General features: G+C 44.5%; 1 protein-coding gene across 2 annotated transcripts; it reads right to left on the reverse strand.

Annotated features, from left to right (window-relative positions):
- Positions 1-25917: 25917 nt before the first annotated feature.
- Positions 25918-49899, reverse strand: LOC144755827 (protein HEXIM1-like). Of its 2 annotated transcripts, XM_078645124.1 has the most exons (3): positions 49796-49893; positions 27524-28442; positions 25918-26792 (listed from the first exon to the last, which is right to left on the reverse strand). In XM_078645124.1, exons 1-2 carry the CDS (start codon positions 49803-49805, stop codon positions 27541-27543), a joined length of 912 nt encoding a protein of 303 aa, XP_078501250.1. In that variant the 5' UTR covers positions 49806-49893; the 3' UTR covers positions 25918-26792; positions 27524-27540. The 2 variants fall into 2 exon arrangements, with proteins under 2 accessions (XP_078501250.1, XP_078501249.1); XM_078645123.1 differs by having other exon boundaries at positions 25918-28442; positions 49796-49899.
- Between the last annotated feature and the right edge of the window lie 22190 nt (positions 49900-72089).

Consider the following 72089-nt stretch of genomic DNA (forward strand, 5'->3'; position numbering starts at 1 on the left):
CGGTTTCAGAGCCAACCACAGCACCGAGACCACACTCATCACAGCCACTGACGACATCCGAGCCCTGCTCGACAACGGGGAAACAGCGGCACTCATCCTCCTGGACCTCTCCGCAGCGTTCGACACTGTCTGCCACCGCACGCTAGTACAGCGCCTCACCGACATCGGAATCCAGGAGAAGGCACTGGAGTGGATCATCTCCTTCCTCGCCGGAAGAACACAGAGAGTCCGCCTGCCCCCGTTCAGATCCGAGGCCACCGAAGTCATCTGCGGCGTACCACAAGGATCATCGCTCAGCCCCACCCTCTTCAACGTCTACATGAGCCCCCTCGCGGCCATCGCATGCCAACACAACCTCAACATCATCTCCTACGCCGACGACACTCAGCTGATCCTCTCCCTCACCAACGACCCCGCCACCGCCAGAACCAACCTACACGAGGGGATGAAAGACGTAGCCGAGTGGATGACGAACAGCCGCCTGAAACTGAACTCAGATAAGACGGAAGTCCTCATCCTGGGATCATCACCCTCCGCCTGGGACGACTCCTGGTGGCCCCCTGCCCTGGGCAGCGCACCCAAACCAACGGACCACGCTCGCAACCTGGGCTTCATCCTAGACTCCTCCCTCTCGATGACCAGACAAGTCAACGCCGTCTCCTCGTCATGCTTCAACATCCTACGCATGCTACGCGAGATCTTCCTGTGGCTCCCCACAGAAACCAGGAAGACGGTCACCCAGGCACTAGTCACCAGCCGTCTGGACTACGGAAACACCCTTTACGCCGGAACCACAACCAAACTTCAGAAAAGGCTCCAGCGCATTCAGAACGCCTCAGCACGACTCATCCTGGACATCCCCCGACACAGCCACATCTCCGGACACCTGAGAGACCTGCACTGGCTCCCCGTCAACAAGAGAATCACGTTCCGACTCCTCACCCACGCACACAAAGCTCTGCACAACCAAGGCCCCAGATACCTCAACGACCGCCTGACCTTCTACACTCCGACCCGCCAGCTACGCTCTACCAGCCACGCCCTCGCCGCCGTTCCCCGCATCCGAAGAGCCACCATGGGAGGAAGATCCTTCTCCTACCTGGCTGCCAAGACGTGGAACTCCCTCCCCGTCCACCTCCGCCTGACCCAAGACCACCTCTCCTTCAGGAAGCAACTCAAGACTTGGCTGTTCGAGCAGTAGCGGACCCCCCCTCCCCCAAGCGCCTTGAGACCCTCCGGGTGAGTAGTGCGCTATACAAATGCTATGATTGATTGATTGAATGGTTCAGTCAGTCAAAGTTCTTTATTGCGATAACTTAATATCATACAAAGACAATGGCATAAAAAACAACAAATAACATGAATAAAAAAAAAAGCAGATTAAAAACAATTAAAAAACAGTTAAAACTTTAAAAAAGAGCATTTCAGATAAAAAGCAATGTACCATGTGCAAATCATTAAGACTTTGTAATTGCGTGGTATTAAAGTACATTAATAGTAAAGTACATGATAAAGTGCAATATCCCAAGGAATAATCCCCGAATAATTGTTCTACTAAGATACACACTTTGATCTAAAATTCGTTAACCTGAAGTTGCCATCAGCCCGACTAGTTAATAAGCAAGTCTGCACTCTTGAGTCTGGTATTCCTGCTTCTTATTGCTCTTACCAGGAAATTTGCCACGAAAAACATGATCCTGGGAGTTTGCAACATTTGTAGGTAAATAAGAGCAGGTCGGACCAGAATGAATCCCGCTTCCTTAAGTATAGGAACGAGAAACTGCCTCCGGGCATCGTTATAATGGCTACAAAACATTATAAAGTGCATTGTGCTCTGATCTGAAAAAAGATCACATGAACATGGCGGGGCCTTTTCCGGGGTACTCCACTCAGAGTAAAAACCCAAGTTAAAATGAATTAGGTTAAGTCTAAAACGGGTTAAAATGAACCTATGATAAGGGTTAGTCACCACATTAAGGTAGTTGTCAGGACCACTAGGTATAGCCAGCAGGAGGCTGGCCCTAACACAGGGTTTCTGTAGCTCGACTTCCTCCCTCTCCAAGGAAAGAAGGTCTTTCATAGCAGCCTTGATGAATACAACGTCATTGGATGTTATAGAGTCAATGGTTGTATAAAGTTCAGGCCTCCCCAACCTACAAAAACTGTCCTTAATGTACTTTAACCATCCAATCTTGTGTACATTATCCAGGGTCAAACAGTCCCTTATTATGGAATGGTTTAGGGAAATTTCAGGATTAAGCCACAGCTTGAGCCATGCGATTAATGGGGCTATTCTAACCATATCGCTAATGAAGCCTTCTCCTATCTCCTGGTGGACAGTATAGGATGGGGTTGACTGCGGGACGCCCAAAACTAATCTGAAAAATCTGTTTTCCGCGGTCTGTATGGGGTCAACTCTTTTATGCCCCCAAAGGGAGCTCCCATATGAAGCTACAGAGATACATTTGGCTTTGTATATTTTACTAATAGCTTCAAAAGGCCTGCCCCCTAATCTTTTTGAAAAGCCATGAAGGGCCGCGGAAGTTCTAGCCAGTGTAGCTACTCTACTTTTTACGTGAGGGCCCCAACTACCTTTTTCGTCAAAAGTGATCCCTAGATAGGGGAAAGTAGTAACCCGAACAAGTTTTTCCCTTCCGCAGAGAAAGGTTTTATGGGCGGATTTCCTTGAGGCCAGACCCATAAGCATAATCTGGGATTTTTTTGCGTTAATTTTCAGGTCTAAGGAACCCATGAAGGATTCGAAAGCATCCAGCAGCCGTTGTAGCCCCACTCCTGTTCGCGCCAGAAGCACCGCGTCATCCGCGTACAGGAGAACTGGAATACCCTGTTCCCCCGCACGTGGAATATCGCAGGTGACCCCTCTTAGGGCGGGCTCTAAGGCATTCACATACAGCGTGAACAGTAGAGGTGCCAAGATGCATCCCTGACGGACACCTCTTTCCGAAGCAAACACTTCAGTACATCTTCCATCAGTAGAGACTCTAACTTTAGCAGACAGGCCAGAATGCAGGTCGGACAGTAAGCTGACTATAGATCTGTCCAGACCCATCTCAACCAGTTTACCCCAAAGCTTAGATCTATTGACCATATCGAATGCAGAGGAGAGGTCCATGAACCCTAGGTACATGGACCCATCCTTAGCTCTGGTGTATTTCTCAATCAGTAGATGAAGATTGAGACACTGGTCCAGGGTGCTTCTCTTGGGTCTAAACCCGTATTGCACATTGCTCAAGATGTTGTTCTCGGTGGCCCATGTATTCAGTTTTGCTAATAGAACTCTCCCCAAGATTTTGACTGAGGAGTCTATCAGTGAAATGGGCCTATAGCATACAGGGTCCTGCCTATTGCCTTTTTTAAAAACCGGAATAATAGTTGAAGTTTTCCAGGACTTCGGGATGTTGTCACGGTTTAAGGCGTTAAAAACCCTGCAAAGCAATCTTGACCAGAAGTTGGGAAAACATTTAAAGGCATCGGCCGGAACACCATCCGGTCCCGGTGCCTTTTTTGTCAGAGTTCGACTAATGGCGTCTAAAATGTCCTCAACTTCAAAGTGCAAGTGGTTACCCAGTATGATAGTAGACTCTTCATAAGCACTATTCTTAGCTAGAGACTGGCCTGAGTATATCTCTCTGAAGTGTTGAATCCAGTCCTGATCTGGAATATTTGCTTCCAGAGGGGAGTTATCCTCGCCTGTGAGAAGGGGTTGATTAACAATTCTCCAGAACTCCCCACTATTTTTTAATATGGCTGAATCTGTAAGTTGCGCCCAAGCTTCATCTTTAAGCTCTTTCTTTCTGGCTGCAATAGCTTTTTTATATAAGGCCCTACTAGTCCTAATAAGGTCACGATCCTTTGGATCGGATTTGAGGGCGTTAAGCAGCACAGAATGTGCTAGGGAACAACTGTGATCAAACCATCTTTTAGGAGGTTTTGTCTTGGTCTTACTGATCACAGAGAGCCTACCACTTATCTTACAGCATATATTGGTAAATGCGAGAATGACGTCCCCATCATTAGCATCATTCGATAAGCAGACCCCAACCTCTTCCTCAGCGTCTAACAAAAGTTCCTGAATGAATGGTTCTGGGGTTAAGCTGTCCCATTTGAGTCTGCGTCTTTGGTCCTTAACTTTAATTGGTCCATCCATAAAGGTTGAACCATGGATGCGTCCTAATAATCCACCCTCTCCTATATCCAGAGAAACTGGGTTGTGGTCACTAAAAACAGATATCACAGTTCTATACATAAAAACATTAGATAAAAAACATGCAGAGATAAAAATATAATCAATGATAGAGCCATTGTCTGAGCCCTTAAAAGTAGGGGCCCTATCCTCCTCCCCACAACTAGATTAATGGTTCACTGGGGGAGACTCTTGCTGCCGACCCTGACGCACTTCTGGTGGCTGCAACACCCACGTAGGGAGTCCATGGTGGTGAGGGGGATATGTTGAGGCTGGCCTGCGTTTTTCGACCCCTCCCTCTTTTTTTTTCTATCTGATCTGCCGCACTTGTTGTGTTGTATAGTCTCTACATGCTGATTTTTGCTATATGAGAAAACACATGCTGCTTGCCCTGCTATTTTACTGTCTACATGCCTGTGATGCTGTTTTTGTTACTATTTTCTTGGTTCGATGAAAAAAGGAAAGTTCACCTAGACACGCTATGTCTCCTTGTCTAGCATGCACAGCGACCATTTTGGACGCCCATTACTGCATTGCCGCCGGACCCCCAGGATGTCGGCTGATGGGCTGTGTCTTATTAGAGTTTGTTCTTCTTGATATACGCCGCCCGCCCCCGGGTTGTAGGCACGCAGCTGTGGTACATGTGTATTATCTAAATAAAGTCTTTTGAACTTAAAAAAAAAAAAAAAGAATCTCAGTTCGACTTTGTCTGGTCGTGAACAACTTAACTCCTTCCCTTCTATGCCTCTTACTCTGCCCATAACCCATCCAATCTTCATCCGTCCCGAATCGCCCAATTTGGAGTTGGAGAACACTTCACTGCCCCAAAGCACCCTCTATTATATTATTATTATTATAGTAACATTTATTAAGCGCACAGCTACCCCCAACCGGCGCTATGGACCGCGGCAGCAAGGACCTCAACCTTAGTAGCCAGAGAATAGCCATGTCTATTTGCCTCTGAACAGGGATTCGGATTTGAGCAAGCGGAGATTGAGTGGAAGGGAGTGTGAGAAGTTGGCCTGATATATAGTGCTCACTATTCTAGTGATCACTTTGTATCATACCAAACAACCCTTATTGATGATTGGTTGTAAGTCAACCTTTCAGACCAGCTATCCTAGTAGCATGGACACGAGCAGTCTTCAGGCTAAACTCTAGAGGGCGTGTTAAGCCAGCTGTTTTACCATCACATATACCCCTTGAACACCAAGTGAAAGGACACCACACAAGTTGTTATAAAAACAAAGGATATTTATTTATAACAAGTCTACCCTGAACTCTTTATGAGTCAGGGAGCTAAGCACAATACAAAACTCTTACGAAAATACTTTAAGTTGCACAATTTACACAAATGCCCGAGGGGCACGAAAAACCATATAATACAAAAGTAGAATGCGAAATACTAGCAGGTAAGTAACAGGATCCAGAGGCTTCAGGATCGCTAGGACTACACTACTGAACCCCAAGGTTAGGAGCAGGAGGCCTAGGGAGATCGGGTGCAGAGTGTGCACTCTCACGCGGGATGCGGGAAGAAGTCTATGGATGCTAGATCTCGTAAAGTTAGTGTTATCGGACGAATGCGACTAGTTAGGCTGAAAACGAAAAAGGATCTGGACACTTAGATAGTGAACCTACGTTGGAGCACCGAAATGCTCGAGTTACCTAGCCCAGGGGCTGCGGCTGCATAGGGTTCAAAAGACGTCGGGAATCCTCGTTACAGTCTATGGAGCCTGAAAGAAGAAGTTGCTGGCAGGCGACCAGTGATGAAGTTCGATGGGATCCAAGCCTGGATCGGAGTTGAAGATTACCTGAAAGCAGAGGGGACTCAGTTCTTGATCACTAGCCAGTGATCAAATGGGCACCAGGATGGCACCGGATGAGGGCACCTCGACCAGGTGAGTGGGCGACGCTTGGCTCTGCAGTCTCTCGGACCAGGAGGCGTTGTCGGCGACCAGGATGGAGGGGCGAGCTGTCCCACGAGGGTGTCTGCTGTCGGCGCTGCTGAAACCAGGATTGGAGCAACAAGCCTTGGCAAAGGCAAGCCCACGCGGTGGACTCAAGATGGCGTCTGGAGTGGACCAGGAGGGTCCAGGGTGCTCCTCTGTTGGAGGGGAGCAAGGGCCAGTCTGGAGCAACCAGACCAGCGGTGAAATCGTCGTGGTACGTCGTCAAGAGGGTCACTAGCCAACGGGCAAGTGACCGGACAACGTGGCAAGCAGCAAGGAAGCAGAAGGGCCCCATGCAGATCTCGTGGATGCTGGGAGGCTGGCTTCGGTGCTGGAGCTGCTTAGGGTTAGGGCTTCTCAAACCCCAGTGCACTTACTCGAGGGTCTCTCGGGGGTCGTGCTGTAGAAGCGTCGTGCAGGTCTTGAAGATGGCCGGTCCCACGGGTCTCGTCGCACCCACGAATCTCAGCTGTGCTGGATGATGTAGGTAGAGGTCAGAGATGGAGGGAAAACCGGGTCTCGTCGAGCTGGGCAGTCTTGATACGGAGGATGGACTTCAGCAAACCGCAAGAGCTTCGATGGTGCCTGCTGGTGCAGGGCAGCTACTCCTTAGCCACAAGGGAGAGTCTTCAGAAGAGTCAAGAGTTCCTTTCGTGGAAAGTAGTTTCAAGATTATCTCATTTGGGAAGGGGCCTGCTCCTATCTTTATACTAAGAAAAGGGGCTGGCACGCGACTAAGTCCTGCCCTATGGGTGGGACTAGGAGGGGGGTGGTTACACCCCTCTCCTTTGTCCGGTCTCTCCCCAGCTCAGGGGCTGGTGTGCCCCAGGAACTGGTTTGAGCCTGCATATGCACAGTGAGCACTGGGGTGCCACTTGCAGTCACCTTCCTTTCAGCCCTGCCTACCTGGAATACACAAAATCCTGTCTGGGATGGTGCTGGCACCGCCCCTGACAGGAAACCCTTTGTCCATGCCTCCGTTGCTGGAAGGACTCCCAGCAGCAGGAGGGCAGACTTGTGTCTCGGTGGCAGCATCCAATTTGTGGAGCTGAGGCTATGTCTGACTTTAACCGGGGTTCACAGTTACATACATGTCGTGTCCCCCTAGAAGGGTGGAATGCTAACCCCGTCGCCAGAATTGGCGAGGGGTTAGTATTCCAATTCGTAAGACACCTTACTCGACATGTTTTGATAAAGCTATACCAAAGTTAGCATTTAACCGCGAGGATTATAATGCACTTAAGAGTATATGGTATAGCGTTATCATGGAACAGCTATTTGGACTTGGTTCCGCAAGCTGCAACCGGGCTCAGCTCATGTCAGAGCACCATCTCACATAATTCCAAGCACTCTGCCTTCAGGATTGATAAGGCCTGCCATAGGAGTGACTGATAGAAATATATGTGTCCATTTTGGGGTTAGATATAGGAATACTATATCTAAAGCAAAGGGTGTTTACACCACCTTGCCCCAGCTGTCGTGCAGCCAGTTGTGTCTGTTTGGGTGGCCAGCCAGGGGTGGCATAATACATGCTTCAGCCCCTGGTAGGCCCTGGGTACACCTATGCCCTGGATACCCAAGGTATGCTGTACAGGGACTGATAAGGTGGCCCAGTACCAATTGGTAAGATGCACCTAAGGTACATGGTTGTAATTTAGAGAGAGAACAGCTGGGCTGTGGGTCTGATTAGCAGGCCCACAGCCAGGGAAAGTCTTAAATCAGTGAAGCAAAAAGCAAAAATCTGGGGTGGTCATGGGATTGCAGACCCCACTCTCCTACAGGGAGTTCCACAATTTTGACGTGATCACTGTGAAGGCTCTACCTCCTTTTCTAACCCGATGAAATCGAGGGGGGAGTAGGAGATGGAGGTGGTTTGATCTCAGATCACGAGCAGAGTGGACTAACCTCAGTCTACCTCTGAATGGCAGGGGTCCAGGGTATCTCAGAGCCCTGAAGGCAAGAACCGGGGCCTTGAACCGAATGCGAGAGGCTATCGGGAGCCAGTGCAAGTTCTTTAAGTGAGGGGAGATCGAGCGGCGATAAGGGATTTTGCAGATCAACCTAGCTGCAGCATTCTGAACGGTCTGCAACCGTTGAAGAAGATATGCCAGGGAACCCGTATATAGACTATTGGAGTAGTCTAGGTGAGTGGTAATAAGGGCATGCACTACGGTCTTCAGTGCATCAGCAGGGAGGTAAGGTGAAATCTTTATCATATGTAACTTGCCAAAACAGGCGGAAGTTACTTTGCGGATCTGGGTTTTGTACGATAGCTCATTGTCGATCTGAAAGCAGAGGTTTCGGGCCACTTTCACTGGAGAGGGAGGAGGGTTCAGCTCAGACGGCCACCATATGGATGGTGATAGAGGTATTATTTGATTAAAAAAACCACACACTCCGTCTTATCCGTGTTTAATTTTAAGGTGTTTTGGGTCATCCATGATACGATGTTGGATAAACAAGCTTTAAAATTCTGGAGTCCATTGTCAGAGTGGTCTCTAAACGAGAAAATTAGCTGTGTATCATCAGCGTATGAGACCACTCTGACTCCAAAAGCCTCAATGACCTCAGCCAAAGGTGCAAGGTACACGTTGAAAAAAAGGGGACTAAGAGCCAATCCCTGGGGGACTCCACAGTCAAGAGGCTTTCTATCTTTAGAAAAGTAGGGGCGGCACCATACTTGTTGTGTTCTTTCTGATTGAAAGGATTTTATCCAGGCCAAAGGTGTATTGCGAACCCCTACCTTATGGAGCCTGTCCAGTAAAATAGGGTGGGAGACGGTGTCGAAAGCTGCGGACAGATCGAGGAGCACCAACATGGCAACCTCGCCTCTGTCCACGCTTTCCCTAAAAGTCTCTGTGAACTCTAGTAGTGCCGTCTCTGTGCTATAGCCGGACCTAAAGCCAGACTGAGTCGTGGAGAAGGTTGCACGTCTCCAGGTGGTCGGCTAGCTGTTCCTGTATGATTTTTTCCAAAATGTTTGCAGGTTTGGGGAGGAGGGATATAGGCCGGTAGTTATTGTGGACTAAGGGATCCGCCTCTGTTTTTTTTTTAAATGGGGATCAGTACAGCCTGTTTCCATGCTAGCGGAAAGTGACCTGACAAAAGGGAGGCATTCCATAGTGTGATAAGAGGTTGGATAATGACTGGAGCCAGAGATGTGAACACCTGGGCAGGAACCGGGTCAAAGGGTGATCCCGATTTACACTGCTGCATTTTTACCAATGCTGTATCAAGAGAGATCGTTTTAAACTCACGGAGCATATTTTCACTGGGAGGTGGGTTACGCTGAGCTATGATCACTTCACTGGGTGAAACCGTAGGGTTGAAAGAGGAAAAGATATCTGCAATTTTATTATGAAAGAAATCAGACAGCCCATTGCACAGCTCTTGGCTAGGTTTAACAGGGCGAGAGAGAGTGAAATCTTTCACAATTTGAAATAGAGTTTTTGCTGAATTATCAGCAGTGTTCATTTTATGAGCGAAGTGCTCTTTCATAGCAGACTGTTTTAATTTGTGAAATTTTTTCAAGGCAGATCTATAAGTGATTTTAGCAACAGGGTCATAGGTAACTCGCCAGGAGCGCTCCAGTCTTTTACATTTGGATTTTTCTTCACGCAACAGAGGGGAGAACCAGGGGGCAGAAGGTTTTGTTCGGGCCGATGAGACGGAGTGTAACGGGGCGAAAGTGTCAATGGCAGTGGAAAGATTCTTACTGAAGTTCTCAACATCAGTATTCAAACTGTCTGAAAGTTGCCAGTTCCAATTGGTCGTCATTGGTTCGAGCACCTCACAGGTAACTTTATCCCATATTCTCCCCCAATTCTCCATCCTACTGCAAGAGGTCGGAGGTGAGGTAGTGGTCAAATTAATCGGGACCATATAATGGTCAGACCAAGTCAGGGGGAGAGGCGGCAGAGTAGTGAGGGCTGGAAGATTCGAGAAGACAAGGTCCAAGGTATGACCTGTTTTGTGTGTGGGGCCGAGTACTCTCGGATCTAAATTTATGCCCGCCAGCATTTCAACTACGGACCTAGCTTTTACGCATGACCTATCATCTACATGCAGATTTAAATCACCCGAAATGGTGAAATCGGGGAGTTTCATGGATAGGTCTGCGAGGGTATCAAGTAACTAAGATGCGAGGGCTGAGAGTTAGGAGGATTATAGACCAATACCCCCACAAGGATAAGCTGTGATGCATCAGTGATACTGAAGTATATTGTTTCAATCGGGCCAGTATTGACAATTCTTCGAGGATATTTTCCAGTGGGAACGTAGAATTATAGCAATCCCTCCATCTATTTTAGAGCCAGGCCTATCGACCCCGACAAACTGATAGCCCGGGGGAGTTGCTAAAGAAATGTCAGGGTTGGAAGCATCTTTTATCCAAGTTTCGGTTAGAAACATCATGTCCCAGGAGTGCAAGGAAAAGGATAGCCAGATGTCACTCGCATGTCACGGGAGAGATCGACAGTTAAGGTGGGGCAAGCTCTAAACCCTTTGGATACTCTGATTCAAACTTTTTTTTACCAGAGTTTTATATAGCGCGAACTTGATCCGAATCGGGTATCAGAGCGCTTTACATAGCACCAGTTGCATTACACAAAGACACATTCATTTTTGTTAGGCACGGGGACATTAAGTGATTTGCCCAGAATCACAGGATGTTCAGCGTCTTTGCCGAAACTCTAACCCAGTTCCCCAGATTCGAGGTTGACCGCCCTAGCTATTAGGCCAACTACTCTCACAAATTATCGGAGGAAGATATCGAATCACTCTTCCCCAGGAGAGAATGGATAATCAAAGTCACATCCAATCTATCACTGCAAACCCCCAAAGAGAAGTGAAACCCAACCACAGAATGATAAATAAACATAATTTCAAGAGAGTTTCACTTACCCAGATCTCTAAGAACATCCCCCAATCCTTTCTTAAATACATTCTTCTCAATTGTAGATTGGTTGTTAGACACAGAGGGCGCCTCACAGATCTCAACCTAGTTAATAAATGAGTAGTCTGCTCCTAGCCCACATTCTAGTACCTCCTAGTTACGATATCATCAGACTAGATAGACCTATCAGACTAGGGGGTAGCATCGCTTGCATTCACCCTAACAGCCTGTAAGTTAAACAATTACAGTCCCCCGGCTATTTCATCATGTTCTGGTTAAAAAAATAACACACATATCATTCGCCAGGTTATAATCTCTCCAAATCATGGGTCAACATGACACTCAAATCTTCCTCGTGGATTTCAATCTCCACTGGAGCGGTCTGAATGACCCTATAGTTAACAGCCTTAAATATTTTTTTACATATCTTAACTTGATACAAATTTGTGATAGTCCCACACAAAAAGGGGAGATCCTAGATCTTATTGCAAAAGATAGCTCTAACCAATTGGAATCTATCTTCCCCTGTGATTGGTCTGACCATCACCACGTTACCTTCCTCATCACTATTCCTTTGAGAACATTTACCACACAAGTACACCGAACATTTGGAAAAGAAATATCAGAAATATAAATCTCACCAAACTGACATCACTCTAGCACCCTCTGAAAATATGGTAGATGTACAAGAGCTCATAGATCGCTATACTAGCTCCATGAAGAATATTCTTTATTCAACTGCACCCTCACAACTAAAAAGACTATCCACAAAGGACTCGCAACCATGGTACAATGATAGCCTCAATACTGAAAGATGCAACCTTAGATTTGCTGAGCAAAAGTGGAGATCCTCTCCACCTCTGGAAAACCTCAAACAGCTAAGATCTCTCAGTAATACCGATCACAAAAGCATCATAAATGCTAAAGCGCATGCATTCAGAAACCGACTGGACCAAGACAAAAACCGCCCAAACAAAATATTCTATCTGGTCAAGCAGCAATCCAAGGGCCTACCCAATCGGATCCTTTCTACTACTCAATAGTGAAGAATTTGCCTCCTTCTTCCTTAAAAAGATAAATAACTTGAAAGCGGACCTTCAGATAGAAGGTCATCAGTCACTAAACAACAGCATCTCCCTAACGGTTATAAGCGAACCCACTGCTTTGGTCACACTTGGGGTCCCACAAGGCTCCTCTCTTTCAGCCTCTAACTTCAACCTACTCCTGGAACCACTAACAGGAATGCTATGGGCATCAAACATTCACTACCATCTTTATGCAGGTGACATCCAACTGTACTTGAAAATCTCATCACCTGAATACATCCGATTCCTCAATCCTTTTCTTCAAAATACCCAAAATTGGCTGTCATGTTACCGCCTCAAACTTAACACTCAAAAAACGGAATAACTCCTATTCGCCCCACCCAATCAGCTACAAACTAACGATGAGATGAAGTAATTAACAGCATCGACCCACCCAATCAGATGCACACTACTAATGATTGGATGAAGCAATTAACAGCATTAAAGTGTACACCACAAATCATTGAATCAGCAAGATCGCTCGGAATATTCCTTGGCAAAAACCTTAATATGCATGAGCATATTTGTGCGGCCACTAAAGAAGTAAACCTACAAATGAGCATACTACGGAAACTAAAAACTTTTCTACCTAAAAACGACTTTAAGTCTGCTGTACAAGCACTCGCTATCCCGAGACTAGAACATCAAAGCGCCACTGTCTTAAGCCTGCCCAGAGCCACAACAGCCCTCACTTAACTCTGCAGCAAAACTCATTTCGGGGTCAAAAAGATACAATCACATCTCCCCTGACTTGAAGACACTCAACTGGCTCCTTTATGAAACAAGAATTCAACAAAAAATTGCATGCATGACAGACAAAGCTCTGAATTTCAACACCCCAAGTTATCTTGCCAATAAGCTTGAGCTGTCTGGAGGCTCTAGATCCTCTAGAAGCTCCAACACCTTTCTGCTAAACCCACAACGTTTCATCAGGAAGAAAACCTACAACCAAGCTTACTCTGGCATGGCCCCTGGAACTCTCCCTCCTGAAATTAGACCGACCTCCTTCAAGTAAAAAGTCAAACTCCTATTTATGAACACAGTAGGATTCTACTTCTTGCGCTCATTGTTCTCCTATCCTGTATATACTTTACTATGCTTAAAGATTTGTAGGTCGTTGCCCCATTTACTTGTAAAGCACTCCGATACCCGCAGAGGTCACGTTCGCACTATATAAAACTTTTCTAAATAAATGAAAAAATAATGAGCATGACATGTTATATCTGTATTAGCTTGAAAAACAGGTATTCTATACTTGAATCTCTGTCACATGGGGGTTGCAACTATGAATTTAGGAGGTTTTAGAACTTTGTATATAGGTTTTCTTGACACAAATGTAATGAATTGGTGAATTTACTCTTCTATGTCCATTCTCATATATATATTTTTTTTAAATGGCCCGTACATAGGCTAGAGGAACTAGGAATGGGATGTTCTGCAGGGCGTATAAAAATCGGGGGAGGGCCAAAATCTTTTAAAGTGCTGCCCTTCCTAGAAGTGTCAATGGCAGGGAATGCTAGTGTTTTTAGGTGTTCCTGCAGGTTTAAGTTCATAAAAACCTCCGAGTCAGATGTGATGAAATGAAATGAAATGAAAACAGCATTTATAAAGCGCGTGGTTACCCATAGGCATCCCAGTGCTGCGAGCATTATCAGGCGGCAGCGACATTATTCAGAGAAGAGCCCTGGTGTTATTCAGGGAACAGCCAAGTTTTAAGCATCCTGCAGAATGCCATATAGTTGGGTTCCTTTCTTAACTGAAGCGGGAGAGAGTTCCAAAGCTAGGCGGCATTGTAGGAGAAGAGGCGGCTGCCGCTTCTAGCTTTCTTAATTCTTGGGACGAGAGCCAGACAAAGGTCATTTGAGCATAGTTGCCTGTTTACATGGTAGGGCTAGACCAAAGAGGAAATAATAGCTGGTCCTTATCCTCCAATTAGCCTGTGGGCAACATACAGGGCTTTAAATTGGACTCTTTCACGCACTGGAAGCCAATGAAGAGCTCCTAAAGCCGGCTTTGCCGATTGGCGGCTCCGAGTGCCCATGAGTGTCCTGGCAGCACAATTTTGCATTGTTTGAAGCTTAGCAAGGACCAAGCACGGGGCACCTAGATACAGGGAGTTTCCGTAGTCCAAGCGAGATAGAACAAGTGCTTGTACTACAAGCTTTCTTGCTTGAGCAGGTAGCAAGGGAGTATTTTGTGCAACATTCTTAGTATGCCAAAGCAAGATGCAACAACCTATCTAGCTTGAGATTTAAAGCAAAGCTAAGTCTAGCCAGAAACCAAGGCTCTTTTTCTCTGGTTTGGGGGTCGGGAATGGGCCCATACATACTGGCCACAAAAAAGCTACCTCAGAAGGGGAGGAATTACCAAGGATCATAAGCTCGGTTTGCTCTCCATTGAGTTTTAAATGGGAGTGTTGCATCCATCTAGTTGCTTCTTTGAGGCAAGGGCCAAGATGAATGGGGACTCAGTCCTTATGGTTCAAGGCGACCACCAATTGGGTGTCGTCCGCATAAATGACAATATGCACCCCAAAAGTGAGTACGATATCCACAAGAAGGGCCATGTAAATATTAAAGAGAGTTGGACTCAGTGACGAGCCCTGGGGCACCCCACAGTGGAGGGGCCGAGGGCTTGACATGGCCTCACATTCAACTACTTTTAAATATCGGTCCTCCAGGAAGGATCGCAGCCAGTGTAGAGCATCTCCAGATAAACCCATGTTTTGGAGGCATTGGACTAAGATACGGTGGTTCACCGTATCAAAGGCTGTGCTAAGATCTAAAAGTAGCACGGCCAGAGAACCTCCTGCATCCAGAATCCTTCTGGAATCTTCCACGACTGCCAATAGGTCAGTTTCAGTCCCTTGGCCTGGTCAAAAACCGGTTTGGACGAATGCAGAAGGTTAACTGCTTCCAAGTATCTGGAGAGTATCTGGTTGACATACTTTTCTGCGACTTTACTAACCCCGGGAAGTAATGAAATGGGTCGGTAGATACTAAGGCAGTCAGGGTCTAAACTAGTTTTTTCAATAATGCTTTTACCAATGCCTTTTTCCAGGAGGGGGTTACTACCCCAGAGGAAAGCGAGGTGTTGCTCAAGTCCATTATTGTAGGGCCGACTACAGGCGCTAGTTTCAAAACATTGAAGGAGGCAGGGTCTCTGGGAGATCCACTCATGATCGATACAAAGATAGCTTGAAAAACTCCTTTGTCCAATAGGGGGAGGGGGTGAACATGTTTAATGTGTGTTCTTTGTTACTAATGTTAGATTCCTCCATTGAGGGGTGTGAGAGAAGGATCGGAGAGAGAACAACAAATAGTTTTGAATTTGTTAGGAAAATAATCAGCAAGTTTGTTGCGAGTCAGTGGCCTCATGGGTGTCTGAAGGGTCGGGGGTTTTCAGGAGTTTTTTTAACGATGGAAAAAGTCTCCTGAGGAGAGTTTACACCACCAGCTATTTTTTAACCAAAGTGTTGAGCTCGGGCCTTTATAATTTCAGCTTTGCATAATTTAATATTATCCCTGTACTGCTTTTTCCTGAAGGGAGAAAAATCTTTCCTCCAGCTCATTTACATGCTTGCTTCAGCTCGCGAAGATTAGGCATGTACCAGGCTGATCTATTAGGCCCGGTCTTTATCTGAATATCCTTTTTAGGCAGGACCTGGTTTAAAGACCTCACAATCCAACTGTTAAGTTGATCATTAGCTAATATAGGGTCACTGTCAGTGGAAGTTTTGGTGTTTCCCAATGCCGTGACCCATTCCTCATATATACCATTCCTCATATATAAGTTTAGGCCAGGTGCGGGCGTATTTCCTAGTTGATCGAGCCGATAAAATAGCAAGCTTGGAGGACCAATGGAGCGAGATCAGATAATGGTCTGACCAAGGGATGGGAATGGGTTTCAGACATCGTAATTGAATCCCTGAGTATTTGAAGCGGTCTTCTACTATTTTCACTGCACAGCCTTTGGGCAATCTTGGAGGCGGACCGTGTAGGACATACAGTATGGATTTACTCCAATTAATGGTATATTCTGAGCATTTACATAGGCCTCGCAAATATGCAGGATGCTATGTAAGGAATGATAAGGGGAAGACAGATATAACAGGATATCACCAACACAGAGGGATGTGCGATCCTCGCAGCTCTCCGTCCAGCGGAGCTCGCGAGTAACCGGATCTGGTCATATCCATGCTGCGAGAGGCTCTAAAACCAGTTAAAAAAGCAGCGGCGACGAACGGGCATCACGGTCTTGTACACCGCCTGAGCGAGAATTCCTTAGAAATATGCCCATTCACCACTACATGGGAAATGGGTTTCGTGTAGAGTAATCTCAACCATGAGCAGAATATAGGTTCAAAACCAAACCGCGTGAGGACAGCAAATAGGAATGACCATTCTACCGTATCGGAGGCCATACGGGCGTCCAGGGACAATATCACGGCTTCTTCCTGTATCACGTGTTTGGGTCCTAGTACACTCTGAAGTCGCCTTAAGTTTAGGGCTGTGTTCTTGCGAGGCATAAACCCTGACTGGTCGGGGTGAATCAAAGTAGTGAGGTGGGGTGTGAGTCTATTTGCTAAAACTTTGGCCAAGATCTTGGCTTCTGCGTTGATTAGGGAGACTGGTCTGTAGGAAGCACAGTCCCGGGCGGCTTCCCAGGTTTATGTATGGCCACAATCGTTTCTGTTCTCTGATCTTTAGAGAGTTCACCTCTTTTTAAACTGGCATTGTACATATTCAATAGGTTAGGGATGAGCGTAGTTGTGCTCTCTTTAAATAATTCGATGGGAATGCCATTCGGCCCCAGGGCTTGCCCCGACTGTATGTTTCCTATTGCCAACGTTAATTCCTCAGTAGGGAGTTCTTACTCAAGTAGTTTGGCATCATCTTCTGCTAGCGTAGGGAGGCGGATATCTTTGAGAAACAGCTCAGCCTCTTTCTGCTCTATAGAGACTGCTGGAGTATAGACCTCAGAGTAGTGGCACGCTAATGTGTCTACTATAACCTGGGGATCCGTTACCACCACACCTGGCACGATCTGGAGCTCTGCCACCCAGCGGCTCGCACGCTCCCTTTTGTCTAGCCATGCCAATAGTCAGCTTGCTTTACAAGATTATTTCCCATCATGAATTGTACAGTCTCCCTACCTCAGGCCCTTTGTTCTTTCATTAATGTGCAGAGCTGTTTTAGGCATTCTATCTTGGCTTGCAAGCGAATCAAACAGCTTTCCACACTTGTTCCCAATGTTGTACGCACCTCCATTTGATGCCAACCATAGGGAGTAAGCAGTCTTGTAGGTAAGTGTCTTAAGTTTATATACAGTCACTTCAAGAAAGCGTAATGTGCTTAGATCGCACACACACATTCCTCTCCGCTCAAGATCAATCGCCTTCTCCTCTAGTCTTATTCTCTCCACGTCCCTAACATGCTCTTTAGACTTTAAATAGGACCTGGCACTACCCTTAAGTACAGTCTTATAAGCTTCCCACGGTGTGCATTGTTGAGTTCATAGTAAAATTACATTTTTGTTTCCTCCCTAATAAAGTCGGAAAAGTCCCCATATAAGAACCAGGCCACATTCAGATGCCAAATTCTCCAGAGTCCGGTGTTGTATATGGCCCAACTTGCGAGTGATCAGAAATGCCAAAAGGAGGATGTGCATCTCTTGTACCTAATGTACATCTGAGAGGGAAAGAAAAAAATAATTTATATGAAACAATAATTGGTGAGAAGAGGATTTGAATGGGTTCAAAATTAAACATCCAAACGTCACATAAAATAGAATTAACATCTCCACCTATAAGTGTGGTATTGTCCGGGACATCATCAAGGACCACGTTCATATAATCTAGTGTGCTTTTCCCATTTGGATAGGGGGATGGGAAGTTTTATATATTAATATATATATATATATATATATATATATATATACACACACACACATACACACACACACATAAAGTAGGTAGGTGACAGCGGTGTCCCTCAGGCATTCAAAATGGGTGTATAAATCTGCCTACCGAATCAATCAAAACTAAGCATATTTATGGGAAATTGTCTGTGTAGAAGCATGCCAAACTCTCTGGAGCATTTCACGAAACCTGTGTAAAAAAAAAAAAAAAAAAAAAAAAAAGAAGAAAAAAAAAAAAAAAACACCACACATCATGGGGCCGATTACGATTGCGGATTTCCCGCATCCACCGGGCCGGCGGAAGCCACTGTCGGCCGGGAGGATGCGGGAAATCCGCCGGGGAGCCTTGCAAGACTCACCGCCATATTAGGATGGCTGGTGGGTCTTACTATCAGTCCGCCGCTTTTCCGCCGCGGGCGGATTCCGCCCACGGCGGAAAAGCATTAACATGGCTGGCGGTGTCTATCAGACACCGCCAGCCATATTAGGATGACAGCGGAAAGATGCCTTTACACGGCGGCATTTCCGCCGTGTAAAGGCATACGGATTTGTGTTTGGGGGCCCGTTGCGGGCCCCCAGGGGTGAAGGGGGGGTGGGGGGTGCACATGGGGGGTACCTATGGTACCCCCCTGCATTTGCCTGCACAAAGTGGCAGGCACCGTGAGGTGCCTGCCGCTTTGTGCATGCAAATGCACAACTTGCTTGTTTATCATTGCGGCTGGTGCTGCTTCAAGCAGCACCCGCCGCAATGATAAAAATACAGGATGTGACCGCCAGGGTGGCGGTCACATCCTAATTTGCACGGAGGGACCGCCGCTGCCCCTGCGGACGGTCCCTCCTTCTCTATGGTGGCGGACGGACTCAGGTCCGTCCGCCATCATAATCGGCCCCTTAGTTTCCAATAGGCTAGTGTTCTACAGCAATAGCAAATCAGGGATCCACCACTTTGCATATTGTAGAACAGCCCCATGCTTAATTCAGGCCATTAAGCTAACGTGCAAGTTGATGGGTAGAACAAAGGTTTTGTGAGTCTTTCTAGGTGCAGAAAAACGGAAATATGGAGCCTGGTAAAATAGGTTTTAGCATACAGACATTTCGAGAAGGAAGTAATCAATCTTTTAAGGGATATTTTGCAGTAAGGTGAGTGGTTGGTCAAGTTAAGTCTTAAAGGTGAGTATTTCACAATACCAATTGCAGAAGAAATGTACCCTATCTTGCAGTTCAAATGGTAGGGTCAGTTTTACCAGTTCACAGGTTTTCCATTTGCCGGTTATCAGCACCTTGGAGTTTTACAAAGTCTCCGAGACAGGTGATGGCTTTATTCAGAGAGACGTGCGAGTTCGATTGTTTATTTGGACGACATTAGAATGTTATGCTATGTTATAGTGGCTTTTAGAACACAAACAATTACCCATAGGTGTCAAGGCGCTAAAGTATCAGAATGGAGAGGAGTTGGGAGCAATTGTTTTAGTTAGGTGTATACTGAAATATTTGGGTTTTTCAATAAATGTGGAGAGGTTGATTATGAAGCCAAAGAGGACTGTGGAGTTCTTGAAATTTGAGATACACAGTTCATGCAATTTTGAAATTGCCAGGGAGAAGGGAAAGTTGATAAACAGAAAAAGTAATCAGTTGACAAGAGAAGAGGCATATTTGGGTGTTGACAAGAGCGATTGGTTTAAGGTCATCAATTTTTGTGAATTATCCAGGTCCAGTGCATTACAGGGTTCTTCAGAGGAACAAGGAATGTTGCTTCCAGAAAAGCCAGCGGTATAGAGAGACAAAGTGGTGCTGTCAAAAGAAGAGCTTTGATGGGGATTAGAATATGTTGTCATGGAATGGGCATGCTCTGTTTGGAACTACCCGAAATTCCGTGTTGGAGACTGATGCAAGAGGCCATGTATTAGGAACATATATAGGAGTTTAGGGGCCAAGAGGCAAGCGAAAAACAGGCAAGAGCACAGGACATAAATTGCTTGGAAATGAAAGCAGGTCTCTGCATTAAAGAGTTTTGGAGACAGAGTGAGTGTAGTTTAGCACTGCAAACATGTTTGCAGTACCTTATATAGGTCACCTAGATGGAGGTAATTTTCGCAATTAGCACAGGGAATTTGACAATGCTTGGAGTAAACAACAGCTCTAAAGAGCAGAGGCTATGAGGGACAAGAAACCAAGGCTGCAGATTGGAATTTTAAAAATATAGGAGCTGAACTCAACATTTCTTCCGCGAATTCCAAAGATTTGTGGCCCAATGACAGTAGATCCCTTTCCATAGACGTTGACAACATCTTAAGCGTTATTACAAATGGCAGCCACATCTGGCTGCTTTGGGTGTGGGGGTCTCGTTTGGACTGAACAGGGGCATGGGCTATTGTTTTTCTCCATTCCAGATGATGAAGATGGTGAGGCATCAAGGGCATTGCATAGCGTTAGTCACTCTGATCTGGAAGTTGCAGCCATAGTTATATGTGGAAAGAGGGGGTACCCCGGAATGAGTTTCCTAAATCAGGGCGAAAAAACAACCACCTTGTTGGTATAAATTTTGTATCAAATTTGTCATTTGTTATATAATTGACTGCAGTCTATATATTGTATTTTGTATGCACTTTATTGTCTATTTATGAGTAATAATGTTATATAAAATATAAATATAAAAAAATATACATATCAGATCATTTTAAATAAAATATATTTTGGAATAATAATAAGCTTTCTGGTCACATATTGTTATTGTATAGTATAGGTCCACCTTTTTATTTGTTTCCTAAATGTTTAGTCGCAGCCATAGTTACCAGAATTGACGGAGCTGGTGGAGGAAGAGCCATGTGTAATCAAAGAAGTTAAAGGACTTTCAATACATGAGGATAAAGAAAAGCATTCTTTGGTCAATCAATCAATATTTATAAAGCAAGGCTAATCACCCCGTAGGGTATTCAGGCGCTTGCAGGTCCCGGAGGCTTATTCGAACAGCCAGGTCTTGAGGACCATTCAGAATTCCACAAGTGGGGTGATGGTCCAGAGATGGGTGGGGAGGCTGTTCCAGTCTTCGCTGCGATGTGGGAGAAGCAACGGCCTAAGGAGGATATCTACATATTATAGAAGTTTGAGAGCCTTGCAAATATATTGTGGGAGTCATCTGCTCCAGGTACCAAGAAGAGACATAAGGGAGCATTGAACAGTATCGGTAAATCAGTGTTTGGAAAGAGACAGGCAACCCCCTCAAGACCTCTACAGTGGAGTTAGTGATTTTTTTAAATTCAGAATTATCTGGTTAGTGTTGTTACAGATGCATAATGTACTAACTATTTGGAGAAGATGTAATGTTTATATACATCTGCATACAAACTGGTCATGAAGGGACAAGCTTATGGCTTTCAAGATATACAAAAATAGAAAGAAAGTAAATCAATTTATGAAACTTAAAAAAGACAAACCGGTATATTTCAGAGGTCTTGCTACCTTCTTAAAAAGTCATGCATCGTATACAGTGAACTGGCATCAGCTTTTAAAAATATGGATCAGAGGGCAATTTTAAACACTGCTGAGGGGAGTTTTGAAAGACTGGTATACAATATTACAGCGTATTTGGCATGGCTAAGATTCTGACTCCATTCTGACACACACCTACTCTCCACCTCCAACAGACATATCTCAGCAATAGTTTTCAATCTCTGGGATGTGCATCACGGCTGCTTACTTCAGAAATGCATTTTCAAATACACTCCTGAATTTCAAATATAATTAATACATGCGTCGATGATGTGGATCCTCAGTTACAATGATTTGCCTAAATGTATTGTTTTGGGGAGAAATGTAGCCAAAGTGCTTTCAGAAGTACTACTCTGCTTTTATTTCGAGTATTAATAAGAAGGTTGAAATTTCAGGATCATAACCCTACCACCAACCCCCTTAAGCCTGTGAATTAGAAAGTGTTGTGCACAATTTTGGTCACATAAGATGTATAAAGATTAATTCAGACATACGAAACAACTTAATTATAAAGCAAGACACACCAAGTTATCACCCGCTCAAAGCATACCATCTACATCAGCATTGTCAAGGTGAAGCTAGAATTAATAAATAAAATGTGCTTAGTTACATGAATCGGTCGTAAATAAACAAATTGAACTGTATATAACGTAACAAAGCATTGAAATGACTAGGTCTCAAATTCACTCCCATTTGTTGTAATTTGTACATTTTATAACGAACACTGCTTCTCTGCCTGTGCAGCTCCAGGTAAAAATGTGTCCTCTAGAATTTAGTAAAATATTGTTACATGTAAGTAGTTTTACGGCCGTATTTTTGTTGCATCTTTAAAATGTATTCTTCGAGCTGGTGATGTTCGGGTGGAAGGAGCAGCGCTGGACTATTTTTTTTAATTGCCACTTCCTCTGGATAGCAGAGGTTATGGATCTAACTTTCGATGTGCCTTTTGTTTTCTCAGTGATGCATAATGCGGTATTATTCATTAGTATTAGAGCAAAAGTAATTTTCCAAGTGATGCATTTTGTGTTTTACCATAGGATTGTAGTGAGGGCTGGGCCTTGTTGCGCACATTGCTGTGTTAGCATAGGCTTATTTGAAGTTTAAACGCCATTTTACCTTTTGCTGCTTTTGCACACGACACTGCACATAGCTGTTGTTGTACGTTAGGCTGCGTGAATTACTTCACATGAGAAAGGCTTGTGTTTGGCATCCCTAGACTTACATCGCGACCCTAGTCTGCACAGTGAGTGCTAAAGTCTCCAAGGTTATCATAACAAGGTTCGGGCTGATCGGCTCACATTTTAGACATAACATACAAGCAGGTGCAAGCCAACGGAGATTCTGGCGCCTTTAATATTGCACTGTAGGCTTAATTTCAGACACTTGGAAGAATTCCGTTTTTCAGAGAGACAGAGAGCTTTTGCAGATCCTGATGTGATTTACTCCTGCTGATCTTGGAGGTATGGGGTCCCCACACAAGCCTAAGAGGCCTTCTATATTTTATAAAACATAGTTCCTAGCTAGGGAGTGTGTTACACTAGGCACTATAAGACCTGTTTTCACCATCATTGTAATAGGATTTCTCCTTTTGTGTTTTATGGAATCGTAACAATCAGCCGCGGGCCGTGGAGGGAGTTACGGTGGTGCAGGGAGGCGGGGAGGGGGAGGGGTAGGGTGGAGAGGGCTAAAAACCGGCATATGGATAATTACAGGTAAGTAAACAATTTAAATAATAAAACGAATTTCGTAGCGCGCACTGCATTGCAAAATGCGATGCAGTGCGCGCTACGAAATTCATTTTATTAATTAAATTGTTTACTTACCTGTAATTATCCATATGCCAGTTTTTAGCCCTCTCCACCCTGCCCCTCCCCCTCCCCGCCCCACCGTAACTCCCTCCACGACCCGTGGCTGGTAACAATGCTGATCATATTATTTCTAATCATAGGTCTGCTTATGTTAGCAAAGATACTGCATCTTAGAGCACGTCCTAAAATAAATATTTTAACCTTTCCCGTGTCTCTTTTTACTCCTGTTGTGGACTGGTATGAGAATAACAAACGAAAGAGTGTTATTGCTTCCCATCATTCCTGAGTATAACCTAAGTCGCATGTTCTGGGTTGTCTAATCATTGCTTCCTTTGCTATAGGACGAAGAGCTAATGTGACACTGATGCTAGTCAGTTAGGGTTTCTAGGTACTGAGGTGAGTTTTTTGGTCCACCACAATTCACGGAGGTCCTGGGTCTCTGTGCACAGTTCTGTGTCTGAGCAGAATCCCTGCAACAGGATATTGTGAATTAATATTGGTTTTACACCATGTGGACAATGCAATTCCTCCATTTGCAAAAACTATACAACATGCAGTTTGATATGTTTGCGAGGGAGCTTCCCCCTTACTTTGAAAGGCAGTCTCCACGTTGGCACGCTTTCTGAGCAATACTATGATATTTCTGGGGACTGTTCTTTGTTTTCATCTGAGGCAGATGGGTCAGAGCTCTTGTGAATGCTTTATTTTGTCTTGTGACCATATATGGTTCTAGCTATTTAACTGGAACAGAAACGGGACCCTACGTTAATGCTCATTATTTTGTGTTTTGAGAATTTACTGACATTTTTTCTCTTAACTGATTAACAGCCTTTGTGAGAACCAATTAGCACCAACAGCACTGAGCAACCCAAGCAGTGCAGAGAGGTGATGGGCACAGGCACTTTTTTTTTTCAAATAAATACAAATTTGGCACTGCAGAAAATCCCACAGCCAGATCTTCCCTAGAACAACTAGGAAGTAGGATCAGCATAGCATAAATTGGTTCAAATGTTTCGGGTACCCCTAAGATTAGTGCAACAACCTGTAATATTCCCAACAAACCAGTGTCCCTTCCTGTCACCAGGTAACTCCCACTTTGGTGAGATTGAACAGGGGAGACTCGTTTAAGACCCCAAAAAATTGATCAAGTTTGGCATGAGAGTGTTTTTAATTTAAAATGTTAACATGAAAAGCTGTATGGAACCAAAAGTGCTTCCCTTCTGGTACCACAAATGTCTAGGTAGATAAAACACTAACTAACCTGTCCGTCCCCAGCTAGAGTTTGGAGATCAGCATGTACAACATCTGAGAAATTGCTGAGCTCAAGAGCTGTGAAAACCACTTGGTATTGCGCCGGCAAATATACCACATGTTACTCATGTAAAAAATTTAATTTTTTTGTTGTAGTCTGCCTTTTTGTTATGGAGACTCTCCTCCATCAACCTCCCAAAAAAGAAGACAAACTATCGTAGCTCCGGTGTGTTTATTACAAGACTTCATCTTCAAGCATGACGGGTCAAGGCACTGAAAGTTATTGTGTGAGCCACTAGATTTTCTTCCTGTACCAGATAGCAGGATGCACTTATCACATCCCCATATATCAGATTTCTAAGAATTCAAGATACCCATCTTCATAGTAGCAAAATTGGTTCAAGCAGTATTAATAGGGTACCTAAAATAAAAAGCTGCCCACTCCCTGCCACACACACTACATCAAAAAAACATTTGCAATACAATAGGTCTCGCATTTGTGAGAGTTTAAGCTATTAGCATTGTAAATGACAAAGCCTTTTATTTGTTTTAAAAAACCAACACAACTAAAAGGCATTGTCATTTACAATGCCAATAGCTCAAACTCTCTCAAAGGCGAGATCTTTTGCATTGCCACAGTGAAAACGAGCTAGTAATACAAAGAAGTGGCCACCATTACCAGCACCCTGTGAGTGTGAGGGTGGGCAGCCACAGAAAGCATGCATGGCGCGCTGCCAATACATACAACGGCCTCCATTGCTGGTGTCCGGCGAGGCCTATCAATATTAAGTAAATACATCTCCAAACTTCTCCTAACTTCTAATGAAAGTTCCTGAATTAGGACACATGTAAAAGGGCCAGTCCTTATAGGAGGAAACAACAGAAGAGACTAATAAGCCTATCAACAAATCAAAAGCCAACATGTGCAAAGGACAATGACGCAAGTCAATGAAAATTATGGGCAGAGGTTCAAGTCCATACCTGAATACAGCATACCTCGCAGAGCAGCGCATGCGCTGCCCAGGCTCGACCTAAAAATGATGACTGTCAGTTCCAAATATGGACTACCCAATACCAGTGATGGCCTAGCAGTTTGGATTGCACTGCTATTACTGGTGGAACAGGAATGGTCTCGCAAAAGGCTGATCCCCCTCTAGTATTGGCAATGAGGAGGAGCTTACAGCATCTGATAAGTAAATGCTAAAGCAATTCCAATCAACTTTATATATTTAGTAAAGAATCAATAAACCACTTCAAAGTAATGATTAAAAATCAACTAAACAATGCATAATAAAAAAGCGAGAAGAAAAAAAACACACACTGCTAAAACATAGCTTTAATTAAAAAAACATAACATTAGATACTACATATGTACATATTTCACATCTACCAACATTAGGGTCAATGCGTTGCTAGAGAAAGTAAAATATGGCGCCTCAAAGACCGTGTACAAACGGATTAAAAACAGCCAATAAATGGGAGACTCTATACTGAGCATCAAGTATGCATTTGGGCAAACGAGGTCATCCATAACGTTTGGGACTGTAAATCCATATTCAGAGAAACAAAAACCACCAGCTCATCCACACCATAGGACTGTGCCCCAAGAAAAGTAATAAAGAAAAGAAACTGCATTGGCAGACTGGTCCTTGATGCGGTTTGCATCTCTAGGCTTTGGCCTGAAGATTGATCAGGCCTATTTGTAGTACAAAACGGTTTATGCTTTTCATTCCAGTCGGTAAATACATCAATATGCAGTGCACTAAAAGGGTTTCAGAACTGGGTAGACAGATATCCCTCAGTGACAAACATAAATAAGTTAAGTAACCGTCTCACCTTACATTTAAAAAAAAAAAAGACATGGAAGGATTTGACGACGCTCCAGATTCTATACAAGTACTGGTGAACAAATAGGCAAATACACTCTTAGCTAAATGCTTCTACCTCGATAGACAGGTGCCTTTTTTTTTTTGCATCGTCACCTCTGGTAGTAGGCAACAGAAATTCCAGAAGTTTGGTCAAAGTTCTACAGGAATGTGAGAGGGATAGCGGGACCACGGGATGCTGAATCCAGAAGATGACAACTTCCATGACACAGAACGGTTTTCTTCAGCCTCAGGTTACACTGTACCTATTCCCCAATGTCAATACACAGGGGTCCAGGGTTCACAGCTTCTCCACCCCAAACGTGACCTGTTTAAACAAAAGGCAACACTTGCATCAAATCCTGGAACTTGCAGTTCTCTTTTCTGGAGTCCTGAATCCCACAGAAACACCCAAACATGGCAGTGTTAATGTGTTGTGGAGTGGCCACTCGCACCTTCAAATCCTAGAACACCATGGCCTTCAAATAACTGCACAGCTACAGTGCATGGCATGTTAAAAATCCCACATTTTAATAAAGAGAAATGCACTTCTACTTTTTTTATTTAGCTGCTTCGCTTCAGAAAACATTGACAGGGTTAAGAAATAATTGTACTATATAATAGGCTGGAGGAAAAATATAGTCTTCTTTGATGCACTGTTTACCAAAGGATTGGTGTCCTTGTCTCCACATGCCCCCACCGAAGGTTGTTTAATCAGTGATAAAAAAAATACAAATAACTTAAAATTTGAGAACAGAAGTTTTCTGCTTTGACTTGTACCTCACCTCGTCCATAATAGTACAATGGCAAGATTAAAAATCAATGCGTTAAATATAAAATTAATTCAGAATTACTAGAGCCATGAAGTGCATGTTTCAGGGCTCTACATACTCTTGATTAATTACATGCATTTACTTTCATGAGCAGCCTCTCTCCAAATGGCTACTGTGCCCAAAACTGTAGCACAGTTACACAAAAAGAAATATTAGTATTAGATTTGAATCAAAATTGTGACATGATTGTCAAAAGGTTAGGCATGTATGGATTGGCTAGTGTTACCTTGTTACAGAATGTAGCTAAGAGTTCAGATTTTGTGAGTTTTCCTTATTCAGCTCAGGATGTTCCTTCTCTTTGGTCAACCTCAGGTTCTCTTCCTTGAGACGCTCTATTTCGCGCTCCAACTCTTGCACTCGGCGCTGCTCTGCAGAAACCCTCCGGCTTTGCTCCTCACTCAACTTTAACAAGCGGTTCTCCTCCTCCTTTACAGACAAGCACCTCTCCAGTTCTAGGTACTCCTTGATCAGTTCCTGCTTGCTCATGTCCTCTAGGCTCTCGGTGTGGTACCTCTCATAGGTCTCAGAAAAATCCTTCTGCAAGAACTCTCCTCCCCCATCCAGGTCATCACTGGACATTCCCTCCCCTTCTTCATCATTGAAGTCATCCTCGCTGGTGTCCTCTCTCCTGACAGCCGCTTTTCTTGGTGTGCCTTCCCCGGTCTTTAAATCTGGTTCTTTCAAATCATGGTCCTCCATCAGAAACTGGGTGGTATTATAGGGAGCAATGGGTTGACCCTTTGCAAACATTTCTGCTCGGATCCTTGCTGCTCTTTCGGACTCCTTTTCCTCAAGTAGTTTCTTCTCTTCCCAGGTCAGCTCCACATAAGGTCGCCAGCGCCTCATTTTCCGATGAGCTCTTCTTCTGCGTTTGCGTTTTGACCTTCCTTCATGACAGTTGTCACCTTCGCTCAAGCTTTCATTTGTCTTAGGGTCCATAGATGTAGGAAGCCAAGGTCCCCCATTTTGGCAGGCCAGCTCAGCAATATTAGGTAGCTTTGGTTGGAATCCTTTCCCGGGTCTGTAATGGTTTGCAGGTCCCTGGTCACAGGAAAGGCTTTCATTGGGTCCATGGTCTTGCGGGTGTGCCATGGCAGAAGAACAATCGCTGATGGTATAAGTCAAAGGATGAAAAAGACACCGGGCTAGTGGTACATAGGAGTAAAAAGAGAGAAAGAAAAGTCAAACAATACTAATTAAAAGATAGGTTCGCTCTCTAGAGTATCAACACCAACAGAACGAGACATCATAACTTGTCATCAGCTAAGATACATATAATACAGCGTCTATTTGTGTAGGGAATGTTCAACTGTTGGGGCACTTTGGTGGTGAAACAGATGTTTGTCATCCAACTTAGTGGTACTCACATACTGCAGAAAATATATAGATATAGACAAATCCTGGAAATTGTGGCAGGATTAGGAGATTGACCAGTTGCTAGGGGAAATGCACCCAATGGGCATCCAATCTGAGGCGGTCTTTGATACAGGTACTTGAGAGATTTTCCATGACTCAGCAATTATTACTACTAAAAAATGATAAAAGGCAACAACGATTTTTAGACTAAAGTTTGGGTTGTATTTGGCTTTCTCTAATCTTATGTTTATCTACTAAGGAATTCATTATTATGTTAACTCTTACTCGTATCATTTATAGCATACCACAAATTCCAAATCATCATAAAACAGCAACGTGTGTGCTCATGGGAAGGGCTGTTCCAGGTGTGCCTTCTCTGTATCTTATTTCTGATCTGTTCCTCCAGTTCTAAGGAAGCCTACTGAACCTAAAAATAACTTGTCTGCTCATTTTCAGCACACGTTTTAGTTACCTTTGGGCACTTGGATAATCAACCGAGGGAGATTTCCCACAATATCAGGTTTTCCGAAATTATTCTACTAGGGGTGAAGTACCTCAACAAATTGGCCACACAACAATCCAAATCAGAAAGTGCTCCAAGTTCTCCTCAGAGCCAGGAAATGTGTCCGCTTTTCCAACTGAGATTGGTTATGCTCATAGCAGCTGCCAAGGAGAATACCTGCATCATTAGTAATAATTTACTAACGCCAGTACGGATTACCATCATTAGGGGGCAAACTCACATTCATAGTCGGGGCAGACCTGGTCTAAAAAACAGACGTGTTATAATTCTGAACTGAAGTAGAAGCTGCTGATGCAGCGGTGTGTTACATTAAATATGCTCCAATAAATTCTCCAATAAGCTGTGCTTAGTTTGTTCAAAAATTAAATTTAAAAAACTAAGTGCTAGGGCCCTGGTTAGGAAGCCGCTGCAGATTACACCACCCATTTCCCCTGCCAGCGCTGGCAATGACACTACCAACACAACTACTAACCACCACACTCTTCTAACAAGTGCGACATTTCCATCCCCCCAAAGCAACAAAGAATGGGTTGGGCGGCTGGTATTAGTAATTTTTAATGTTTACTGAATTAATAAACTACAATTGTTGTGCTCATCTCTAAATTAGACAAACAGCGCCACCATGTGTCGGACTGTCATAAGTGCAAGTGTTGACAATGAAGTGCCGGTGCCAAGCACGGAAAACTACCAGTTCAAATTGAGCACTAGCAATAAGAGAGTTAAAGGAAATGGAATAGTTTTAACATACATTGAGCACATTATTTTGTTACACAGAGAACTTTGAAATGCAATACAGATGGTACGTTTGAAACCTGCCAGGACAAATTCATCAGTTATATAAAAATCACAGAAATTGTTCTGAAGTGGGTGCATGGAGATTCCACATATATGTCTGACATGAGCTAGTGGTTGGGAATAACTAGATTGGGTAAAAGTAGCTCCTGGGGACACTCCTATCCACTTCGGGAATTTTCAAGATGGTAGAAAAGTCGTTGGTCACACTAAAGATGGGCTCCGAGGGCTGGGGTGAGTTTGGTGAGTGTATGATAGTAATCATAGTGTCCTCACACTATGAACACCTAGAACCCATTTCAGGCATCCACTGTATCCATAGTTAAGCCAGAGACAGAATTTTGATAGGACAAAAGCATGATTGTTCAGCAACCACACTGTGTATACACAAGAACTGTTGAGGCATCCTGTTCTCTTCTTTTCAAGAGAAACAAGTAGCTCAGTAGACTTGTCAAGTAGGATCTGGCACTATGCTATCAAAAAGGACGCCCACACGATGCTGCATATTCTGCCAATTGGGAATATGCCAATTCAACCATGATCAAGTTGAAAAATCCAGGGTGATCATGCAGAAAAGGCAGACTTCCTGCATTCAGGTATAAGACAGTGCGTCATGAACTGGCTGTCCTTATTTCGGATAACGGTAGCCATTTTGTCACAGCTGTAAAGTTCAAGACTGCACATGTCAAAATGCAAAACGGGGATTGTGTTTCATTCAGATACATGGATGTTGCATCTCGACTTGCAATGTACTGAACCGGGATGGGAGTTGTCAAGGGTTGATAATCACCTAAACCTTAACTTTTATCTCCAACCTCCAGAGGTCGACCAGAATTAGGCAGCCAAACCATACCAATGCTGGCCTATTCAGACAAGAGAATCCTTTCAAATGTAAACTCTAATGGGGTAGAGAGATCGAATCACTCCTCCTGAAAAGTATTGTGCCACCAGCACAATGACTATCATGGAAAGAAAGACACCGTTTATTGGGTCCTCTGTTAAACTGTTGAGGGACTATTTTTGGATGTAAACTGAAGTTCGCTTCATGTTGGTGGACTAGAAAAGATCTCAGCAACCTAGAGAGACCTTGTGGATCATATTAGGTTTGGATGGGGTGGGGTGGTTTGATATTCATCATAAATTGTTAGGTCTCCTCCCCACCAGCCCTCATTAAGCTTTTCTTTTTAATTCGCTATTGATGTTTATACACACACACACACAAAGCGCGGACTCGTTACTCAGAGGTGTGGTGCAGCGGACAGGGTGCCTGACTCCGGACTACGGGGTTCACGGTTCAATCCCCGGTGCCGTTGGAAGGTTAGCCCAGCACCATGTGACTCTGGGCCATAGCTTGCTTAATCTTCCCGTGGGCCAGCAGCGCCGTGACACCATTTCCGAGGTAGCTGTGCGCTTTACAAATACTGGTATTTCATTACGATCTTATAGCATGTACAGATGGATCTTGAGGGATTCCCTTGCCCCTGCCAGGATAGGGCTAGGTGAGGGGGAAGCAGAAGAGACTAAGGGCAGCCATCACTGCCTCCAACTACTCCTTAGTCATGCCTACCAGTCTGATTCAGTTTTTCTAGAGGTGTGAAGGACGATCAAACCAGCTCCTCCCACCTTTCCTTACTCCATACCTCCTAGTCCAACAGTATAAATGAACAAATAGGTTGGGGATTGGCAGTGGGGGGGCATAAGATTGTTCCTAATGTCTCTCCATTCCAAATAAAACTTCCAACTCATTCTGAATGTTGTGATGAGGTGCCTCCTCTCACAGTACTTCTCTGTCCATGAGAAGCACTGAGAGAGGGAGGAACTGTGTGTCTGTGCCCTGCAAGGAGCACAATGCTGCATGGAAATTTTTGTAAGGCACAGACTTACAGCTCCTTCTTTTCACAATGCATTTCATGGAGAGAAAAGCATTGAGAGGAAGGAATTGGGTGCCTGTGCCCCAGAAGGGAGCCACATGCTGCATGGATTTTCTCTTATAACCCACAAAGAGTTCTGTCGGGTGATACAATTCTTGGTGAAAAATTGTATAACCCGACAGAACTCTTTGTAGTTTATAACTGTATACTCAGGTTCTGAGGGACACAGGGCAACCCATTATATTTAATGATTCTTAGGCTACAAAAAAAGAGAACAAAAATACTGGTGGGTCTTTGATGCGGCACACGTGTGTCTGTGCCCCTGAAAGAAATCAGAACGGGCCCAATTAAGGGCCCACATGCGGTTTGGAATTTTTCATAGATTAAGAAAACTGACATATCCTATTTTAGTGTTAACCTACTGGCAATTTGTTGGGCAAACAGATGTGAAATTTACTGGAGAACGCTGAAAGCTATAGAATGCGGGATTCAGCAAGAATTAATTTGCACGCATTGCTTAAAAAATTCCCAAAGAAACTGATAGTTAAACCGAAACCTAGTGAATACAAGTGGATAAAGAGAAATGGGTAACATGGTTTTCACCTGCATTTTTCTGCACAGAAAGCAGATCCACAATATAATATACTAAGACACCTTACAGACTATTTCTGTCGCATTGATGTACACGGTCTGCAGTATGTTCAAAAGCCCACCATGCCCAGCGGCAATCGAGCCATCATTGTTTCTTTCATGGTGTATAACCACGCACGATTTAATAAAGAAAGATCAATTAACAGAAAATGTTGATAAATGGAATCTGCATTTTTTTTTTTAAATGTACCAAAGAATCTGAGTTTAGGGATGAAGTTAATTTGCACCACTCCGAATTATCCACGATGCAAGGTGATTTGAAGGAAGTATTTTCAAAAAGTGTTGTTTTTTAAGACAGACTTACAATGGAAGCCTCAAATCAGATGGAATTCAATATAGAATAGCAAATTACCTATCCTTCTGTATTGGGAATGATGTGCAAGTAAGTAGCACACCTATGTGGGTTGTCTATTTTTAAATGCATAACACCATTACTCTTCCATTGTGCTATTAAGGAGTAGCCTCTGGTCTTAAATACTGCTCAGTTCACAGTCATATCTACCCTTTCTTGAAAAGGGGAGTACCGCCTTTTCCTTTGAAACAGAGTTTCAAAATGTAACTATCAACTTTGCCATCTCACTTCTGTTTTCTTAAAAAACTCTTTTTGCCACCTGTATTTTTAGTAGACAATAGTTTCTTCATTAGCATACGCTAAATATCTTATTCATCAAAATATTTCAATTTCAACCATTAAGAAATCCATGCAGGAAATTATTTTTCCAATCACTTGTGTTACCAGTAGGAGGCATACCTCTTTGGAAATTAGTCGTTACTGTGCAATATCTAGAGGATACAGTTGTTTAACCCCTGGTGTCCCAATAGCTCAGGTTCTATTGCACACTAAGTGGATAAACAAGTCACTCCTTTCCTATACTTGACTATCCAAGCCTAGTGATACTGAGCAAACACTAAAGGAGACCCTATAAGGGAAATCACAGATCTGACAATTGAGAAGACCAACAGCAATTGCTTCACAAAAGAAATGAGCAAAAGGAGTGCAACCATTCGATAGAAGGTCATCCCCCTCTACAGCAAACGAGGTAACAGACCTTGGGCTGCTACCATTGCATTTTCTTGATTTGTGTAAAACTGGTCATCTTTATTCAGAATGCCAGTGCTACAGTAAGATGTGTTTAACATCTGCAGTATGAACTTGTAAGGTCTCTTTACCCAGAGTTGTAGCTCTTCTGCCAGAGCGTGTACAATCTAGCTTTCCTGGGGGATAGCCTTGCCATCCATGACTTGAGACGGTAAGATTTATTTACATGAAGCAAGCGAGTAAATCCAAATGTGCCATATGTTAGAAAGAAATTATGGAAACAATATGGTTCAAGTTTCCCAAATATTTGCTAAAAGAAATTGTTGTGTATGGCAGTTCAGATTACCCGAATATATATATATATATATATATATATATATATTTATTTTTTTATTCATATTTTAAGAGCCCAGCACAGCTGTGTCAATAAGGTAACATTTTATTTAGCCATGTCCCAGAAATGAGTCCGGACAAAACAGGTTGCAGATCCAGCTGTCAGCAGGGAAAGGAAGTACTGTCCCTCCAACAGAGTATCATGAGAGATGCCAGCCACTCTTAGATCTCATCCAGCCCAGAGAATCACTACCATCACTTCCATTTTTAAGAGTCTTCTCTCATCCCAAAGCACAAAGAAAGGCAGAAGGCTCATAAGAGTTACAGAGACGGAGAGCAAAAAGCAAACCGTGGGCCATCTTAAATGAGTAACTGTTTAATTTTAATGCAATTGTAATATTTTGCACTAGAGTTTAGGCAATTACAAAATGCCTGAAATAATACCAGTTACATTGCATGCTAATAAAGAGAAAACAAATGGTTTATTCTAAATACTACATAAACACCACCAATTTTAAACACTCAAAATCACTTAAAAAGACCGAGTTAACTAGAAATGCACAGTAGCACAATGTAGCATTTTTATTAACTGTGGTTAAACAGAAACCAAAGCTGTAGTAGTGGTTCGAGATCTTTTTTTTTGCTTAAGGGCCACCGGCCTGAAGTTGTCAGTGGTGGGTCATTATGAACCTCCTCAATCCTCCTATTTGGGGATGAACAAGCATTGCAGCTGAAGATTTATTGTAGTCCGCTCCTGTTTTCGCATGCCTTTTCCCCCAAAGTGCTGCTGTATGCGGAAGATGGTGGCAGCAGGACATAAGTATGAAGTGGTAATTGAGGCTTGGGGTATTAAAAGGCACCTATCACAACCTTGAGTTTTCTGAGTTACAATCTTCGAAAATTATTTCCTCCAAAAATACCCCTCACTTTGTTGCGAGTCAGTGAGCAGATGCAATTCCACCATCTCATTCAGTGCTACAGACTGATGCTTTGAAGTGGTTGCAAAGACCCTTCCCAAAGGTTCTATCAGGTGCAGCAGTAGTATACGCAGGTAAGGATGATACCTCTTCAAGAGAGGCTGCTTAATATCCTGACAGCGATGGCTGGTTTGCTGGAAAGCCTTCGATATAGGAGGAACCGAGTATGCTGCTCTGACTAATGTAGGGTTCAGTGTTAGGTGGGAAACAGACATTTTAAACAACAGCACTTCATTCTGAGGCATGTAGGTTCACAAGTAATCCATACTCTAACACGATGTTCAACCGTGTGTAACAGTTCTTGCTTCATCCGGTTGTGCTCTAATGTGACTCAAGGACAGAAGCGAGAAGAGAAGGCGAAGCCCGAGCCGAGATGCCAACATGCCAAGGAGCATGCAAGTATTGCAGGCCTAAAGCTGGGGCTGTAAGTAGGGGCAAAATACCACCGGATATCTGGCAACGAGAGGGATAGAGATTCACTCCTGGAGTCTTGCACCCTTGCCCCAGAAGTTGTGGTTCTCCTAGCTGTCTCTTCCCCATAGGAAGTAGCAATTGGTTAACATCCTCTGGTCCAGGCCTACAGACTGGTCCTGCTGCCGCCTGCAAGAGGACTACAAGCACCTATTTCTATTGTGCCAGAGGTGCCAACAGTTGACATCTGAGGCAAGGGGGGATGAGTCCCCTTCAGCCCTATAAAGCATCAACACTACTCCTGTGACGTGCGTGGACTGTGCCCAGATGAAGCCCAGGTCAAGGGTGGCCAGTCAGAGCCTGAAGAGACTGGGCCACTGCTCCAACAACTACTCGGCATCTTAGCGAGTGGACTGCTGGCAAGATTTCTGTCCCACAAGTTATTCATTCTTTCCACCTCTCACTAGGGTGTCTATCTGATCTGTATTAAGGAAATTATTCATTCCCTCTTTTCGCGTCACTTTTTAAAGATTGGGAAGAGGAAAGGGGAGTTTACAGAGTCGGTGGAAAAGAGACCTCGAACCCAGAATTATATTTTGACTTTCATAAACAATAGACAAGTGCCGTCTTGGAAGAAATCACGCTTGTGGAAGATCAACTGCCGATTAATCACTCAGATACGAACTTTATTTCTGGTCTTAACGCCAAATCTGAGACCCTGCCTATGGTCACCCCCAAACAGACTTTTGCAACTACTCCTGTTGGGAGGGGGGACGGGGATCTGGCAGGACCCCCAAGCAGAGCCAGAGATGCTCCCAGCACTTCTAAAGCTAGACCATCAAGAATCAGCGGAAAGGCTGCAAGCAAGACTACTGCACCTCCCGGTAAGGTCACCTCAGAAAGTAAATCAGGAAACAAAAGCAAAAAGTCAAACACTTTAGAACCTGTACCAACAGCAGTATAAAAGTCACGCAAATTCACAAGGACTGGAATTAAAACGGATGAGAGATTTAGGCACTCTATTCGCCCACCTGACTAAACTGAAGGACATGACGTTCAAGTTGGTAGGGACAATGGACCATATTTCATGAGTTATGGACAAGATTGTGAGTGGACCACACAATATAGACCAGCGGGCTAGTACCGGTTATGATGCCTGTATAACTCACCACTCAGGGGCCCCATTGAATCAGATACCAAAAGATCCTCCTGCTTTGTGCTGCAAAGCAGAACACTGACATGTTTAGGGAGCCTTTAACTACGGCTGCTCCCTCATGACTCACAAAAGCAACCAGCTCCTCACCCATCGACCCATAGAGGGAACAGTCACTCATCCCATAATACTCTGTCCATCAACCTGCAACAAAGTGCTGTGGGCAGCCCTCAGCGGGGCACTGCCCATTTACCAACCTTCTTGCCAGACACTAGGGATTCGTTAGTTCGTCCCACTGTGTCAAAGGAAGCTATCCAGTTGCCCCCTGCTTCAACATTATACGTTATTGAAAGGACTAATGTCACTTCCCTTAAAGCAATGATCCTGAGAGCTATACCCACTTAAAAAATAAGGTAACCCACTAGTTCTAGACTCACCTCCCTACAATCTCCCCATTATTTAATGAGATTAGGACCCGAAGAGTAGGATGGGTGGGAAATATAATAAAAACAGGTCATGGCGACAGCTTTATGGTAAATTTCCATAATCCCCAATAGGTAGAGTATATTCTGCTTACTTTTTGGGCAAGTGAGGCAGTGAGAAGTAACATTGCAGTTCACCCCTTGGGTTTTTTCTACCCCCTGATTATGCTAGAATTCTGAAGGTTGATGGGCCCTTTGCCTTCTCCACGAAGGCCCTGAACCCTAGTGTCCAGTTAAATAATAGATCAGAACTATTGCCCAAGCTTGAGGATCAAGACTGACTCTACTGCACTGTCACACCTGCCCTGCTGGCCGATGCTCATTACCCAACCTCTCCTGGACTTATACATTTAGTCGGCTGGAATATAGCAGGCACGAGGGACAAAGTCCTAGACAAGTCGTGCTTGAAACAGTTAAGAAGCGTTGATATGGTTTGTCTACAAGACATGTGGGCGGCCAAGGAGACTCTGTTCTTAGTTTTGTTACATTCTCCATTAATGTCATAACATCTGCACAGGGGAGACCAAAGGGAGGGTTAGTAACTTTTGTGACCTTGGCCCTGGGTGGCAAGGAGGAGAGGGTCCTCTTTGACTAGTCCAATGTATTGTGTGCTGTTTTGTCTAACACTTCCAACACCTAGACTCCTATTTGTCAATGGGTGGCACGATGTTGACGCAATCGCTCCGGGACTCAGAACTTTTTTAGATGGCTATTTCCAGGGTCTAGCCGAATTCACCCAGATTATGTTACTGTGAGATCTTAATTTGCACCACTGTACCACTTGCATTTTGAACAAGGATTATGGCAACCCATCTTGGGGTTCACAAAAGTTAATTTCCTACATACCTGTCAAGAAGAGTTATTAAACAGCCTATTTCAGAATATAACCTTGTGAAATCTTCTCTCATGGGATGATCTCAACACAATCGACACTGTACCGACTTTTAAGGGTTGAGGTCACAGCACAACACTATTATATATTTGTGTCTGCTAGGGTCACAGCACAACACTATTATATATTTGTGTCTGCTAGTTTCTTCCATTTTCTCATTAACTTTGGGACAGTACAGGATCCCGTAGTGGACATAATCCAACTCTGGCAGCATTTTGTTGGGACAGCGTAAGGCATGCAATACCATGTACATACAAGGAGCCAGTAACGTTTACAGATCAAGGCCGCAGGATCTGTTGAGTAAGTATTATCCCTGTAGAGTTTTTAAGTAATCAGGTTATTGGTACTCAATCTGATTTTGCTAATTGTTTTAAGGAGGATGCCTTTTGGGGTCATTTGCCAATATTTGCAGAGATGTAAAGTTGGGACACACAAGGACTGGAAGGGTCCCTGGATGTCTAGCTAACAAATGGCTTGATAAAATCTGCTCCAAGGCTTAAAAAGATCTGTTGGCGGCCCGCAATAATACCCCGCGGAGTCAGGAAGAGGAGTTGGCCTAATGGCTAGGGCGGTCGACCTTAAATCTGGGGAACCGGGATCGAGTCTCGGCAAGGGCACCAACATCCTACGATTCTGGGCAAATCACTTAATCTCCCCATGCCTAACAAAAATGAATGTGTCCTCATGTAACATAACTGGTACTCATGTAAAGCACTCTGATACCAGATACCTTCGGGTCAAGTTCGAACTATATAAAACTCAGTTAAAAAACAAAAAAAGTGCGGCTAAGGCTTGCTGTAATCTATCCTGCAAGAGAGCCCTCAGATAGGAGGCGTGGGAAGATTTAGTTGATGCCTGTTCATTAAAAGACATTGCAGCCTTCTAGAAAACTGTGAACCACCCACTCCTCAACTCGAGTCCATGTCTATCCCCTTATCAGCTATTCCATCCCATGCCTGGACGCCCACTTCAAGTCCATTTACAAATCGGACGAGCCACCGCCAGTTTTTACCAATCCCCGAGAAATACAGGAGCCTAACTTAAGCTGGGAGGCGGTGAAATCTGCTTTTCTAGCCCATCCATTGGGGAAAGCACCAGGACCAGATGGGGTTCCCGGGGACTATGCACATTAATGCTAAAGCTCGCAGCCCTATGCCCCATCCAATATGTGCCAATATTTAAGAAATAAAGTTGTTCTGATCAGACGTGCTATACACCCACATTGTTAGTGGATGCTGAAGTAAAAATTCTTGGGTGGGTAGTGCTGAATTGACTAACAGGGTGGGCTAACAAACATAATATCCTATCAGTTATTCATTCAGGGGAGGGCATCATCGACCAGAACCTAGTTTTATACTTGCTCATTAGTAAGTATACTAAAGCAAAAAAGGAAGCCATCCGCCTGGCCTCCATGACCTCAGCGTGGCCTTTGACCCATTCAATAGATATATGCCCTGGGCCAAGCTGGAGTCCATGGGGATCAAATTGTCCCTTTACTGCGTAATTTGCGACTGGGCTATTGGCATCTGTGATGTATGGCCCTAATGGGGAATGCACGCGGCTCTTTAAGGTGAGAAGCGGAGTCCAACGGCTATATTTTAGCACCTTTTCTTTTTATTCTTTATATTAACCAGCTACAGCGGTTTTTAACCGACCATTGCATGGAATTTCCCCTGTCAGGGGGAGAGCAGTGCCTGCTCTGCGTTGTGCGGACGACAGTCCTGATTGCACGCACTGCTAATGGTCTGCAACATTTGCTAGATCGGTTTGTCACCTTTATGGATAGTTTGGCTCTCAACACCAACTTTTCCGACACAAGACCACCAAAATAAAAAATATTACGGTCAAGTGTTAGTGCAAGTTTTCAACCCTGCTGTCTAGGTATTCTGCTAGATTCCCAGTTTCACTGGTATCCCTGGGGAGAGGATGTAGTCTTACGTCTAGAGTGGTAGTCTTTGAAGTTGGGGAACCGGGTTTGAGTCTCGACAATGACGCTTAACATCCTGTGATTCTGGGCAAATCACTTAATCTCCCCGTGCCTAACAAAAATGAATGCGTCCTTGTGTAACGAAACTGGTGCTAGGTAAAGCGCTCAGATACCCAATATCTTCGGGTCTAGTTCACGCTATATAAAAATAAAAAATAAAAATAGATAACATCCTGGCCTTTAACAGTCATGCCAAGTGTGGGTGATTTCTCAAGGTGTTTGGGGTGTACTCACTCTTAATCTATTATGGCCATGTACAAAGCTGAACTCATCCCCACCATTAGTTTTGTGTGTGAGATCTAGAGTTACATGCCCTGCACGTCCATCTAGATAGCAGAAACCACAATTCTGGCGTTTATTAAAGGCTCCCCATGTATTCCTTCCGAAATAGTCCATTAGGAATTCAGTCTGGGATACATTTTAGTTTTTCGTCGTGTCCGATGGTTACTCTTGCGGCTCTTGATTTGGTTGAAAGATGAACTTTGTTATAATAAACCTATATTAAGGGACTGTTTGGGTCTGGGTTGCATATCTAATATTACATGGCTACACTACATTAGGAGTACTTTTGAGAGATTTTAGAAGACCTGAATTGTTCTTTGGCCCAGTGGGTATTGTTAAGAAAGATATGTTGTGGGTTAAACATGCTTTCATTGCTAAGATGAGAGCAGAAAGGGAAGTTCTTGAAATGGGAATGTACTCGGTGACTTATTACTTGATCAAATCCACCACTAACTTGGAATTGAATTTAACCCTAGATATGCCCTGCTACCACAGAAGGCTTTAAACCCATTTCAAGCTGAATCAGCTTCCTTTGCTTATGTATAGTCAAGCTGATTGGCATAAGATCTCAGAGCTCCCTGTATCTGGGGCATTTTCTCAATTAGGGCTGTGGTGCTGTGCCCCTCTGACATTCCTACACATTTACATAACATATTAAATAGATTTATGATACGATAAGTAAATCGATGTATTTAAGTCTGTGCTGGGCTGTGTTTTTCAGGCTGCCTGCCCCGCCTGGCTCTGAAGCAGGAGACAGAAGCCAGGCAGTAAATCAACTTTCGGAACCTTGATGCAGGACGCAGGGCTGTCTATTTTAAAGCCCTTCATAGCCATTGGGTCTATCGTTGCATGCACTCTGTAGGCCAGTGACACAATTAACGTCATGGTTTCGGGTGTGGGAGACTTCATACGTCCGTCATTCAAAGGCGTAGATCCCACCCTTTCGTCATACGCCAGTGGATGCAAGCACATCTGATCCTGAGCCTTGTTCTCGGTAATGGAAAGTGTTTGCAAGCTAAAGTTGTGTTATGTATATTGTGCTGAGACCCCTCAGCACGCTAACCTTCTCCATTATGACACCCCAGGCCCTGGCTGCACGTAGCCGGCCCCGTTAGAAGTGGAGCCACAGCATTTGTTCCACTGCAAAATGGATCCAAATAACGATCAGGGTTCGTTCTTGTTCCCTTTTGAAGTTGATTTAAATAACAAGGTCAAGCAAGGTGAGAAATATGTGCTTACAGTGGAAAGTTCTCGGATGTGTGAAATTAAAACTGTCCGTGGCTTCATGCCCCTAAGTTAATATGGATGCCAAAAACATGGATTGACTTGCAAACAATGAATGTTAAAAACGTCGAGGCAATACTTTTCAGTAATTTTGTTCCTCTCTTATTTCTCACACTTTACTTAATCTTGCATTCCCCAAGAGTTAGCAATTTTAATAATGTTGTTTATCCGTATTTTTTTCTGTGCATACTTTGAGGCTTGAGGCTTGAGCCATGCCCGGTGTTTATGAGGGGCTTTGATTGAGCGTGCAGGCGCTAAAGCTGAAGTCAAACAAAGTGCGTGCCAGTGGGTTGGCTTCTCTGCAGAGCACATAGAACAATGCTTATGTATTCCATTTGCAACTAAAATTCTGTTGATGTGTGTGTAAAGGGGTACACATGTCAAAATATTTGCAAGGTAAAGTAAGAAAAAATAAAGTGCTTGCATTTGGGGGAGTGCAGTGTATGCTTGAGGGCTGTGAAGTGGCAGATGCAAGGAAGTGCATTCAGGGAAGAGTGAAAAGAGGAGGTTGAAGAGTAAAGAGATATGGTTGAATATGAGCAGATGGAGAAGATGTGCAGATGAAAAGGGGATACATATCTAACATAAGGCACACATAACTGAAGACCAAAACTCCTTCCACAGGCCTCAATGCTATTTAATTCACAGACTCACTATTTCAGAACTGAAACATTTCCAATGTTAATTATTCATAACAAATCGTTGCTGTTACTCATTTATTTTAAACCGCTAACACCCATTGACAAAACCAATCGTAGTGAAAGGTTTTAGGTGTAGATCAGTTATGTCATGTCATTTATCTGGATAGAATTACATCTCAGAGAGAAACCAGTAAACCAAAATACTGGTGGGTTGGCACACTAAGGGAACCACAGAAATGTATTTGACATATTTGTTCATAGAGAGCCCCTATTTATTTATTTGAAGTTTTATATATCGCTGGCTACACCCGAAGCTATCAGAGCGCTTTACATGAGAATCAACAATGTAACAGAAAAAGTTAAACAATTACACAATACATCAAAAAATAGGCAATACAATTAGGAGAGGAGAGAAAGGAGAGAGAAAAGTAGTGGAGGGGGCGGTGAGAAAGGGAGGATAAGGGAAGAGACAACAAGGAGAGACGAAAGGAAGTCTGTCTAAAGACCGACTGGGGAGGTGACGACCAAGGAGGGAATCCACGGCTCATCTAACCTATAGCTAAACCAGGTAGCTCCATCGGGCATCCGACAAAATAGTTCGGTCTCAAGTGGTGAAGGAAGAGGTTCACATAAAAACAGGGTGGGGACAAAGGGCAGAGGACAGAAGCTGGAAAGAGTGGGAGCGGAGGAGGGTGAAGATTATGATAGAATCAGAACATCCTGGGTGCGACTGACATCTTTGAGGCAGTCTTTTTTGTCTTCCACTTCCCCCATAATGTTACGCTACAACAAATTACCTTAATTGTGGTGTGTGTAGTGGTGGTAGGGCATTGGGAATTATCATCTGCTCCTGCCTGTGGCATTCACTGGCACATGCTTGGTTTCAAAGTATGAGTTGGAGCTAAATGAAATAACTAGACACTGTGAAATTTGGGATGGTGATATTGGCTTATACACGTAGATTGTTGGACTACAGTATCCCACAATCCTTTGATAACAGCATTAATGGGGGAAGATCAATGTGGTCTGGCCATACAGCGAGTTGCTCTACAATCCATCCTTTCAACAAACATTCCTGCTTAACAATTCAATTGTTAAGCAATCTCTAAACTGCTCTATTAGGGGATGTTTTCATCACACAATCTTCCCATACATTTATTTTCCTGCATGGGGAGGAAAAGGGCAGAAAAAATGTATTTACTTTTTAAAGAAAATAGGTCTGGAGTTCCTGCAATATGAAATGATCGTTAGAGTTGCCACTTCTTGCCATCGGTGATCCTTTCCTATCCATGTACAAAACAATAATAGCTCCATTTCAGCTTTCCCTAATCCATGATTACTTCCCAAAAGATTTTTAAACCTTTAAAGAGCTAAAGCCCCCTTGAAACATCACTTCCCCTGAATGTGATTCTTCCACGTATTAATAATGGTATTATTTTGGCTGAAGGAGACCACCCTCCTTAAATGTTAAGAGCTAGAGGAATTACAGAGATTGGGAAGAATAATTGAAACTATGCTGTTCTCTTGTATAACATTATACTTTTCTCAAACTGTGCAGTTCCTTCCACAAAAGAATTACGTTCTCCTAGGACCGAGACTTGTATTATACACGGAACATGTCCTTTTAGACTGTGGGCACTGAAGCTAGGTACTTTTTTCATCCCACTTAAAGACCGGTCTGCACATATTTCTACATGAATGGTTGCATCCAGCAGCTGTGTATGCTTCTCGAAGCTTGGTGGTTAAAGCATTGTTTTCCAAAGTTAATGCTGCATGCAGTGCAAGACAGTGGGCAAGTATAAATTTTAAAGTGAAAAAGTTGTCACGCTGTACAATTTACACATTACATAAATGCTCAACATATTAATGCAGTAAGATATGGGGCAGTTTTTAAAGTGTTTAATATTTCAAGACTATACTTTCCCACTGCTTTATAAGCCTTGCTTTATCGCTACATTCATTTGCTTTGAAAATGAACCATTTGGGAATCTTTTTTTCATTTCTTTCTTGGGAGAGGGACCCACCCTGGATCCCAGATTTATCCATTAAACCTGCTCACATCACTCGCTATATAAAAGCCATGCCCAATGTTTACGCCTCACCACTTTCAAATGCCACCAGCCGCCACTGCCCTGTATGTGTCTATGACATGCTCTCTAGCCTGACACTTTGCAAATTGTTCTCATATGCCCTAGATTCAACTCTTCCAAACAAATTATTCACCCTAGCCTGAAGCCTCTAAACTTTAGACAAGTATATCCCGCTTTATTGTATTTGCAATCCCTGCCCATGGCAACTGTGTGTTTTTATTTATCATGGTTTTTATCTGGTATTTTACAGTCTAGTGTTTGATGTGTCTTAGAATTTTTTTTACTCGTAATTTTATTATTGCTGTTTTATGACATTTTATGTACTTTTATGATTTGCACTGATCAAACCGAATTAAGAAACACTTTACTTGACTCAAATAACATACTCCAAGAGTATAATGCCTTTTCAGCTAATTGATCACATCACATTTCAACGCCAACTCAATTCTACCAGCAAAGGCAGCTACAGCCTTTGTGCCATGGAAAGAACAAAACGTAGTACCCCCCACAAACCCAAGCGTTCCACTACCAAGATCCAGTCTTTGATTGTAACTAATCTGCCAATGAGAGTCGGGCACAGAGAGTGGCACCCACACCACCTAGATAATGGCTAACACCCCTGTCGCGCTGGCGACCGATCTCAAAATAACCTCACTAAACGTCAAAGGCCTGAACCACCCCATTAAGCACAGGAAAATACTAGAATACCTGACCAAATCCAAGAGTGACATAGTCCTACTACAAGAAACTAAACTAGACGAGGAAAGCTACAAACTAGTTAAAGCAAAGTGGATTGTCCACTCGATCTGCTCCCCAGCCACTCGGAAGAGGGGGGAGTCATGACGCTCATCTCCAAGAACTGCAAACTCACGATTAACTCACACACGCCAGACAGCAAAGGCAGGTTACTGATAACCAACATCTCAAGAGGGAGTGACCAGATACATGTAGCGAATATATATATCCCCCAACTCAGACAACCTCGAATTCTGGGAGGAAGTCGCCATCGCCCTTGACAAAATCCCGCACAATGAACTACAGATAGTTGCAGGAGATATCAACATGCCATTAGACCCACTATTAGACAGACAATCCCACTGCTACTACCACCCAAACAGTTCCCACAAAGCACTCCTCAACATATGCGCAGGATTCAACATCAGAGTCACATGGCGACTCACATACCCAACCACGAGACTATACATTTTACTCGAACCCACACACATAACACACAAGAATAGATTACATCCTGATGTCAGGGACACACACGCACATGATAGAAGAAGCCCTAATAGAACCAAGGCTAGTCTCAGACCACTCAGCAATCAGCCTGAAACTAGCGGGCCAACACGAGGTAAAAGTGCGCAGATAGACGTACAGAAACAGCATCATCACAGATCCCGACCATAAGAAAGAGGTCACAGGCGCCCTCACCGAATACATCGCCTCAAATAATAATGACGAGGTACGCATAGATACGCCCTGAAGGCCACAATTAGAGGGAAACTACTCGACATTTCGGCTAGAATCAGAAAGAAGCCAAATCTACAACTGACTGAGTTAGAGGCAGAAATCAAAAGGCTAGAACTCGAATTCATAAAAGACAATCGGGCGGACCTCACTCTTCACAAGCTAACGATCGCCAGATACGAATACAACAAAATCATTGGCGAAAGAGCCAGCCTCTGGTTCAACAGAGGCAAGGCACTGAACCTATGTGAAACCAACAAAGCAGGTAAACTCCTCGCCTCATATCTGAAATACAAAAGCAATCAGAGAGTAGTCACTTCGATCACTCATCCGAAAATTCATTGACCAAACATGTACGGTGTAAAGATGCCACCAGGCGGGTTCCCACATTGAAGCCACCCTGTTCACTGTATGTATATATGCAAATACCATAAATAAAAAATGTTTTTAAAAAAATTTACCATTGCCGGTATCGGAAAGGGAGCCACAGCTTTCAGGCCCACGCTAAAATAGGAAGGCTCAGCAGGTGCTATCTGGCACCAAGGAAATACCATACGCAGTAAGTGCTCCAACTCAACATAAATTAGCACTCCATCAGAATTACAGGTATTATGGAAAATCAATAGTTTGGTCCCAAAACATTAACGATACATTCTCGGAGAATAAACAAATTCACCCTCAATGGTGTTTGTGACAAATCATATGCTAGAGATGCTCTTCATGTACTTTTAGTAGTCACCAAACGCCAGGATGCCCACCTTTTGCCAGAACGTCCATGTGCCAGGGGAAGCAAAATATGTTGGAACAGAATGCCCATAATATACAGAGAGCCACCTAATGTCTGGGGGGCCTCTGAGGGTGAGGTGGTTATCAAACATCAAAGGGTGAGGCTGTGGCCACCAAATGACAGGAGCAGCAGCCAGCAGATTGTCAACAGATACGTAGACCATCTCTTCCACATCTCCACATGCAAATCATGCGCGCACACACACACATACACTTGCTTTTTTGTCCTCCTTTCATCAATCTCCATTCTGCTAGCACAAGAGGCTGTTTGTTGAAGACTCGAGGTAATGAGAATTCACATAACCAGCTGCATCTTTGTTCACTAGACTAAGGCAACAGACCAGAGGAGTAGAACAGGATTTAGCGTTCTGGAGAGACTTGGGATTCAAGTTTATTGTTAGGAGGAGTAAGCCCCATCTCCATGGTATTGGATACAAATTTCGGCTCCTGGGAAGAAGAGTATGAGCTAGACAGCCCTACCAATTTGTGTCCAGGAAAGGCTGAAAAGAGATCAGCAACAAGAAGATTGTAAGGAGTGCTGCATCCTGATGCCAGGAAGGGCAGGCTTCCCACTCAATTTAATGTGATATTTCCCTAGTGTCCAATTGAGGTTTTAGGCCCCTGGAAGTAGTGTAGGGGACAATGGGGAAAAATTTGCCAATCTACCAGGGGAACTCAAAGTGGTTTAGCGATTTGGAACTAAAGCTAAAGAATAAGGTCACAAATTGGAATGCTAAACCAGAAGCAAATGCTTAAATCTTCACCCACAGATGCGCCTAAATACGTTTATCCATTCAAGGATGGGAGACAAGGCCCAATGTTAGGAGGGACCATCCCAAATTAAATATATTTATATGTTTTTTCCTGGAGTCGAGTGGGTGGGCCTCCTCCAACTATACCTCTTCAAGGTCGCTGAAAGGGGTTCTGGTCTTATGAGATAGGGGTTCAGCCCGAATCCAAGGCTAGTGTCTTCCCACACAAGTACTTATTTGGTGCTTAATGGCTTTTTCAGCTCCCTCAGGAGTTAAATCTCCTAATCTGCCCAGCGGCAGTTTCTTCATTAGAGCGGGAGAACGCCCTCCCAACCCCCTTCCCACACACACACCTGCCCGCTGTAAGCTGCGCATAGCGGGGAAAAATAAAATGACAACGAAAGGATTTCATTGTCATTTTATTTTTCACTAAGTTAGTGTGGCAGCCTGCCCCCGAGCAAGGAGAAATGTGGGGTATTTGTCCTCTGGAGCAGTGGCTGATTGGACGCTCCAAAGTGAGTATGTCAGTTTGGTTGGTAGACTTAGACAGCTGGGTGGCACCAGGCATATGCCACCGGGGCCTGAAGAAGCTTCAGCCCACTCCATCCAATCCTGGTGCTGCTCTGATGCTAGTTAACCAAGCATCCGTGTCCCGGAGACCAGACACGGAGGAAGACGGCGTGAGAATACGAAAGACTTCATTTTTTGAGATACGCTGGAATTCAATCCCCTGCCTTCTTACATTGTCTATAGGAGGACACACACGCCATCTTTAAAACTTTACACTCCCTCTCCTCTCATGAATCAAACTGCTGTTTGAAAGCGGTGCATAGCCGACACCACAAAGAATCTGAGCACCCTGGTGGAGCTACGTGGTCCTGATGAGATCTCCCTCCAACAAAGGGATTTCGAAACGCGTAGACCCTGTTTCTTACAGCGTTAGGAGTTCTATTGAAAAAATACAAACGGCTTGAAATGGAAATGTTTCCCAATGCTGTTTTTTTTTTTAAATGATCGTTGTAAATAATAATTTGTAATAATTAATGAAAATTTATTGTATGTATTTTTAGGTATGTATGTTTGAATGATTGGTCGAAATGTATGCTAATTTTTTGTTCATGAGCAAGTCTGGAGTGAAGTAAGCAATGTTTCTAGTTATGTGAATCTTCTTAAAAAGTTTTGTTGAAATAACAATTAAAATAATTGATTTATTCAGGACTAAAAAACTTGTCCGATGACTTACTGTTTAGTTCAGTTAGTTGTGAGGCAAAAAATATCCCCACGTTGTAACAAATTGGCAATATTGGTGTTATCTTTTGGTTTTTCCAGTAAGTGAGGCTTGTCCTTATTGCCCGTGAGCCCAGACCTAGTTTTGGTTCTGATGCTAGTTAACAGCATGAGAGCAGAGTCTGGATTGGTAAGGGGAGCTCCACAGCAGACTGCAGTTTTAGAACACCGAGGAGGACGTGCAGTAGTAGGTTAAGTACCTTTTATTTAAATGTAATTTATTGTAAATGTTTGTGTAGTTTTTTTAGGGGGTTGGAGGGAGGGGTGTTTTATTATAGCCTTTTGGAGGGAAGGGCATTTTATTTTGGGCTTTTGAAGGGAGTGGGGGTTTTACTTTTTTTTGGGGGGGGGTGAGTGGTGAGGCACTTCCCTCACTCCACCACTTTCTAAGGTTACCAGCCACCCCTTGGTCTGCCCAAGACGAGCTCATACAAGTTCATGCCTTAGGGCAGTGCTAGTCGGATGTCAGAAAAAATACACACACAATCCATTGGCTTGTCACCAAAAACATTTCCCTGGTGTCTAGTGGGTCTAAAAGGTATAAAAGCACTATTCAAGCAACCAGTATAACGAATGTCTATTGATCTGTGTGTCTACATGTCTAATGGTATATGGGTGCATTCAGGCTGTGTGCGACTGGCCGTGCGTGTGACCAATTGTCTGGAGGAACATTGCTTTCTTTTCATTCATGCATGTAACATCTATGCATAGACAGGCATGCATATCATCTCTACTCGTAGGTTAAGGGTTAATGAATGCTGGAATAAGGTTATGTGCGTACAGTGATGTCTGTAAAAATACTGCTTCCCTACATTTATGCTTGTATTATCTTTGTCGAGATGGGCAGTTCTACAAAGTGAGCATTATAAAAACTGTCACACTTATAGGCTTTGTCAATTCGTGTCTTATTTTCAAACTCCTTGTCACCTTCTTCATATAAAGAGCCCTTTCACATAAGTTAGTGTAGATTTGGTGTGCATTCGATTTCTTACAGGAGGATAAGTCTATTGAATTGTTGTTATACCATGAACGTGACTTAGTAGGTAAAGCGCCAATCTTTCACATAGCCAAATAGACTCATACTTTGTGATATCCTCTGACCCATTATCCAGTAATGGCATTTTAACCAACAGCATTTACGTGCTGGTACTTTGAAGTCCATGGTTTTAATGAGATATAACTACAAGTCCCACAATACAAGATATGGAGAAAAATCTAGACTGGATTAATGTTGTCACATGTGAGAATGGACCATTTGGCAGCTGCAAAATTTTTGGCGTTGAAATATCTCAACAAACCCCTCCTCTTTCTTTGCATGGACTCGCCCAAACACTGAATGAAGCACCTTCGTGTGGACCGTACCATTCGATGGAATGCTGATAAAAACCACATTTGCAAAAACAATAAGGGTACGCTTTTCTATTTTCAACAAAACTTACCTACGCTCATACGGAGACAAGGTCTCTACAGAGGCTCCATTCTCTCTGAAGACCCAAGTATGCCCTCGCTGACAATCCTCCGCCCCCACAAGGATCTATTATATAGCGGCAAAAATCACCGCGCTGCGTGTCTCAGCGCCAGTCCACTTTATGCGTTTTCTGGGAGTTGTAGTTCTTAGAGACCTTTGTGTACCTTTGAAGTAATGACTTTCCGTTAAAACGGGAACTACAATTTCCTAGCCTTTTTGTTTATAGTGTTTACCCAGCAGTCATGAAAATAGAAAGAAGACATCCATCACTACTGAGTTCCATTTCGATTGTGTTTATTTCTGCGCCTATAAATACAAATTACACTAGAATATAAAACGGGTCGACATTCGCAGCATGCTAAATGGTTGGGGATTTGAAATTAATGTTATAGTCTTTAGACCTGTACACCGTATGCGAGACGTTTACCATCTAGTTCGTATAATCCTTTCTATGTAATTTAAAGAGGTGGCCGACCCAGCAAAATAAATAACACGGACCGAGCCAAGAGTCTGGCGTGGCTTTGTTGCATATTTATATAGCGCGAACTTGACCCGAAGCGCTTTACATGAGTACCATACTTACATTACACATTCAGGCACGGTGAAATTTGCCCAGATTCACAGGACGTGGATGCGACCTCGATGCTCGAACCCTGGTCTCCATAACCAAAGTCGGCAGTCTAGGAGACTGGCCACAAGCCGAGGGCTCATCGCATTGTAGAATTTAAATTGTTTACGTTCAATATATATATCGTAGAGGCTTATCTAAATAGTGTTTTTCTTTATAATGTGACCCATTTGATGTAAGTGTTTGATTATTAAAAAGGATAGCATACATATATACGAGTATATCATTCTCTTGAGTAGCAATTAGAAGTGATAGACTTGAAGACGAACATAGAAACACTAATGCCCATCCCCCCCCCCCCCCGAAATACCGGACAGCGATGCCATAGTGAACCAAGAGGCACGTTTGTTGTCTTATGTCCCTATATGTGGCCTATTGAACTTCTATTAAATTACGTAAACCGAAGAACCTGACCTGACGGAGGAAAACGGGACACTGTGCAACAAGTAATTGCCTAGGCCCTAGGCGCACACTACGTGGTAGAGCAGAAGCTGGATTGATGCTAGGTTTCTGTATGTTGTGGATCTTTCTCCTCTGTTTAAAATCAAAGCTTAATGCTCTGTGTTAATACACGTATTACACGTCAGGAAGACTTGTTGGGGAAAAAATATCAAGCTTAAGGTAACACAATGTCTTACATTTTAATGTGGACATTATCGGCTTCCTCTAACTTCACAAAGAGCCTAATTTTACCTCAACATTCCAGTAAAGGGAATTTACCATATCAGCAAAACAAAAGGCTTGGGTAGCACAACAGAGTCTTCAGATCAATGTAAGCAAAGCTGTTCTGTGGACAGACTGCAGGCAGACTAATAGGGATCTCATTTTACTCATGCTTTTTGTATTTTAATTACCCCCTGGAGGTGGTGGTTTCAATTCTAGGACATTCTAAAGTGCTGAGAATGTGCTTGAGGAGTGATGTCGGAGGAGCGTCGCCCCACTCGTTCGAGTCAGTCACAAACAAATAAAATGATAATAAAAACATTTTATTTTTCTGTGACTTGCTGGTATGTCTGTGTAGGGCGGGGTGAGGCCGGGCCAGACCATGAAAGGGAGGAGTGGTGAGCACTTAGAAGTGTGCATGTAAGTTTGGCCAGTCGTCTTAGGCCGGCCAAACAGACATGCGAATGAGAGCAGCGTCTGGATTGGGTGGGGAGCCTGTGCCTTCCCAGAGACTTCTGGGATTGAAGGATTGAGGTGGCTAAGTGGGAGGCAGCAGCAGTGAAAGGTAAGTATTTTGTAATCATTATTTTCCCCTAAAATCCCAGTCCCTCCCCCTGCCTCCACACCTTTGTTTTGTAGCGGCCGCCCACTGGAAACAATAGTTCGATTTTCCAACACACTGATAAAATCATTCGCAATTCCTGCTTTTTCTCCATAGGTCTTCATCATCTTGCCATGTGTAAAAAGATCACAAAGCTGGGCAGCACTTCTGCTGCCAAAGGAGGTGGGGCAACTGAAATAAAGACTATAAGGCTGACTCCATTTTAAATGGGCTGAGACTCCATTTTACTCTGATTTTTGCAGAATCTTCAACATGTCTGCTTTGAAGCAGGTGTTGTCGTATTTTTACCTTTCCTAAAGTGATGTTGAAAATTCCATCTTAGATAAGATATAGTATGAAAGAACTGCCTTCCCGAAAACTGATTATTACAGAGCTTGGCTCTAAACAGGTGTACGGTGAGCTGATTCTCCCTAAGCGTTGATTCTCCCTCAGAAAATCTAGATGCAGGTTATTCTACTCCATGTTCTTCCTGAGTAGCGCCTAAAAGTAGGATTTAGGGTGTTACATTTTTAGATGGCATTTTAACCACGGTAGAAAGGTTAATTTTATTCTCTTTTTTTTTAAATATATTTTTATTACATTCCCCCCCCACACGTTTTTCCAATTGATCCAATACATTTTTACAGTACAAATATAACATACACATAAAGACCATCACTTGAGAGAAAGAGCAACAAAAAGTCGAGCAAAAAAAAAAAAAACAGGGAAAAAACAGATTATAACGCCTATAACGCCTATTTCCCCCTATTCTTCCATTGCTCCATAAGAGACAAAATCCTACCCCCAATGCCCTTGCCCTTCTGCCTTTTCTATCATAGATGGCTTTCTCCATATTGTATGTGGAGAGAAGTCTTGCTATCCATGTCTGGAATGTAGGTGCCGTCTTGTCTAGCCAGGCCCTTGCAATAATAATCCTGAGGACTGCCGTGACCATAAACAAAACTTCTCGGTATTCGGTATTATCCCCTACCCTTACCCCTAGCATTATCAGCTCATCCGTTAATTTAATCTTCAGCCCCAAGGAGCCCTCCAAAAATTCTTCGATTGCCAGTTTAAATGTATAGAGTTGTGGGCATTGTGCAAACATATGTGTAATATTAGCTCCATTTGAGTTGCACCTCGGGCAGGTTATTCCAGTGCTTCCCCCCCACTGGGCAATTCTAGCCGGTCTGTTTTATAGTGCTGGGTTTGTAACGTCGCCGAGCACAGCACTGACCGACCTAAGTCTAATGAAGCTTGTAAACCCTCAGGGTGCGCCCCCACTTGTTCCACCCACTTATTGGCATATTTCTTTCTATCATCTGTTTTTAGTACATAGAGCTCTGCATACAATTGCCTGATCGTGCCGCGTGTGCTATTCTCCAGATAGTCCATAATCCTACAGTGTGAAAACCCTATTGGACCACCCTGCTTCTTATGAAAATAGCTCCTCACTTGAAGGTATTTAAAAAAATTGTTACCTGATATCTTAAATCTCGTCTGAATGTCCTGAAACTGTAAGAACACCCCTTTTACGTCCAACAAGTCCCCTAACTTCTTAATCCCCTTACCATCCCAATCCTTCATAACTGAATCCCTGAAGACATCTGCGGGAAGATCATTGTTTGTATACAGCCTCAAATACCTATTGACTCTGCCAATTCCTAGCTTTTTCCCCACAGCCTTCCAGATTCTATATACCGCACTTAGGGTCTTGAACCTAGTGTGTTTGTAGTAGGCATACTCCACTGTGTTTAGTAGGGCATTCTCTGCCTCCTTCCCCAATACTGCTTCATAGATGTTCACGCAGCCCTCTCTCTCACCATTCTGGACCCTACCGCCTAAAAGCCCTTGAGAATATTGAAGGGCAACTGCCCAATAGTACAGCCTAAAATCGGGCGCCCCCCAGCCCCCCTTCTCCCTTGGTAGTGTCAAAAAGCGGTAGGCTCTTCGTGTCTTCCCTTGTGCCCAAATTAACTTATTCAAAATTGTTTCTATCCTATTGAACCATATGCCATCAAAATACAGGGGAATCGCTCTGAAGATATATAAGAATTTCGGGAAGGTAACCATTTTAATCAGATTGATTCGCCCCATTAGCGTCAAATGTAAGTTGTTAATTCTCTCCGTATTTCTTTTAACCTTCCCTGAAAGTGGCTCCATATTAATCTCGATTAATTTATCCAAATCTGCTGACACCCTAACCCCCAAGTATATTGCGTCCGACACTAACCTCGTATCCTGGAATACTGTGAACTTATTCTTCACCACCTGTGTCTTTCCTCTGTTTATGAGGTAGCCAGAGAATCCCCCAAACTTCCTTGCCTCTTGCTCTATTTCAAGCAGTACCCCCCCGGTACTGGAGTTGTAATGGCTACATCGTCCGCATAAGCGAACAATTTGTATTCCTGCCCGTGCAGCCTAACTGGAGGAATCCTATAGTTATGGGCGAGCATTCTTAAAAAAGGATCCAAATAAATGGCAAACAATAGAGGCGAGGCCGGGCATCCCTGCCTTGTCCCTCTCCTAATCTGGACTGCCTTCGTATAAGATTTATTAATTCTTATCCTGGCGGATGGGTATTTATAGAGTGCCTGTATTGCCTTTATAAATCCATTGCCTATTCCCGCCCATTCCAGGGCCTTCCACAGATACTCCCAGGAGACCCTGTCGAAGGCCTTCTCGGCATCTAAAAAAATAGCCGCGACAGGGTCTCCTGCGACCTCGGCTGCATCTAGAATAGTATTCATCTGCCTTGTGTGTTGGGTAGTCCCTTTACCTGGGATAAATCCATGCTGTGTCGGTGATACCAGCCCCTCAATAACCTTACACAACCTTTTAGCCAGTGATTTTGAAAATATCTTGGCATCTGCATTCAGCAGCGTGATCGGCCTATAAGAGCCTGGCTCTGTTGGAGGTTTATCCTTTTTTAATAGTACGATTATGTCCGCCCCTGCCCATTACTGTGGGACTACCCTGCCCCCCTGCGCCATGCAGCAGATTGCCCACAAGTCCATTCCTAGCACATCCCAGAAAGCCCTATAAAATTCTGCCGGGATTTGATCTTGGCCAGATGCCTTACCAGAGGGAAGACTAAATGTCGCCTCTCTTACCTCCTGGAGCGTCAGTGGTTGTTCTAGCTTTCCCCGCTCTTCTGAACTTAGGCCTAAGTGCGGTATCTGTGACAAATATTCTTTCATCTCTCCCTCTATGTTGTTTGTATCCTGTTCATATAATGTTTCGTAGAACCTCCTAAACACTTCCTGTACCTCCTCCACCTTATTGACTATAGTTCCTGTACTATCCTTAATTTCTTTTATTTCCCCTGCTGCTACAGTTTGTCTAGTCCTAATTGCCAGCAAGTGGCCCACCCTCTCATTGTATTCGTAACATTTTTCTTTTTTTGCTAAAAAGTTCCCTGCAGCCCTTTGGCCAAACTTACCCCCGCCTCTGCCTTCTGAACCTCTAGATCCAACAGGATTTGTACAATCGATTCCTGCCTGCTTATTGCTGCCACTAACTCCTCCTCCAAACGGACCAACTTTCTAATCCTCGCTTCCATCCTCTCCTTTTCCTTCTTACTCCTTAGCATCGTATAACTTAAAGTTTCGCCCCTCACTCCCGCCTTAAAGGCGTCCCACACCATGTCTGCTGAGGCCGAGTACCTATTAATGTCCCAGAACTGTGTTATCCACTCCTGCATCCTTACGACGTACTCCTTCTCCTTCAACAACCCCCGTTCAAATGTCCATGTATTAATCGTCTTATCCCTATTTTTAACGAATTCCTATCTGTATGGGAAACATCCTTTACGACGAGGCAAGATGGCCGCTGTAGCGCTGTAGAGAGAAGTCGCACTACACCCTCTCTCTGACCACAGGACCTGACCCAGGTGGAAGATGCCCTAAAACAGCAGCATGCTCGCCAGCATTCTGCTAGGAAAAGATCGACAAAGCAGCAAGTGCAGCAATAGCAGGCCAAAGTGGCAGTGGAGGAACGACGCGATCTCCAGAGCTTTATGCTTATGGGAAAAGGCAAAAACAGCGTCGATATTCTTGGTGGATTCACTGCGGGACAGCTTGCTAGCGAAAGCGATGGCACAACGAGGAAAGGAGAAGCAGCAGGCATTGCTCAGTGGCCTGAATAAGGAGCAGAGTTTGAAGGATGCAGGGAAAATCGGCACCATCCCAAAGTCTAAAATGCCGCCGCCGGCCAAGAGATCTACTCCGGCTGTCTCTGTGGCGACCAAAGCCCAGCAGAGGAAATTGGACAAAATGAGCGAGAAAGAGAGTAAACCGGCCAGGGGTGCAGCATCGCACAATGACGGGTCTCATGAAGGAACACCACGGACTGCCTCAGAAAAGAAGAACGGGAAAGATCTTACCTACAGGCAGCCGTCTGTTTCAGAGGCATTCGGGTTGAAAGTGGTCCCGGGGGCGGCAGGAGTATACACGGCGAATCAGCCGCCCGGTGTTCCAAGCGGCAACGTCCTCGAGGACGCAAGCGGCAGCGTTGCAGGGCAACAGGACTTGGCAGCCCTCACGCTACCGGTAGCACCAGCAATCTCAGCAGGCTCGGAGCAAGCACAGGGGACACAAGGTGAGCCGGAAAACTCCGAGGAGAATGCGGTAGACGGCAAGGGCGCCGCTGGAGGGCCAGAGCACCATAATACGGCGCAAATGTTAAATGCACTAAAAGAGGTGGAGGCTGAGATGTTAGGCGAACAGGCTCAGTTGCGGGAGGCCCAAAGTGCAAGATGGGGGAGCTTGGCGAGTCTCGGCTCGCAGAAGGAGCGGTTTGAGGCCGAAAGCACCGAGGGGCCAGAGGGGGACAGGTTCTTTTCGGTCCCTGAAGAGTCGGAATCTACCATCGCCAGCAGCGACGAGGATAATGATATATCGGATGCAACCACGAGCTCTGGGGGCAGCGGAGGCTCTAGGGGGCGAAGCACCCAAAAAAGACGCAAGGGGGTAACAAGACGGGCGGGATCCCCTATGAGCACTCATAAGAAACTTTTATGGGATTATTCAGCCACATCTAGCATGTATCGAGAGGAGGGCCAAGATGGGCAAAGCGAAGGGGGCAAACTGGATATTATGTTTGCCACCTTAAAGCAAATACAGGCAGAAGCCAGAGCGGAGAGCAGAAGAGCTAGGCATGATACAAAAAAAATTCAAGCCTCAATCAGAAAAGTAAACAAAAAATATGAAGAGGTTGTGGAGAGAGTGGTAGAAGTCGAAGAGAGAACTGGCAGGCTGGAGGATGAAGTCACGGACTGGCAGGCATTTAAAGGAGAGCAGTCAAAGGTCGTGGAGGATCTTCAGTGGAAGGTTGAAGATTTGGAAAATCGCCAGAGAAGGAATAATGTTAGGCTCCTTGGGCTTGAGGAGGGGCTGGAGGGGCAGGACCCAAGAGGTTTTGTCATCAAGCTATTAAAAGGGGCATTCCCAGAGGTACCTTGGCAATGGGAGCTCGAAGTGCAGAGGGCCCACAGATTTCCTTTGACACTGAAGAAAAGGCAGGATGGGGGGGGCAGATACGCTCCCAAGGGCCATGTTGGTGTTTTTTGGGAATTTCCTAGCAAGACAAGAGTTGATAGAGAAGGCCAGGCCGGACACCAAGAAAGCGTTTGAGGGTATAACATTTTTTGCGAGACCAGACTTCTGCCACACGACAGTGGAGAGACGGTGGCGTCTCAGGCAACTGATTGCTGCATTTCAGGGTCAAGGGGCAGAGGCATACTTAATGTTCCCAGCTAAGCTAAAAGTTATATCCGCAGGGCGCATAAGAATGTTTTTCTCGTAAATAAAGGCGGGGGAATCATTGGCAGAGTCAACGGAGCAAGGGAGAAACAGAAATAAAAAATAAGAACTATAGTAAAATTGGATTTGTAAAATTGTAAAATGTAAAATGTACAGGCGTAATGTTTTAGGCTGGCGGACTGGGTAGGGTCGGCTCTCAGCCTGGGTGTAGAAAAGGAAGGTGGAGGGCGGTCGAGGGTAGAGGGAAGGAGAGGGGGGGGCGACACTGCAACGCACAACAGCCACACATAGATCATGCTTGACCTATTTGCCTGTGGTAGGGGGGGTGGGTCAGAGGAAGGGGAGGGGGCGAGTGGGGGGAGGAAGGGGGGGGACGGGTGTGGGGGTAGGTGAAGGGGGTTGGAGTCATACAGTACAGATTTTGAGAATATATAAAGGAGAGAGACAGCAGATAGACAAGTACATAGTAGGAGTTGGAAAGGTGGCAAAAGTAAACATGCATAAATGGCAGTTAGGATAGTTACGCTCAATACCTGTGGACTAAATAATGGGGAGAAAAGGCAAAAGCTTGCCGCGATGCTGCGCTTCTGGAGAATTGATATAGCTTGTCTACAGGAGACGCATGTGGCCAGCAAAGACACGTTCATGTTGGAACAAATGGGGTTCGAGGTGCTTGCCTCTACAGGGCAGGAAGTTAGAACTAAGGGGGTGGCGATATTAGCCAGGAAAGAGGCTGTAAAAATTAAAAAGAAAAAGGAGGATCAAGATGGGAGATGGGTGTTGTTGGATTTGGAGACTGTGGCTGGGAGACTCACACTTATCTCACTGTATGGGCCAACTGAAGATGAACCAGAGCTGTTTGAATTTGTAGATAGGGAATTAGCACTGTGGCCAGAGCCCGTGGTATGTTGTGGGGATCTGAATATTAATGGCTTGGATGGCTTAATCGATAGGGATGGGGGTAGCTATCGGGGTAGGAAGAGGAAGTCATACAAAGCGGTACAGAATCTGGCCCGGCATAACGCTCTGGTTGATATGTGGCCGGAGAGAAATCCAATAGGCACAGGCAGCACCTACTATTCAGCCCCACACTAAACGGTAGCTAGGTTGGACTATTTTCTCATTTCAAGCTCATTGGTTTGCAGGGCAGCAATAGAACGGCTCCCCAGGATAGTGTTGGATCATAACCCGCTGGTTCTAAGCCTGGAATTCGTTAAAAATAGGGATAAGACGATTAATACAAGGTTAATTTTATTCTCGTTATTCGCAATATGAATATTGGCTGTTTAATCATATTCTGTGTGGTGGTTTTAGATGTGCTGAGCTACAGAGTACACCTGTTGAAATAAACATGCCTTTTACTTGAAGTGTATTGTCTTACCGCAGTTTGTGTGTGTGATATTGGTGAGAAAGAAATAGGTTTGTTTCCAATCACCACAGTGTCCCTGGATCTCTGTTTAGGGATTGTTAGTAACCCAAAAGCATTGATGCCACTTCAACTATGTATTGGGTGGGGCTTTGCGGGGCTACAAAAACCTGTCACATTCAAGCACTGATGCATTGAACTAAGTTCACTTATTTCACCTTTGGGTGTGAAAACAAACCTACTAGAGCTGAGCTAGAGACTCAGTTTATACAACAGAGCCTAGGACAATGAAGCATCATGAAGGCTGTGCTTGTTTTGGAGATGAGATTCCAAGAGGACCTCAAGCTGAGCCGGAAATTTAAAAATGTCCTTTTAAAAAAAAAGGGTAATCAAATGCCTCCCACTCTTTATACTAGCTCAAACCTTAAAGATATTAGGGATCAGTTCACCCTCTCACAGACCCCAAGTCAACTTTGCACCTCATTTCTGCATCTGGATCGTGACGGCCCTCATGCATGCACTCACTGCAACTTCATGTGTGCTCCCTCCCACCCCCAACGAAGATCTGCCAGCCTATTAGTGAGAATATTCTCAGTCAGCCAGAGGACAAAATAGCTTCTTCCTTCCAGAACTTAGCAGTAGAACTACCACATAACATTGAAACAAACCAACCTCAGCTGCATGGCCTCTATTGTAACACCTGTTCCATTCACAAACAGCCGTAAAACTATGGGATCTCCTTGCAACTGACAAACCAGCTATCTGCTTCTTTTCTGAAACATGGCTTCTTCGTGCAGCATTTCACTGTATTCCGATAGCATTTCCCCGAAAACAGACTGATCAGACAAGATAGAGAGCTTTCTTCTCCGCATTCTCCGCCCTTATCTCCGCTTTCGATTAGGCGTCTCTCTCTTTGCCTTTAGTTTTTTCCTTCTCCTTAATTTTCCTTGAGTGGGACGCTGTTTCTGACGCCAACTCCGAGACAGCGCTACTCATCTTGGCCGCCTGCATCTGCGTTACTGTGTGTGTTTCTAGTGGGATGCTAGCGTCTGCCTCGACCTCCCCTTCTGCCGCGGTGTCCCTGGTGTTCTTAGATTTCATGCGCGGCGGCATCCTATAGTTCAGGAGACTCCAGCTCCCGCTCAGTCTCCTCAAACGGGTACAATACCCTGCACCAAAAGTCAGATAAGGCACTTAGCAGGATCCTACTAAATATCTTCGTTCGTCGAAGTAACGGCAGGCTATGGACTCTCTTCTTCTTCATAATCAACACATTTCTCTTCGTTGCACAGCTTTCTCTAAACAGCCATCAGGAGAGAGAGGTAAGAGCGACCTACTCCTCAGACTGCTCCGCGGCCATCTTGCCCCCTCCACGTCATTGTTTTTTTTAGTTCCTTAGGCCACTTCATACCATCTAAGAACTGTGGTTTTCTAAAAACAGATAGGGAAAGATAGACACATAGAAATAATCGTGATGAAATTGTTATGTATATGTTTGTTTGTTGTTTTTATAACGTGAAATAACTTTGAGAAAAATGTGAAATAATTATCATACAAAATAATATAAAATTGAAAAGAAATAATGAAATAAATATATATATTTTTTCTTAATAAAAAAACATGAAGTTTTGTGTTATGTAAACAAAAATCAGATGTATGGTGTGAGCACTACTTAATGTATATTTAGCACTATGCCCAGTGCGCAACTTTTTCCAAGAAAGTAATTTCCCTGTTAGGGTACTATCCTAGTTTCAGGGGGGCCATGTTGTGTTTTCCAAGTCAACACAACTAATCATCTCCATGGGCAAAATCCTGAATCCATCAAAACCAGATTCGGGGAATGCATGAAAAATGTTGCTCACTGGATGTTGTCCAATTGCCTACAATTGTACAATGGAAAGACAGAAATCCTGCTCTTCGGCAAGGCCTACGGCTTTTGGTCAGAGGACTGGTAGCCGAGAGAACTGAGGCCGGCCCCACCCATAAAGAGGTAGTAAGAAATCTGGGCATATAGATAGACGACAAGCCTTCTCTGAAAGAGCAGGTAAATTCCATCTACGCACCTGCTTTGGGATAATGCTCCTACTTAGGAAGGCATTCCAGTGGCTGCCCCTTCAGACCAGAAAATCCTTTATTCAAGGATTCATTGTGAGTCGCCTGGACTATGGCAACGCCCTCATGGTAGCTGCAAATGAAACCCTTCGAGGCAAATTTCAGGTAGTACAAAATACTGCGGCCCGCCTTGTTTGTAACCTTCCACCGCCTACCCCCTCTGAAACTACTCTCAAATTCCTGCACTGGGTTCCAATAAAAAAGAGTTCCCTCTTCAGACTTCTCTGTCTAGTCCACAGGTCTCTATCCGGCCCCCATTACCTGCAAAACAAGCTGCAGCTCTACCTGCCAACGCACAACCTTAGGTCCAGTGGGTTAGCTCTGCTATGCCCTCACCAAATAAGGACAGACAGATAAGGGGGAAGATCATTCTCCTACCTGGCTCCCCATCACTGGAATAGACTACTCTTATTTTATTGTATTTTATTTGAGGTTTCATAGAGTGCGAACATGACCCGTTAGGGTATCAGAGCGCTTTATAGAGATAAACGCGTTACGTACAGCATTAGGCAAAGGCAAAAAGCAAGGAATGGCGGCAAAAAGCAAGAAATGGGGGTTAGGGAATTGGACACAATAGGACAACAGCCAGAGTTATTCAGCCCTGTCAAGTATCACGCAACAGGGGTTAGACTAACACATTTCAGCAGTGTGGTGGTCCGCATCACCGCACTGAAATGCAAAGTCACGCATTATAGCGCCTGTGAATGTGTTAAGTCGGGGGCTGCTATAATCAGATACTGCCAGTGAAGGTTGTGGCAGCGCGCAGTGCGCACTGTTCCCGGCAGGCTAAGGGGGTGGCTAAGCTGCTGCGCAGCTACAATGTTACACATAACACCCGACAGCGCGGAATTACGTCAGGAGACAGTGCCCAATGAGAGAGTGTCAGTTGGAGAGATGCACTTTTATAGGCGGGTTTGCCCTGCTGCAGTGGCGGTTTCTCTATTGGGGCGTCGGTGCTCCGCCCCGGCTAAATTTTTTACATTTCGGAAGGGATTAGAGATAGCATTTATTTTAATAAAGAAGCATCAAATATTCCCCAAAAACGAACACGGGCACTGCCTGGGTCAGCAGCAGTCTACCCCCACTCTCACCAACCATTACCGCAGCACTCCGGTCCGCTGTCACGTCACGTGACTAATTGCTCCTTTGCTCCCTGTCGGCCGGACCCAAAAAAGCCTGCTGTGTGTTTGCCGGGCCGAGACCCTCACAGCCCTGAAGGCTGTGACGTCATCGGCTCGTCAAAGACATAGCTGGAAGGCCCAGTCTCCACCCCCTGATGGCGTGGAGCTTAAGTTAGCCCCGGGCGTTTAAAATGCAAGCCCGGGATCGCTAACTCTCCACGTCCATCAAAGAGTGGAGGAGAGCTCGTCACTGTGTCACCACTCCTCACAGGGCGTGGTGGGAGGGACCCAGGGACCCACCCTGTGACGAGTGGGAAAGGGTGTGTCAGGGAAGGGGAGTCGAGTCATGACCGTCTGTGCAGGCTCAGGCTCAATGACGCAGATGTGACTGCTTCCCGCGCGCGTGTAACAGCATTTGTGGCAGCCATTACACTCCAGGCAGACTGCATTAGCATCGGTGAGCCAAGGAGGCAGGACTGCTGTTGACTGTCCCGAAGAAGCAGTAGAAGGAGGAAGGACTGGGAACTCCACTCGGTCAGTTCACCATCACCAGCCAGGTAAGGCCCAGGCGACCATCACCAGCCAGGTAAGGCCCAGGCGGGCACTTTTCAACTTCATTTTCGGTCCCGCTGTGAGTTGGCTAGCTAAGCTTCGCTTCAACACAGCACTTTTAGTGCGAGCTCAGGGCGTGAGAAGTCTTTGGAGCACGGCACGTGGCATTGTAAACATGGCACGGTGCTGCTGCATCTGTTGTTTGCTGAGTTTTGGGTGCAAACTAGTGTTTTTGACTTTTGAAGAAACCGGCCGGCCTTTGATAAAGATGCCCGTTCCTGGTGGTCGGATCTGTCAGCAGCGGGCACTGGCGCCTGGTGCCAGCTCAGGTCGTCGTGCCCGGAAGGCTCCAGAGACTGATGGATGGCGCATAGGTTGGCCCCCGGCTGCAGCGGCCCAGGTGGGCCCCGCACCTTTGTTTGCACAGTTGTGCATAGCTGGGCACGGCCGTTCCCCATGACACATAATAATTTTCATCAGTCTATCAGCTGGATTGACCGCAATGGCCACACAGAACCATTGTTTGTTTTCCCTGGGAAATCAAGTGACAGTCATCCCACTATGAATAAGAACGGGCCGATAAACACTATGACTTGGTAGCTCATTAGTGGATGGACCGTCATGTTAAGAGTTTCCACCGGCCAGGAAGCTATGCTCTTGAAAAGTAAAACCCCGCAACTCCTTTTCTTCTATATGGTGAAAGTTGGCACAGGTGACATTTGTATTTTTGACCGCGAACCTAAAAAGTAGAGAAGAGAGAGAACTACTAGACCTACTCCTCACAGCAGCCCTTAAAATAATCCTGACTAACTGGAAGAACACAGCCAAAGCAAACTTTAAAACATGGATTAATTGGGTCACCTTCCTGAGAGGGGCAGACAACATCACAGGCAACTTCTCGAAAGAACACAACGCCAAACTACACATGTGGGGCCCACTCGACGACCACCTGAAGAAACCCCAGTATTTTTTTACATGTTTCCCGGATCCACCACCCTTTCAATGAGGCCTTCAGACATTAAAAAACTCCGGGTTTGAATCCATTATTCCCAAGTTAGTCTAACGGTGTGATCTTTGGCAAATCACTTTATGGATCTGTGGAATAGTTTGCTGTAGTGTGTGCGGTGCATGTAAATGAATTCATTCTCATTAGACAAAGAAGGAGCTTCTAACTGACCCTGCCCTGATTCTTCTCTCACAGTGACTCCCTAGCTGCCAGTCTGACAACTCTACAAACCGTGAGTTACATTAAATACAGTAGCCAAGAGTGAAACCAGTATGCACTGAGAGCCAGACATGTGCCTAAACTCACTGCATGTGTTGAAGTATCTTACTGGCACCATCTCATAAACATGATAACTACCTCCTGCTGGGAACTAAAAGGGGATTTCAAGGAAACTCTTCTCTTCACCCACCCACATACTCTAAATGAACAAAACCGCAAAAATGTCAAAGTAGCATTATCTGTCCCAGGTGAGACAGAAAGGATGGAGAGAAAGAGCTATATTGGTGTGTAAAAGAGGCGAGGGAAGGAAAAGGGATAGATGAAAATGTGGCCGGTTAGACAGGGCAGGTGATGCATACCTGCCGAGTCTGTCTTTGCAACTCCGAGGAGCTGTCTCTGATGAGCAGAGCTCTCAAGAATCCCCCTCACACAATGTTGAGTCTAGCGCTGGGGCTGGGACTTGAACCTGGCTCCCGAGTCCCCACATTGCAAGTGCAACGGCTCGAGCTGCTAGGCATATTTTCTCTATAATTCCTTCTTTGCTTCGTGCTTCGTGGCCTAGAGAGTCCTCAGTGAAGTCCTTAGCCTGCCTGCTGCCTGCCTGCTCATAATAACCCATCCATACCAGTGTGCAGAGCCGAGACCTGCGGATTGGAATGATTTCCTGGCCAAGTCGCTGCTGCCCTGCGCGACCTATGGGATAAACACATGCTCAGGGTAGGTTGTTAAAGTGTCCTAAAGGAAAGACTTTACGACAAAATTCCGAAAATCTAAGATCTCACAATCCTTGCCCTGCCTTCCAGGAATTCATGACTCTGCGCTTTTGCAGCCCTGGGGCACGGCCGCATATTTATTTATGCGTTTTTATATAGCGCGGACTTTACCCGAAGGCGTCAGGGCGCTTCACAATAGGAACAGTAATGATACATGAGGAGAGAATTACAAGTGGGCATATTACAAAAGCAGACGTTAAGTTACATGAGGCAAAAGTGACAATTGTGAGCAAACAAAATACATGAGGTAGCAAACAGTGCATTACAGGAGGAAAAAGTGAGAAGTGTGCAGGTTACAAGAGAAAACAAAGTACAATTAGAGGTATAATACTGCAATATATTCTAGACACTCAGGCACAAGAACAAACGTTACGTAGGCAATGGTGGCACTTGTGCAAGTATCAAAAGCCAACAAAATGTGAGAGGTAGCAAACAGTGTGTTACAAGAGAAAAGGGGCGTGTGCATGTTACAAAAGAGTACCAAACACAGGTACAAGGATAATACTGCAATAAATGGCCACACTCCAACCACAAGAACACACTGGGAAGGCACTTTCATAGTCATGGAGAATAGGATTTTCAATAATTAGAGGTCTTCCTTCAGATAATAGAGAGGGCGTGAATTACTTTTGGAGGTGTCTTTGGAGGAGGAGAACTTTGAGGTCCGTTTTGAAGGCCTGGGAGGAGGTGGTGGTCCGGAGCTGAGGCGGAAGGGAGTTCCAGATTCTCACCGCGTTGCCTGAAAAGGATTGGGCCATCGATCTTTCCTTCTTGAAAGTGGGAGGTTCAAGCAGTAGATTTTCCGCATTACGTGATGGTCTAGAGCCTCCAGAGAGTTTCAGTTTATTCGCCAGGTAGCGAGGAGAGGAGTAGTACAAGGCTTTGTGGGTGATACAGGCAGTCTTGTAGCTAGCTCTAGCCTCGATGGGAAGCCAGCATAGGGTGGATAACATCGATGTTATGTGGTCGCTTCTTTTGGCCCAATAAATGAAACGAGCTGTGTTTGGGGCAGCCAGTCAGTCTGCAAATGTCCTGATAATTTGATAAAGATGCAAATCTGCTGACTGGGGAGCACCGCTACTCGGGGCTGCGGAGCCTCGAGCTTTCCGTGAGAACCTCAAGATGGGGGGACTGCATTGGGTGGGATGCAGGGAATGGTCGGATTAAGCGCTGTAATGCCAAATGTTTGCATGGGGGGGGGGGCTCTCCTGGTATTGTCAAGAGTCCCCCGCTCTGCAGCAGGTTTCACAGCCAGCTTCTCTTCCCTTTCATTGGGTTGGGTGGTCCTCTCCCTCTCCCGGACTGAGAGAAGGCACCGGCATGACTGTGCCATTACTGCCTCCCCGTGAATCTCTCTTGCAGGAGTGCTACAGTACCAACAGTCACACCTTTCATCTCTTTCCCTCCGCCTGCCCATGACTGCTGTCATGTACAACTTCCCGAAAAGACTGAACATTTCTACCCTTTTATAAAACACGGGGTGGCAGCATCATCGGCACATCGGTGAAGTGAGCATGTATGTATACCCTTTCTCCCTCCCTTTCAAATTCTCCGGTTTGCCGTGGGCTTGCGGCCAGGGGATGTAGCCTCCTGTGTCTTTTAGTGTATTTCTGCAGTAAAGGTTATGTGTTATGTTAAATGAAATACCAGGTTTCTGCCAGTTTCGGTTCTCTGCTGGTGTACTACTCACATCTCTCTCTGTAGTTCTCGAGTTGAAGCGAAGCCACTGGGTGGGTGCATACTGCTAGTGGCTCCTTGGGTGGTGTTGGTGACTGGAGGAGGCAAGTTTCTCACAAAGGTTTGCTTGGAGGTTGTAAGGGATACAGATTGTCTTGAAGATGACATGTGCCTTAGGCGGGAGCCACAGAACCTCCTTCGATTTCAGGGAGATGTGGTTGACACTTGAGAGATGTGAAAGACAGGACTTGATTGCACTAGTGACTAGACCCTGCTCGCTTCCTTAAAAACGTGTTCGCCTGACTGCAAAATATGTTGCACTGGCTGTTGTTGTGGAGCAGCATGTCTTACTTATGCAGTGTCTTTTAGTGTGTTACTTTTATTTATTCTCTGATGTGGTGGATAACCCTGTGTACTTTGGAGGCATAATTCACCTTGCAGTAAAATAATATTATTAGCGTCGATCAGCTTGTGAGGTTTGATGTAACACTCCAGAGCAAATGTTAGAAGTTATTGTTGTGACGTATAAAGCATAATTTATTCATAGGATGCAAACGTTCTAAATCAGTTTTACATTGCTTCTGTTCTACTGCCTTCTTTTGAAAGATTCCACCACATTTGACTGCGTAGAACATTTGTACCTTTAATTATTTATTTATCTAGTTGTAACTTTTGTGTCGTGCTACATGTTGCCTTATGAATACTTGGGAGCTGAGTTGCATTTAAAAGTTTATTTTCAAATCAAAATCATGAAGAACTTGACAAATCAGTCCACATTAAAGATGCAGAGACGTTGGCATGTAATGTTTAACATAGAAATGTGTTTTAAAATAGACTATCTTTTGAAATTAAGTGATGTTCCCTCCTACGCATGTTGCACTCGAGCGTGGTGTGGTTGGCTCCTTTGCTAAATGCCTGGCGGAAAAAATATTCTTTTATCCTCCTGCGTACACTGTGAGCGACCTGTCAATCATAAATATAGAAGTGCTCACATTTGAGCTGCAAACAAGAATAAGGCAATAGAGAAAAGGAATTTGATTTGGCCATTCAATACAAGAGAGTGGTTAATAGTTACTCCATTCTCTGATTGAAGTTTTATTTCAGGCACACCCTTCCCAAAACTCCTCCAATACCTCCACTTGTCAGTGGCATACCTCCTCCATCCAGTGCTTACTTGAAGTGTAATTCACAATTTGGAGCAGCTAAAAGGACAACAAGGAATGGGGCAATGATCACTTCCCTTTAGCTTTTGGAAGTTATCTTGTATGGTGGAATGTTTGCCTCATTACACGTGGGACCTGTTGGCCTAATTATTTTTTTACTACCCAGTCATGCATGCAAAAGTGTAATTAGGTAGGATGTACATTCTGGCCCAGACCTTTCCTTTAGCAGTGTAGTAGTAAAGCTCATAGCACTTAACAAAGTACCCGTCAGCAAATATAAAACACAACTTTAAATAATGGAAATAAATATTTATTTATAAAGCAATCAATCAGTCATATCTTGAGCTATCTAGTCTAGGGGATGAGTTACTTAAAACCTAATGTAACCTAATCAACACAAATGCACGAGCAACTCTAACCTATTCTTCAGGGGCGTGTAACACTAAAGCACAATTAAGTTGTTTCTTTTAAAAATTAGCAATGAGGTAGTGAGCAGATATTGATCCAGAGTTAAAGATGCATCTTCTGCATAAGAAAGGGTTTTCATTAGTGTCTTTATGTACTTGAAAGCAATCTAAGTCATTCTTCCTGTGAGACATTTAGGGGTAGTAAGCGGTATATAAATGCAACTACAATTATAAATACTTAACTGGAGGTCAGATTAACTGCTATGAAATGTTATGTAGAGTAATTTCAATGTTATTGACACCAGGCAGAGTTGGTGATAACTTCAGCTCCTCCCCACACACCTACCTCTCGTTCTCTGGCTTGAAAATACTGATATGTAGTCAGTGCTATAAGCGTGGTTCAAGTCACAACACAAGATTAAATTATTCACCACACCAAATTGGATAGATGGACAAGTAAGGGGTAGGCAAACCACTGCAAAGTTATGTTTCTTCTATGCACCAATACATATTTCATGTAATTATTTATACAAGTTTTCTAAAGTACTGGTTAACCAGACACTTTAGCAGTGATGTACAAAGTATTTATATTTAAAGTATATTAAACATACTTCTTGTACTATTAAACCTTCTCTACGCAAATAATTTGGTCATCTTCCTGCTCCTAAGTAATAATTTTTGAAAGGATTTTACCATACTTGATTGTTTAAATGTAAATCTATATAAAGCATTCTACATTACTGTTTGTACAATTGGCTTTGGGGTGATGGATATTTAAGTTTACGTTTCGTATTTCAACTGTAAAGCTATCCGGCTCAAAGTTTGGTTGACAGTCTATAAGATTGAATTATTTTTTTCTTCAAATGAATATTTCTATCTGTAGCCAATTATATCATATGAAGATGTCATTCACCTCCTGTGTACTTGGCTCTGAACAAATGATTCATAAAGGAAACAGACAAGCACAGGTAGGGAAAACATTGTATCTGTTGCATATTTTATCTCTGTATGCTTATGAACACTAACCAATATGATATTCAATTCTATGTGGAAAAAGTAGGCATTTTACTCTGATGGGCCATCTTGAATGGCACTTTATCTCACTTAGGCACTGGCTCAGTAGACAGATCCAACCTATTTATGCAACATTGTTAAAATTAATTGTGGTTTATTGCAATTTAGAATGGTTTATTCATGAGGCCTTGGAACTGATGATAGTTTGAGGGGAGGCAGTGGCCTGTTTCTGTTAAGCACAGTGGCTTCCGAAAGTCTTGAAAATCCACCATTTGCCTACTAATTTTTAAAACTTTTCGCGGGGGGCGGGGGGGAACCCCCCCGAATCCTCCCTAGGTAGTTCGGGCTCGCTCGCTGCGCTTGCTCGCACGGTGTGGTCCACCAATAATCTTACGCCACACCACTTTCAAATGTCACCAGCCGCTACTGCCCTGCTGCCTGCAGCGCGAGAGCTCAGCGGGCGGATGTTGCGATCAGTTCATTTTGGATATAATGGTGGCTAGATTTGAGTCCCCGGTGTAGGCGGCTGACTTGAACTTCCAGTGTGAGTGCTCTTCTAACAGTCATGTGGTACAAAAAGGGGTGGTACAAAAGGGGGTGGTGATGGACGGAGCATCTGAAACAATCAAACACTCACACCCAGTCAACAGATCTGGGTTTAATCCATCACCGTTCTTTAGCCCACTCTGCCACCCCAGTTCAGACATGGCCATATGAAAATCAGTCTGACCCTGTGCCTCAAGGGAACAGTCCAGCCCGAACTGCCAAGCTATGCCTTCCCTGGACCGGAAACAAGCTTCCGAGGACCGGTTTCTGGTATTTCAGCCGTCTTCAGTCCGGCTTGCTTGAATCCAGTGGCAAAGTGAGCAAGGGACTCACGTCTGAGCATACCCTGCCAACTTATGGCGAACAAAGTGGTACAAAAGGGGGTGGTGATGGACGGAGCATCTGAACCAATCAAACACTCACACCCAGTCAACAGATCTGGGTTTAATCCATCACCGTTCTTTAGCCCACTCTGCCACCCCAGTTCAGACATGGCCATATGCAAATCAGTCTGACCCTGTGCCTCATGGGAACAGTCCAGCCCGAACTGCCAAGCCATGCCTTCCCTGGACCGGAAACAAGCTTCCGAGGACCGGTTTCTGGCATTTCAGCCGTCTTCAGCCCGGCTTGCTTGAATCCAGTGGCAAAGTGAGCAAGGGACCCCCTTTTGTACCACTTCTAACAATCATGGCAGCGCAGGGCTGCTGTGCTCGCACCGAAGTAAAGTGGTTCCGCGACTGGACCCAACCTGAGCGGTTCTTAACAGCCCAGAGACACATACAGCTGAGCCAGACTGCGGCCGGGCGTTACCGAGGTAGTTCACAAGTCAGTGTAGCCACGGCCAGCCAATAACTGTAAGCTCAGGCTCGCCTCAGGTAATCTCCTAGACCTAAATTTTGAATCCTGCATTTATAAATAAGGCTTAACAGAGTGAAAGAGGGTCAGAGCAGACACCATCAGCAGCGATCATTTTGCATATTTGTATGATGTTATTGTATACGTGTGCATGTATAATCCCCAGTTGGGGCAGCCCCCCGCCATGTGACCTTCATGTTTGTGTATGTTGTCTTACATACACGTCTGCCATGGACACCGGAGCATAGGTATATTCAGATAAACCACACTGGTGACCTGTGTGTAAAGTTCTATTACAGTTTCACTTTAAAGCGCAGTGTATTTCCGCTGCTTAACATGACGAGGCGGTGTTATTAATCATGCTATAAAAATGTGTTTCAGCAGCAAGCACGGTGACAGTCTCGATCCTCTTCTGAGCTGCCGCCAGCTTGCCCTGTTACAGCTGGGAACTGCCACTGACAGTTTTAGGCTTTTTTTTTTTTTTGATAATCAATTTTATTGATTTTAAATGAACACATATGCAGCAATAAAACACAGCCAGCTTTTCGCACAGTGAGCAGCAGAAAACAGTGACAGATAAAACAGGGGGCGTAATGCCCCACATATATGAGTCCGACTAGGAATAGCAAGCGACTATGTCCATAACCATGTCCATAGGGAAGCCTCAAGAAGTTCAGTCTTCCACCACCCGACCCATTTACCCCACACCCTCCGAAACTTTTTAGGGCAGCCGCGGGCAGCATATATTGGGCACTCCTGCGCGGCACACCAATCTACCCCTCTGCGCCACCATGCCAGGGAAGGGGCCAACGGATCCAACCAAAGGGCTGCAATATCTCGTTTAGCTACCATCAGAGCTGTAGTGAGCCAAAACTTCTCTGCCCTGTTCCCATCCAAGCCATCAGTAACACCCAAGAGTATGGTCATTGGGTTCAGCGGGACCTCCGAGCCCAGGACATCAGTAAGTTCCGCAGTCACTAGCTCCCAGTAATGTGTAATAACGGGGCAGAGCCATACCATGTAATAAAAATCTGCTTGGGGGCAGTGACTGCGGGGACAAGAAGCATCAGGCCGGAGCCTAGAGTGATGAAGGCACAGTGGCGTGAGGTAGGCCACATGTAAATAGTATATTTGAACTAATCGGAGCTGCGCCGAAGCTGTAACTATTTTAGGGTCCATCATCGCATCCTTCCAATCAGCATCATCTAAAGGACCAATCCAACACTCCCACTTATCCCAGAGAGAGGAGAGGGAATTGGGGTTTTTTATTTGTGAGGGAACGATAAATGCGGGAAATCCCCCCTTTCCCCAAATTGCCAGTCATAACCTGTGCTTCAGGCGGGCTATATTCCGGCAAGGAGGTCCCCTCTGAGATGTGCATATGGAGTGCATGGCGCAGCTGAAGATAGAATAGAGGTAGAACTGAGAGGCCTGGAGGGAGTCAGGTCTGCAGGTCTGAGAATTCACGATTGTGGCTCCCGCTCCAGACATCCCCCAGCTGAGAAATTCCGATAAGGTCCCAGGCTCTAAAACCAGAGAGAGTGACAATGTCTTTGAGCTGTGTTCCACACCACAAGGAGGTATATTGGGTTAATCTGCCTGACCAGCTGGTGTGGCGCAGGGCGGCACGCCAGGCCAAAAACACCCCACAAGTGACTTCCGGCAGGGTGTGGGGGATTGCAGTTCCTTAGAGCATTTCTAGAATACCGGAGAAACCCAGGACGTGCAATTCCAGGCGGTATGCCGGATCCGAAAAGGAGGGGCGAGCGGCCTCGTGCCTCTCCCAATGGGGAAGGGGCG

Source organism: Lissotriton helveticus, chromosome 5_1 (genome assembly GCF_964261635.1).
Source record: "Lissotriton helveticus chromosome 5_1, aLisHel1.1, whole genome shotgun sequence".
Classification (NCBI taxonomy): Eukaryota; Metazoa; Chordata; class Amphibia; order Caudata; family Salamandridae; genus Lissotriton; species Lissotriton helveticus.